The sequence below is a fragment of the Akebia trifoliata genome, chromosome 9 (assembly GCF_017979445.1).
Source record: "Akebia trifoliata isolate Shusen 1 chromosome 9, ASM1797944v1, whole genome shotgun sequence".
NCBI lineage: Eukaryota > Viridiplantae > Streptophyta > Magnoliopsida > Ranunculales > Lardizabalaceae > Akebia > Akebia trifoliata.
In genome coordinates, this window is record NC_141383.1 from 19987658 (window position 1) to 20059746 (window position 72089).

A 72089-nucleotide genomic window follows, 5' to 3' on the forward strand; every position below is an offset into this window, starting at 1 on the left:
CCTAACAATCTTCCTCTCTCTCTCTCTCTCTCTATCTCTCACGTTCTACTTGCTCCAACACAGCCCTCATCTCTCACAGCCTTCATAGTTCATGTCCTATTGCTGCCCAACGTATTCTTTCGCCAGAACTCACCTCTCTCTAACGTCCTTGAGGCTGGGGACTTCTTCTTCTTCCTTCACGTTTTCTTCTGATCTTCTTCAACGTCTCCTCTTCTCTGCAATCTCCTCTCACTCCCTGCAATCCCCTCTCTCTCCGTTGGCTGCTATACCAGCGCCCCCAGCCGTTTATCCTGCGTTCTACAACACTTTACCTCCCCTACAACTCACCTCTCTCTCACGTTCAACTTGCTGCAACACTCCTGAACCAGCCCCCATCTTCATTCCCTCTCTTCTTCTCCTCAGCTCCATCTCAGCCTCATCTTATTCTTCTTCCACTTGTTCCTCTCTGTATTGCCCAACCAAAAACAGTCTTTACCTCTTCAACATCTCCAACAGCAAAACCACGTCCCTGCAACATTGCTGCAACGCCTCTTCCAGTCTTCATCTTCAATCAGCATCCCGGTGGCCATCTCTTTGTGCCATCATCTTCTTTGCACTTTGTACAGCCACTTCTCGACTCAGATTTTTTTAGTTGCTGTCACAGCATCATCGCAGTACGTATCAGGCCATCTGTCTCACCGTCCTCGTCTCTCGGCATCGTATGCTCACGAGCCTTTGGGTCATATCTGAAGGAATCGGCCCCTATCATCTTTCTGTGGGTAAGTTTTTTTATCTATTATCATTATATGTTTTCTAGTTTCCACGTTGGTAGGATTAGGAGGATTTTTCGAGTTTTTTTTTTATGCTTAATTTATTTTAGTGCATCGATAGGGATAGGAGAATATTTAGTTTACGTTTTTTTTTATTCATTATTTTTGCATATTGGTAGGATTAGAAGAGTTTTTTTTTTTTATGTCTCTATGTTTTTATTTGTTTTGTGCCTCAATAAGGTTAGGAAAATGTTTTTACTTCTCCATCTTGTTTATTTTTATTTGTTATTTTTATTTTATTATTTTTTGCATGTTAGGCTATTTTGTTGATATATATTTTTGTATTTTTTTGCATATTGATAGGATTAGGAAAGAAGTTGTTTTGTTTTTGTCTTTATTTTATTTTTATTTTTTTATGCATTTTTTATGAACTTGTGATGACATGATCCTTGTATTTAAGCATGATAGTTGTTTTGGAAAAATTGATGGTCCTAGATGCTTGCCCGTTTGAGTCGATTTGAGAATAATTTGAGTTCCAATATTTGGTATGCATTGGTGTGTGTCGATCTCCAATATTTTGTATGCATTGGTGCTTGTTGATCTACAATTTGGTAAGCATGGTATTGTGAATTTTTTTTTTGTTATTTCATAAATTTCCAAATTGGTAATCCTTAGTAAATCCACATTTTTTTTAATTCAAAAATTCCCATTCATGATTTCATTTTGAAAATTGGTATTTGGAATTTTCTGATAAGGAAATTGTACAATTTTCTATTTAAGGAAAGAATATATTTACAAATTTCTATTTTAGGAATTTCACATTTTAACAATTTCTAATTTAGATGATTTTGCAATTCCATATTTAGAAAGTTCATGGATTTAGAAGTTTCTAACTCAAAACTGTGATATCTGTGGAAAACTTCTATTTTGATAAAGTTCCATTTTAAAAAAATTCTAATTTGGGAATTCAGCATATATTTTTTGAATATTGATTTGGAAAACTTCGGATTCCCAATTTGAAAATTCTTTGAGTTCCAATTTGGAAGTTTCTATTTTGGATGGTTCTGCAAGTGGAATTTCTTAATTGATTTTAGATCGTGGAGCTAATCAGGGCTTTTTCAAACTCTTCCATATTTTATGGAATTCAAAGAATGATCATGTAATAATTGGGACAATTTGAACCATAGGATTTGTTTGGCAAATCCAACATAAGTTGATGATGATGATTGGACTGTGACCTTGACCATAGTCTCTGTATGTTGACCATAGGATGATCTTGGATTGTAGTAGAGACCGATCATCTTGATCGAGCGGTTTAGGTGCCTAACACCTTTTGAAACCCGTAATTTGACCCCTTACCCATTTCTTTGATTCGTGGATCGACCCATATCTATTTGGAGTTATTTATGGTTCCTAGACCTAAACTAGGTGGCGACTCCCATTTTTAAAAAGTCCCTCATTTAATAAATCGGACCCTTATCAATTATTTAGTGAGGACGGGTCGAGGCGATTTCAAAGATGTAACGAGTTCACAAGGAGGAGAGGGATCAGCCTGTAAAGGAGAAAGCATTGGAGAATAAGATGTAACAGGGAGAGAGACGTGCGTAGAGAGAGTCGAGAGTCCAGCCCAAGGACGTTAGAGAGCCCCCAAGAAGAAGAAGACGTCCTCCTTTTTATAAAAAAAAACCTTCTAATTTTTTTTTCTCTTTCCTTTTTGGTTTTTACACGTCCTTTGGGAAATGATGGTGGGGCAATCCCTCGCTACTCGTAGCGTTGGTGGTCCCTTGTTAATGCGTCATGATTGGTTGAGGATTTTCATTTTGGGTTGATTTTTAACAAGATTTTATCGACATTTTGATTTTGATTTGGTACTTAAAATTTTTCTTTTAATTTAAATTTGAGTTTGTGTTTTATTTTGAATTTTAATTATTCAATTAAGGTTTAATTTCAATTTGATTTTATCGATCGAGTTTGATTTTGGATTGGATTAATTTTGGATTTTAAATTTGTCAATTAGATTTGAGTTTAATTTTGATGATTGGTATAACTGAAACTTTGGTTGATCGATTAAAAAAAATTTGATTGGATTTAATTTGTTGATTACATTTTAATTTTAATTTGATCGATTGTTTGATTTTAATTTTAAATGTTTAATTGTTTAATTGTTTAATTATTTAATTTTTAATTTCAATTGTTTGAATTTGAATTGTTTAATTTTTAATTTGAGTTTTATTTTTAGTTTTATTGAATTTTTAACTGGATTTCGATTTTTATTACATTTTCCTAAGGATCGGGATCTCTAAGTTGAACTTGGAGGTTGAGGGGCATTTCGATCATTTTTATGAGTTTTCCTAAAATTCTCTGTTTTTGTTGGTTTGGGTCCCGTTAAACTTGAAATCATGTTCTGAGTGCAATGGAGGTACTTTCGAGGTCTTTCGGAAGTCTAAAATTTATAAAGGGTATTTTCGTTTTTTTGTCAATTTTTGTAGATTTTTACGAATTTTAACGTGAGGTTTCTTTCAGTTCTGTCGTGATTATTTCTATGTTTCAAATTTGTATTTTCTTAGCATGGCGAGGTCTCTAGGTTATCGAACTGTGTAGCGAACCTAAGCATACGTGCTTGCTAAATCGGGTGTAACGTGTAGCGATCCTAGACGTGCGTGAATTTCTATGTCGAGTCGTAACGGGTAGAGGAGATGAAAATAGTGGAAACAGAAGGAATCAGGGACAGTACTCACAAGCCTTCGAATTCTTTATGATCATCATTAGGAATTCACGGTAATCGGGTGACGAATTGTCAAATTAGGCAAATGCAAAAATGGGGAGTCTATAGACTCACATGTTTTTAACTAAAGAAATTCGATCTTTGAATTGCACGTATATCAAAATTAGTGAGTTAATCCACACATTTATTAAAAAAAATTGATTTTTGGAATTGTCACATGTATTAAAAATCAGTGAGTTGACCCACACATTTGTTATCAAAGAAATTTGATTTTTGAATCGCCACATGCATTAAAATCATAATCAAAGAAATCATGATTTTATAAATTGCCACGTGTATCAAAATCAGTGAGTTGACTCACATGTTTTTAACTAAAGAAATTCGATTTTTGAATTGCCACATGAATTAAAATTCAGTAAGTTAACGTACACATTTATTAATAAAAAATTTTGATTTTTAGAACTGCCACGTGTATTAAAAATCAGTGAGTTGACCCACATGCTCAATTTCATAGAAAATTTCGATTTGGAATTTCCAATGCACATAAAATCATTAAGTCGACTCACATGCCCAATTTCATAGAAAATTTCGGTTTGGAACTTCTAATGCAGACAAAAAATCAGTGAGTCAACTCGTTGATTTTTATTGGAAAAATTGATTTTTAACTTTTCGTGTACACAAAAAATTATGAGTTGACTAATATCAACATTAATGAATTAACCTAATGACATCAAAAATCGACGAATCGACCCAATGGATATCAACACCCAATGAGCCAGTCCACCAATTTGATATTAGCGAGTTGGCCTAGTTAATCTATCGACAAAAAAATGAGCGAATCGACCCATTAATATTTTGGAATCATAAAGATTGCCATTAGTGCCACATATACCCCAAAATCAGGTGAGTCAGTTCAAATGCATACGAAATCAAGAAACAATAAATAAAAAAAAAGTAAAGTAAAAAAAATAAATAAATAAATAAAACATGGAAAAGATTACACAAAAAAAAAATTATCCTAACCTTATCAACGTAAAAAAGAACGTAAGAACCTATATAAAAATAAAACCTCCTAGTCCTACCACTATAAAACATATAAAAATACATAGGAAAAGAAAAATTTATTGAATCTTATTCGATATGCAAGAATATAAAAATAAATAAATAAATAAAAGTAATCTTACCTATTGAATCGAGAACAACAAGTTGACTCCTTCAGGTAGGACTCAAAGACCTATGAATACTCGTTGCGGTGGAGATGCGAGAGATGAGGATAGAAAGAGGTGCTTATAGGCGCTGTAACTACGCTGCAACAGTGACTTGAAGATCTTGGCTGAGAAAAGAGGGGTTGTGTTGTGTTGTGAAGAAGATGAAGCACAACAAAGAATGTTATAGCAAGGAAAAAAAATGGGGTTGTGAGGAGACGTTCTGGAGAGGTCGCAGGTGTTGTAATGGAGATGATGAAAGCAGTGAGGAATGTTGGTTAGGTAGAATATGAGTGCAGCAAGAGCATGCAACAAGACAAAGAGAGGAAGAAGGCGTTGTGGATGGGTGATCTAGAGAGAGGTGTTGCTGGTTTTTAATGGCAACTAAAACGGGGCAGCAATGGGGCTGTAATGGTGTGGGTTATGTGCAGCAAGATGAAGAGAGGAAGAGAGGGCTGTGAAGGGGTGATTTAGAACGAGGTGTTGCTGGTTTTTAATGGCAACTAAAAGGGGGTCAGCAATGGGGCTGTAATGGAGTGGGTTATGTGCAGCAAGATGAAGAGAGGAAGAAAGGGCTATTAAGGGGTCATCTAGAGAGAGGTGTTGCTGGTTTTTTTAATGGCAGCCAACAAAGAAAACGTTTTTTATGGTTGCTGTTTTTTTTTCTTCTTTAAGGACAGCAAAAAAACGTTTTTTACTATTATGAAATGATCGCTGATCTTGTTATTTTATGGGAGTTTTACCATTAAACGCAAGAAAGGGAAAGAGGGGAGAGATCAGAGAGATGAGGGAGATGAAGTTTTAATGGAGATCTTGGGCTGTTGCATTTTTTTATATCGAAAACAGCCAAAAACATGAAGGAGGGAGAGATGGAAGAGAAGGGAGAGAGGTTGGAGATGGGAGAGAGTTGCAGTTTTTTTTAATGGAGTTTTTTCCATGTAAGAAGAAGAAGAAGATGGAGTAGTTTCTTTATCTCTAGAGAGTAGGAAAAAAATAAAACGTTTTTTCCTCTCCTTGGATGGTGGCTTTTGTTGTTGTTTTATAGTGGTTCCATCATCACCCATGGGAGAGGGGGAGATGGGAGAGATGTGAGAGTGGGTAGTTATGGGGAAGAAGTTGGAGGTATTTGGAGAAGAAGATGGGGAAGTTAGAGAAGAGTAGTGCCCACGTTTTATTTTTTTTCTTCTCTAATTTTTTGTTTGATTTTTTCTTTTAAGAGAATGGGAGAGCGATCCCACGCTACTCATTTCATTAATGGTCCTTTGTCGATGAGTTGTCATTGATCGATGAATTGATTTTGCTTCCAATTGGTTGATTTAGATTTTAAAAAAAAAAAATTTGAGTCGACATTTTGATTTGAATTTTAATTTGATGTTTTAAATTAAATTTGAATTTTTATTTGATTTTAAATTTCAAATTTCAATTAAAATTTAATTTGAATTTTGATTTTATTATTGGTTGTTGGTTGATTTGATTTGATTTTGATTGGTTGATCGATTCTATTTTAATTTTACATTTTAATTGGTTGAGTGATTTTTGATTTGATTTTCAATTTGAGTTTTAATTGATCAACTACTTTTGATTTGGATTTTTATGAAATTTTAATCGGTCAAGTCAGTTTTAATTTTTTTTTTTTTTTCATTAGATTTTGATTTTTAACTTGACCTTGATTTTTAATTTGGATTTGATTTTTATTAAATTTTTTATTTGATTTTCGGTTTGAATTTGATTTGAATTTTAAATTAGTTTCTTGGTTGAATTTCAGTTTATTTTTTTCGATTTGAATTTTTTTTTCCTAGGGATTAGGGTCTCTATGTTAGAGTTTGATATTGAGGGGCTGAAAGCGCCCTCGATCCGCGTGGTGTGCGGATTCGCTTTTGATTTTCGAGGTTTGGGAGTCGCCACATAGTTATTACGGTTTAGGAATTGAACATCGACTCTAAAAGGCAAATAACACTAATCTACGAAAGAAAATACGGGTCCGGGGATCACGTTACGGGGTTGGAAGGTGTTAGGCACCAACCCCGCCCGACAAACGCCGGTCTCTAATTTTTTCAAATAAAACTACATTGCTAAAAGAGTTAAATAAATAATAAAAAAATAAGAATGAAAAATACCTAGATAATCACAATGATAGTTCCCTCAGAGTTGGCGGAGAGATTCCTTGCTTCATTTCCGTTACTGGATCTGCTTTGGATCTCCAAGATGAAGTATCTTCTCCTTAGATATAAGTGCTTCTTAATTTTGATGGATTTCTAGGTGTTTTTGAAGGGTTTCTGGGTGTTTTTTGAACAAAAGTTGGTGGTTGGATGATATGTAATGGGTTAGGACTTCAAAATTAGGATTATAGGAAGGTTGGGGAAGCTCCTTGACTTACTTTTTCTAGGATTTTCTCTTGGATACGAAAATAGGTTGTAGAGACCCCTATTTATAAATTTTTTAAGAGCTTTTTAGATAGAATTAGAGTTAGATTATGTTTCTTTTAGATAGTTTTACAGTTTAATTAGAACTCTTTTAGATAGTTTTAGAGTTTAATTATGTTTCTTTTAGATAGTTTTAGAGTTTAATTAGAATTCTTTTAGATAATTTTAGAGTTTAATTAGAATTCTTTTAGGGTTTTGACTTAAGTCTCACTTGATTAACTAGAATTTAAGATTTTGACTTAAGTCTTACTTGATTGACTTGATTTAGGATTTTGACTTAAGTCTTACTTGATTTATTAGATTTTAGGATTTTAATGTAAGTATTACTTGATTGACTAGAATTTAGGATTTTGACTTAAGTCTTACTTGATTGACTTGATTTTATGATTTTGACTTAAGTCTTATTTGATTTACTACAATTTAGTGTTTTAACTCAAGTCTTACTTGATTAACTTTAATTTTAATTAGGATTTCACTTTACATTAATTAATGTTTTAATTATTAATTTCAGAATTTTAATTATTAAAATTATAAAATTACCGTTTTGCCCTCGGAGAGGATTTTTGCGTTTTAAATCATTTTTCAATGTTCCAAAATATTTTGGAATCGATTTTTTGTAATAAATTCAATGAGAATATTATTTTGTGTCATTTATGAAATTTTTTGTGCGAAATGGTCGTGAACTTTATGAGGGGCATTTTCGTAATTTTATCAAATTTTATGAAAATTGACGAAATGGTTTATTTGATTTCAATTTGTTCTTTTATGTATTTTAAAATGATTTTCTTAAGCGTAATGTAGGCTCTAGGGATGTTTTGATTTTATGGGTATTTTTGTAATTTGGTCATTTTTTACTAATTTTTATCGTGAAGCTTCTGTTTGTCTGAAAATGATGATTTCTATGTTTTTGGGGCATATTTTCTTAGCGTAGCATGGTTTTTACAGTTTTGTTTGCTTAAGATACCTCATCCGAATTTCTGAAATATATCTAATAACAAATAGAGCATTGGAATAACCATCCATTACTGGGAACCGTCGCAATCGGGTTGACGAGTTGATTAATCAGGCGAGTGCAAAAATGAGGTGTCTACAAATGCTCCTTTATGGCAGAAGGTTGAAGCAAACTAGATATCAAATCTATTTTGGTAGATAGTGCGATATTCGAATGCCAAAGCTAGTGACAGTTCATTTTGCAGCCTGATTTAGCAATTCGTAGGGACGCTCGGATCCTTGAGGGTTAAACTCTCCCCGACCTAAAAGGTGTCAGGTCCTTGAGCCTGAACTTTCACTGATAGTATCAGATCATTGAAGTTTGAAAAATTATCCCTGACTAATGCAAAAGTGCACGTGTGTGCAATAGTGTGATGCTTACTGAGTAAAAATGTGTCAGGTGCTAAAGATCTTCTCTCACTGACAATAATGATTCAAAATTGAAATGTGCTTATGCAACGAAAGCAATCAGGGCAAAGTTGAACAATGAGGTATTTGGAGTCATAACATTGTAAAAACTTCATTAAATCCTATTTGAAATTCTTTTTTAGAGTTCGAAAAAGTTTGAGTCTCATTTATCGGACTTGAGCCTATTGTAACCACGTTTTTCGGGCTAAGGAACTTAAACAATCCTGTTAATTCATTTTATGATTCAAAAAAGTTGGAGTCTCGTTTCTCGGATTCGAACTTATTAGAGCAATGCTTCTCAGGCTAAGATTTACTAGAGTTTAAACAATCTTGTTAATTCATTCCATGATTCAAAAAAAGTTGGAGTCTCGTTTCTCGGACTCGAACTTACTAAGCCACGTTTCTCGAACTTAGATTTATATAAACATTCCTATTAATTCATTCTATGATTCAAAAAAAGTTGGAGTCTCATTTCTCGGACTCGAACTTACTAAGCCACGTTTCTCGGACTTAGATTTATAGGAACTTAAACAATCCTATTAATTCATTCTATGATTCAAAAAAAAGTTTGAGTCTCGTTTCTCGGACTCGAACTTACTTAGCCACGTTTCTCGGGTTAAGATTTATAAAAATTTAAATAATCTTATTAATTCATTCTATGATTCAAAAAAGTTGGAGTCTCGTTTCTCGAACTCGAACTCACTAAGCCACGTTTCTCGGACTCAGATTTATAGGAACTTAAACAATCCTATTAATTCATTCTATGATTCAAAATCGAACTCAAAGTTTGAAAGATCAGGCCTTTATTGGCTTATCATGCATCTGGATTCATAATTATCATCGGACTTTTAAGTAAGATTTTCCTTTTTATCATGTGATTAAGAATAAAACTTTGAAATTAAATGACTTTTAAAAATACCCCTCATTTTAAGATTGGTTTTAACTAAAACTTGACTATAAGACTGATGGAATTGATTACGCTTGAAAAATATAAACTCTGATGTATGACAGATAGAAGAACTAGCATACCTTTAAATTTAAGACTCTTACGATTATCATATGTGCAATTTGATCATTTTCTTTTGAATTTCTTTTGAAAAATGCTTGAGCTGGACTTAAAAATTCTTGATAAATATTATAATAAAAGATCTTTCTCTTCAAAGTGGTTGATGATTCTACATCTTCCATTAACGAACACTTGAACAAGTAAACATACTCTTGAAGATCTTACAATGTTCAAGATGACTTCTGATTTTTTTGACTTCAACATTGTCTTTGTCGGATGTGAGGTCTTAACTGACAAACGAATGTTGTACCTTGAATGGTTCTGTAGACACCCATTTTTGCATCTGCCTAATTCGATAATTCGTCACCTGATTACCGTGAATTCCTAATGATGATCACAAAGAACCCGAAGGCTTGTAAGTACTATCCCTGATTCCCTCCATTTTCAATCTTTTCATCTCCCCTACTCGTTACAACTAGACATAGAAATTTACGCACGCTTATAATCGCTACACCTTACACCTGATTTAGCAAGCACGTACGCTTTAGGTTCGATATACAATCTGATAACTTAGAAACCTCGCTACGCTAGGAAAACATGACTTTGAAACTTAGAAATAATCACGTTGGGACCGAAAAAAACCTCACGCTAGAATTTGTAAAAATCCGCAAAAATTGATAAAATAACAAAAATACCCTTCATAAATTTTGAACCTCCGAAAGACCTCGAAAGTGCCTCAATTGCACTTAGAACATGATTTCGAGTCTAACGGGACCCAAACCGATGAAAACAGAGAAATTTAAGAAAAATCATAAAAATGACCGAAATGCCCCTCAACTTAGAGATCCCGATCTTTAGGAAAATGTAATAAAAATCGAAATCCTGTTAAATATCCAATCAAAATTAAAATCTAACAATAATTCAAACAAAAAAAATCCAAACAATTAAAACTAAACAATTCAAACAATTAAAGCTAAACAATTCAAACAAAAAAAATCCAAACAATTAAAACTAAACAATTCAAACGAAAAAATTCAAACAATTAAAACTAAACAATTCAAACAATTCAAACTAAACAATTCAAACAAAAAAATCCAAACAATTAAAATCCAATTAAAAGAATTTTCAAATTAAAAATCGATCAACCAATAAAACCAACAGAAAACTTTTTATTAATCAACCTATAAAAAAATTTCAGTTAATTAATCAATCAATAAAAAAAATATCCATCAACTAATAAAACCAAAATTAAACTAATTAAAAATTGATTAATCAATAAAATTCAAAATAAAAATTTTCAAAGCTAAAATCGACCAATCACAATTTGCCAATAAGGGACTACTAACGTAGTACGAAATGCATGGAATCCCCACCATCATTCTCTAAAAAGGAATTAAAAGAAAAAAGAAAAACGAAAAAAAAAGAAACACGTTAAAAAAAAGAAATAAAAATTAGAAAGCTTTTTTTAATAAATAGAGAAGGACGTCTTCTCTATGAGGGGGGATTTCTTCTTCTTCTTTCACGTCTTCTTCTGCTCTTCTTCAACATCTCTCTCTCTCTACTGAACCAATATCCCCCCTCAACCCTTGCATCTTCTTCCTTTTTGGTTGAACCTGCAACACAGCATTGCTGCTACAATAACAAAATGCCCCATTTGCTGCCCCAACATTTTTCCAGCCCCTTTTCATCCCTCTTGTTGCCATCATCGTCACCAACGCCTTCTTCTTCATTCTCAGCCCGTGTCTCTGCAACTCAGCCACGTTTTAGAGAGGATCAACACTCAACTCTCTCACATTACTCCTAATCTTCTCTGTCACATTAGCTATACTCCCCAGCCTCCTCCCTGCCTTCATGACATCTTCGATAGCATCGTCACAGCATTGCAAAGCAGCCACCTTGCTGCCTTCATCGCCTTCGATAGCCATCTTCATCTTCTCCATAGATCCTGTAGTACAAGCCCATTGCAGACACTTCACTCTTCCTCTCCATCATAACAGCCATCACAGGGAATCACGAGCCTTCAGTTATACCTAAAGGGATCAAACCATAGTTCTCAGATTAATAGGTGAGTTTATTTTTCTTTTATTTTATCTTATTTTATATTTTTTTTGTGATTTCTTACCTTTCCTCCTCGCTTTCTGTGCCACTTTGTCGATTTTCCTCTCTGTATTTGTATGATAAAGTTATCTTCATATTGAAGTTTCATGTCAATTCATGACATCATGATAAAACTTGAGCATGAGATGGATTTTTCGTGATGCTACGTGGCGATTTTAGTTGTTTTTTTTGTATATATATATTCTCTATTTTTTTTACGTTGCTATTCCTATATTTTTTTTATCTTTTTTTTCTTTCTTTATATTTTTTTTATTTTAGTATTTTCATCAATAGGATGGAAAGAATGTTTGTTTTCTATGTGTGTTCCATATTTTTATTCTTACTATATATCAATAGGATTAGGAAGATATTTATTTTAGATATTTTTTAGGTTTTTTATATTTTTTCATAGAGGTAGGACTAGGAGAGTATTTTTTTTATTTTACGTAGTTTATATATATATTTATATTGATAAGGTTAGGATAGTTCTTTTTATGTATTCTTTTCCATATTTTATTCATTCTTTTTATGTTTTAGTGGAATTAGGAAAATCTGCTCTTTTTTGTATTATTTTTCATTATTTAATCATCTATGCATATTAATAGGGTTTTTCGAATATTTATTTTGTATATTTTTTTTTTTTTTTTTTTTTTTTTCATTGCATGCCAATAGTATTAGGAGACTATATTTTATGCATATTTTTTATCTTATTTTATTTTTATTTCTTATTAGTTATTTTTGCATGCTGATAGGATTGATAAGACGTTTCTTTTATGCATTTTTTATTTTTTATTGCATATTGATAGGATTAGAGGAGTATTATTTGTGCATCTTTTTTATGAGTTCGTGATGGCATAATCTTTGTGTTTGAGCATGATGGTTCGATATGAATTGGTGATGAGTTTAGAATATTCCCATGTGATTAGTATACCCCTTGACTTGACAAATATGCGTGTTGTCAAATGATAGTTATTTGGACAAAATCAAAAATCATATATGCATGCTTGTTTTGGTTAATTTAAGGATTCATGAACATGAAAATTTTCTTGTGGATTTTTCTTTCAAATTTGAAAATTTTATGCAATGATATTTATCAATCTCCAATTTGGTGAGTATGATAACCTGAATTCTTTGTTGTTTGGTGAATTTCCAATTGGGTGATTCTTGACAAATCCATGAGCTTCTAGTTTGGGACTTCATTATTCATATAATTATTCCTTCTGAAAATTATGTGTGGGTCGTTGAAAAACTCATATTTGGAAACTTTCTAATATGGGATTGCATAGTGTTTTATTTTAGGAGAACATATATTCACAGATTTCTAATTTAGAAATCTCATATTTTAGCAATTTCCTAATTTAAGCAAGTTCTGCATTTTTATCTTTGGAAGGTTCACATTCATATGGAAATTTGGGAGTTTCAAATTTAGAAACTTACATTTTTGGAATGTTTTATTTTAGAAAATGTATCTTTTTAAATCTTTAATTTGGGAATTCATCATATATCTCTTGAATTCTAATTTAGAAAATTCCACGTTCCTAATTTGGAAATATTTTAAGTCCCAATTTGACAGGTTTCTATTTATAATATTTCCATTTAGAATATTCTCATGAGTTTCTATTTTGAAAAATATGAGAATGTGGATTCCTTAATTTATTACAAATCATGGAGCTAAGTAAGGCTTTTTCAAACCTTTTTATATTTTGTGGAATTAAGAGAAGGATTATGTAATAATTGGGATAATTTTAACCATAAGATTTGTTTGGCAAACCCAACATAAATTGATGATGATGATTAGACTGCAACCATGACCGTAGTCTTTGTATGTTGACTATAGGATAATTTTGGATCGTAGTCGAGACCGATCATCTTGATCGAGCGGGTTCAGTACGTAACACCTTCCGAAACCCGTAATCTGACCCCTTACCCATATCTCCGATCCATGGACCGATCCATATCCATTTGGAGTTAATTTTGGTTCCTAGACCTAAATTAGGTGGTGACTTCCATTTCTCAAAAATCCCCCATTTACAAATCAGACCCTTATTCACTATTTAGTGAAGAAGGGTCGAGGCGATTTCAGGTTCTACATTTTCTAGTTTCTACATAAGCTTCCTTTTGAATTTTTCTTCTTAATGGGACCTTTCCTCCCATTTGATGATGTCCTAATTTTTGCTTAGGTTGCCTTTTCAGGTTTTCAATCTAATGGGTTTTTCTTTTCTTTTTCTAAAGATGCCTTAATTTTTGTCAAGGTCGCCTTTTCAGGTTTTCAACCTAGCAGGCTTTCTTTTTTATGATTATGCCCTAACTTTTGCCTAAGTCGCCTTTTTGGGTTTTTGACTTAGCGGACTTCTATTTTTTCTCGATAATCTTGAATATTCAACTCGATAGCTTCTGGGTTCCCTATACCTTAACCAAGTCAATTAGCATTCAGGAGGACTTAATAGGTGGGCTTAGGACATGGTTTAGAAAGAAAGGGTAAAAGGCTTGACTTCCCAAAATACCCCTAGTCTAATATTCTCTTTTTTTGTTATTATTTTTTGTAAATTCTTTTGATTCTTTGTTTTTAATGCACCTAGTTTGACATTCTTTTCTTTTGAACCTTTCAATAGGAGATTTTCCTTTTAGATGACATTTTTCTTAAGAGAATACACATATTTTTTACATGACCGGGCCTGAAGTAACTCCTTAGGTTGCCTACGTACCCCAAATTATTATTTTTTTAGGATCAGGTCAAAACGTAATTCATACTTGACTTCCCTCTCGAGGTTGGTTGGCGTGGTTTAGAAAAAAGAGGCTATTGATTTTTTTAGAGGTTGCGAGGGGTTAAAGAAGGTTATCTTTTCTTGGTAAGACAAGAAAATGATTCGACCAAATAAGGCCTCCTTTGGTGAAATACTATTTGATTTGGTTAAGGTTCTAAAACTAGATGTCTCGATTGCTCTATCGAATAAGATCTTCTTTTAAGAATAAGTAACTTCAGTTTTCTTCTGAGAAGAAGTAATCTTCAGTCTTCTTCTACGAAATTGAGTGTGATTGAGTTCTTTGTATTTGACATTGACTCGTTCAATCCTTTCCAAACTTTGAAAGAAATCTTATATTCTTTTTCTAATGAGAAAATATGATGAATCCCTTCTTGTGGGTCTGAACACATTTGTCGATGGTTTAATTACATCATTCCTGATTGATAATCTTTGATTTTGAAGTCTATCCTCAACTTTAGGAATTGATCTATTTTGATGCAATCATCATGAAACCAAGCAGGAATGTTGTTGAATTTCTCAAGTAAGTTTATAATTATTTCATGTTTCCTTGAGGATAATGTAGTACCAATTTGCACTTCTTGAATATACTCTTTAATTCTAATATTTATCAAGTTCGATTAGTGTGCTTTGAGTCATTCCTCATGTTTGATATTATGCTCAAATCGTTGTTACATACATGATAATCAGAAGCTTCTTTTAAAAACATTGACTAACAAACTCGACTAAAATACGAAAATTAAAGAAAGACTAACGTAACTGAACTGAAACTAAAAAACAACTCAGGTTATCTACAAGGCGGGAGGTCCTTCTGGGTGGATGGACTACTTAAACTTGACATTGGTACTTTGACTAGACAACTCTTTTGACGGATCCAAAATGACACAGATGAGGGTTTAGAACGTTTAGGGGCACCTAAGATTTTTAATCGATTCTGAAGGTTTGACTCTTAACCACATGATAAAATTTTTGATATAAATTAGTTCAAATCTAGTGGGAAATATCGAATCCAAATGCACTATAAGTCTATAGTAATCAAGAAGGTGAAATAGATTAGTCACGAGTCTACCCCTGATTGGGATAGAACCTCTGATCAAACAAAATAATTTGACTCTAAGATCGAATCATTTTGGTATAAAATAGACTGAGTCTTTGAAAGTAAAACCAATTGGTCCAACTGGTTTGGTATTGATCAGTTTGATCCATTTGTTAATTGAACCAATTGATTTACATTTCACACATTGGGTCGGATTGATATTGCGGGTCTAGTTTGAACGGTCTGGATCGGTCCGCCCACTTACCTGTTGGTTGGATTGATTAAAGCAACCCAGGAACACCTATAGTCAGTTCGAGTCGTGACCTATAGGGAAGCTCTTAAACTCTAGGTTACTACATGCAATGCAATTTATCCAGCCACCCTTACCCAAATACACCTATATACCTCTCAAGTGTACTCAATCAGACAGTACGTGATGACTTGGTTTGATATACCGTATTAGGTGATAATCTAAGACTCCAACCCACTTCTCTGAAGTCAAAAGCAACCAGTTTAATCCCTAGTTGAGAGGTGGCGCACAATGCTGAGCAAGAGCCCTCTTAAATACCTCTCATCTAGAATAGACGTAGTCTATCCCCTTCGTACAATAGGGTATAGTAGGGCAGGATCTTACTTAGGCACTGATTTTGACCAAGAAGTACAATTCGTGAACTTAAATTATCTTTGATATATCGTATAAGTACGAGTCTAAGGTTGTAGCTTTCATAAATGGTTTAGCATCCCACGAGGGGACCGACTACGTACTAGTACTATGTTGGCAATCGGGACATGTGACTGTGCGGCTTATAATAAGACAAAAGGTTCAGGTCGTCCCAGCATGGGTGTATCGATATACCTTTCAGTATCACCTGATCAAACGGTACTAGTGCCGCAGTTTTATATACCCTAAAGTACGTGACTGGAATTGTGGTTTTCATGAATGACGTCGTATCTCCAAGGAGACCGTGCTACACACTAGTGCCACATTGGCTATAAGGGACATGCAAGCATGCAATACAAAAAATAAACATGTTAGTGGTGTGTGCAAAATAGGGTGGGGTGTGCCAGGGGCGTTTTCAGATGAATGGGCCAAATCAGATTATCACAACATGGGTATCATAGAAATATCAATCAAGATAATACACAAACCCATCATATCAAAATCAAAATAAACACGTCAAACACATATCTCAATCAAGATTATGGCACGCCGATGACACAAAAATAATCAAGCATTAGCCAATTGATGAAATAGGCACAAATTTTTTTTTTCAAAACGAAATAAAAACAAAATGACTCTTTCTCTATGGTCCAATCAAGGGTTACTTTGGATGATCCAAAATAAATTGAGATTTTATTGAATATTGAATCGAGGATAGGATGATAATCGTTGAGATTGTAGACACCTTATTTTTGCATTTGCCTAATTCGGCAATTTGTCATCCGGTTCCCGTGAATTCCTAATGATGATCGTAAAAAATTTGAAGGCTTACGAGTACTGTCCTTGATTCCTTCCGTTTCCATTTTTTTTTATCTCCCCTACTTGTTACGACTCGATATAGAAATTTACGCACGTTTAGGATCGCTACATGTTACACCCGATTTAGAAAGCACGTACGCTTTAAGTTCGCTACACAGTTCGATAACCTAGAGACTTCGCTACGTTAGGAAAACATGACTTTGAAACTTAGAAATAATCACGTTGGGACTGAAATAAATTTCACGCTAAAATTCATAAAAATTTACAAAAATTGACAAAATGACGAAAATACCTCTCATAAATTTCGGACCTCCGAAAGACTTCGAAAATACCTCCATTGCACTCAGAACATGATTTCGAGTCTAACGAAACCCAAATCGATGAAAACAGAGAAATTTAGAAAAAAATCATAAAAATGATCAAAATGCCCCTCGATCTCCAAACTCAATTTAGAGATCTCGATCCTTAGGAAAATGTAATAAAACTTGAAATCAAATTTAAAATCTAATTTAAGAAAAATCAAACTCAAATTTAAAATTAAACAATTAAAACTTAAAATTTAATTTAAAATTAAACAATTAAAATCTAATTCAAAATTAAACAATTAGACATTTAAAATCAAACAACCGATCAAATTAAAATCAAAATGCAATCCATAAATTAAATCCAAATGGAAATCAAGATAAAATCGACGAACGAATTAAAATTGAAATCGAACTCTCACCGACCAATTAAATTGAAAGTAAAAATCGACCACAAATTCAAATCGATCGACAAAACTAATAAATCAAGTGGTCGATTAAAACTCAAACTAAAAATTGAAATCAAATTTAAACCATAAAATTTAAAACAAATTTTTTAAATCAAAACAACCAAAAATTCCAATTAACCAATCATCAAAATTAAACTCAAATCTAATCAACAAATTTAAAATCCAAAATTAATCCAATCCAAAATCAAGCTCGATCGATAAAATCAAATTGAAATAAAAATTTAATTGAATAATTAAAATTAAAATTCGAAATAAAACACAAACTCAAATTTAAACAAAAAGGAAAATTTTAAACGTCAAATTAAAATTTAAACCAAAATGTTGATTCAAAACTATAACCCAAAACAAAAAAATAATTAATCAATCATGATTCACCAACGAGTGACCATTAGTGCGAGTAGCGTTGGATCACTTTCCCATTCTCTCCCAAGAAAAAAGGAAAGTGAAACGTGTTAATTGAAACAAAAGGAGAAGGAAAATCAAAAGAAGTAGAAAGAGGAAAAAAAACGAAAATAGAAACTTGGTTTCTATTTAAAGAGAGAACGTTTTCTCTCTTGGCTGGCTTCTCTACACAGAGCATCTCTTCTTCTCCATTGAACTGACAGACGTCTCTCTCTGCTCATTCTCTCTTCGTCTCTCCCTCTTCTCCAAGGTGGCTGCTCTCTTCTCCAATGTGGCTGCACTCATCACCACTGCAACAACTCTCAACACGGCCACTGTAACAGCCCCCTTATCACATCTCTCTCTCACGTTCTACTTGCTGCAACAATCCTGAACCAGCCCCCATCTTCATTCCCTCTCTTCTTCTCCTCAGCCTAATCTTATTCTTCTTCCACTTGTTCTTCTCTGTTTTGCCCAACCAAAAATAGTCCATCTCCTCTCCAAAAAACGCCCCAGCCAGCATCTTTAATGCCCTCCCTTCTCTTACATTTTCAGCCCTCTTCTCTAACATCCTAGCTGCCTTCATCACCTTCAACAACCCCCTCTGCAAAACGTGGCTACTGCAGCCATCTGCCCAGCCACCCCTAGATCAACCTTCGCCTCACGTGTTAGCATATCTCCTACGTCCCCATTGCATCTTGCTGCCCACTCTATCTCCCTTATTCCATTGTAGCCAACGTGACCCATCCAAGACAATAACCTCTACCAGCCTCCAACTTTGCTGTAGCCATCCCACATTATTCTCAGCCTACGTCTCTGCCCAACTCACTCTTGGATCAGTAGCACAACGTCCCAGCCTTCTCTGTCACGTTTTCTACATCAACCAATCATCCTAAATTCACTGCTGCAACTGCCTTCAATAGCCCAGCCCCAGCAGCTTTTATAGCGACAGCTCCGAGTCTTATTTTCCAGCACCTTTTCTCTCCGTAGAAAACCGCAACAACTCCTCTCTCCAGCGCTCACATCTCCACTGCCACAGTGCACGCAAGTCTTCGCATATCTGAAAAAATCGACTCTCGTCATTTTTTTTATTTTTCCTATAGGTGAGTTTATCTTGGGTTCATTTTTATTTGCGTTCGCGCTTTCTTCTCATTTTTCATGGCATGCTTTTTAGTGTATGGGTAGAGTCAAGATGATTTTTTTCGTATTTGTATATTGTGGCATATCGATGAGCTTAGAAGAGAGTTTTTACATTTTTTTTATAATCTGTTTTGCATGTTGATAGGTGTTTTATATCTTTTTCTATAGTTTTTTCATTTTTTATTTTATTTGTTTTCGGTATGTTTTAGGATTAAAAGAATGGTTAGGTATTCTTCACGTTTCCTTTGTTTTTGCATATCAATAGGGTGGGAAAATATTTATTTTGTGTTTTTTTTTATATATATTTTTTATTTTCTTTTTGCATGCCGATAGGGCTAGGAGAACGTTTTTATCCTTTAGTTTATTTTATGTAAGTTTCTAGGTGTTTTATTCTTTTTTGTATATTGATAGGATTATGAGTTTCTTTACATTTATTTTTTCATGTTAGTAGGATTAGGGGATGTTTTTTTTTTTTTTTTTATATATATATCATGATCGCTATGCTCGAATTGGATTTACATGATTTGTGATGATATTCAAGCTCATCTATTATTTTGAGAATTGGTTAAATGTGAATTTTTCTCAAATTTTGAGATTTTGTATGTATTGGTATTGGTTAATCTCCAATTTGGCAAGTACGATGATATGGAGTCTTTCATTGTTATCGTGTTACTTTCTAATTTGGTGATTCGTCATTACTTTATAATTTTCTAATTCAGAAATTTTTATTCATGATTTTATTTTGAAAAATCGATATTCGGAATGTTCTAATATGAGAATTGCATGATCTTCTATTTTGGGAAAACATATATTTCTAAGTTTCTATTTTAGAAATTTCACGTTTTGACAATTTCCTAATTTAGAAAATTTTATATTTTTCTATTTAAAAGTTCATGTTCATAGATTTGAAAATTTTTAATTCGAAAATCTTTTATTTTGAAAAATGTATCTTTTGAAATTTCTAATTTGAGAATTTAGCATATATCTCTTGAATTCTAATTTAAGAAATTTTACGTTCCTAATTTAGAAATATTATAAGTCTCAATTTGGCAGGTTTCTATTTTGTAATCTTCCCATTTAGAATATTCTCATGAGTTTCTATTTTGGACAGTTTGGAAAATACTTGCAGGTGGAATTTCTTAATTGATTTCAGGTCATGGAGCTAATTAAGGCTTTTTCAAATCCTTCTATATTTTGTGGGATTTTAAAGAATAATCATATAACAGTTGGGACAATTTTTAGCCATAGGATTTGTTTGAAAAATCCAACATAAATTGATGATGATGATTGGACTGTGACTTTGACCGTAATCTCTGTATGTTGACCATAGGATGATTTTGGATTGTACTAGAGACCAATCATCTTGATCGGGCGGGTTCGATGCCTAATACCTTCCGAAACCTGTAATCTGACCCCTTACCCATCTCTTTGATCCGTGGATCGACCCATATCCATTTGGAGTTATTTATGGTTCCTAGACCTAAATTAAGTGGCGACTCAATTTCTCAAAAGTCCCCCATTAATAAATCGGACCCTTATCCACTATTTAGTGAAGAAGGGTCGAGGTGATTTCAGAGATAAAGGGGTGATGATTTTTTTTTTTTAGAAACAAATTGTGTTGTTTTTTTTTTTTTTTTTTTTTTTTTTTTTACGATTTTTTAAAGGAATCATTTCCTTATCACGAACAACATTAAAAAAAACAATTTTTTTGTTTCTTAATGTATCACTCACAAACAATTTATTTGAGAAGAAGATGAAAAATAAAAAATTATTTTCTGCTAACGGCACACCACGCATAAAAATAATTTTTATCTTTTTCATTTTTTTTTTTTACGATTTTTTATTGGAATCCTCTCCTCATCATGAACAACATTAAAAAAAAAAGTAATTTTTTTATTTCTTAGCGCATCACTCACAAATAATTTATTTGAGAAGAAGATGAAAAATAAAAAATCGTTTTCTCCTAACGGCACACCACATATAATAATAATTTTTATTTTTTTTGAATTTTTTTTTACAATTTTTTATTGGAATATTTTCCTCATCACGAACAACATTAAAAAAAAAAATTTTTGTTTCTTAGCGCATCACTCTCAAATAATTTATTTGAGAAGAATATGAAAAATAAAAAATCATTTTTTACTAACGGCACATCACGCATAAAAATAATTTTTTTTTTTGTGATTTTTTATTGGAATCCTCTCCTCATCACGAACAACATTAAAAAAATAATTTTTTTTCTTAACGCATCACTCACAAATAATTTATTTGAGAAGAAGATGAAAATAAAAAATCATTTTCTGTTAATGGCACACCACGCAGAAAAAAAAATATTTTTTTTATTTTAAAATTTTTTTCCTAGAATTCTCTCCTCATCACGAACAACATTAAAAAAAGTAATTTTTTTATTTCTTAGCACATCACTCACAAATAATTTATTTTTACAATTTATCACCCATGCATAGTAACGTGCTAAAAATTACAAAATTCCAGGACTCTCACCCCAACCACCATCATTCCATCCTCCATTCATATGTCACTTTGAATCTTTCATTGTTTAGAGTCATCTCAAAATGACCCTAGATTGAATCATAAAAAAATATATGCCAAATCAAAGTATCCAAAATCGAATCAAAGGATCCCAAAGGATAATACAAACCCAAAAAATAATCCAAAAAATGGGTCAACACCGATTTTTCCACATCATCATTCTCTCAATATCTTGCAATAATTAGAGTCATCCCAAACGACCCTAAATTGAATCATAGCTAATAATATTCCATAATAATATGCTAAAAATGATGCTGAGAGAATATAATACAATCCCAAAAATAAACGAATCAAATAAACTAAAAATAAACAAAACAAATTCACAAAAAAACTAGGTCTAAATGGCAATCTTTCCATACTTGGGGCTTTTCAATTTTGATCCTCAATAGTCCCCAGTGGAGTCGAGGGCGCTTTTAGGGGCCTTTTGGTCATTTTTATGATTTTTTTAGATTTTTCTTGAATTTTTTTGTTTTCTTCGATTTGAGTCTCGTTAGACTCAAAATCACATTCTAAATGCAATGGAAGTACTTTTGAGATTTTTCGGAGGTTCAAAATTTATGAGGGATATTTTTGTCATTTTGGTGATTTTTACAAAATTTTCTTGAATTTCTCTGTTTTCATCGATTTGGATCTCGTTAGACTCGAAATCATATTCTGACTGCAATGGAGGTACGTTCGAGATTTTTCGGACGTCCAAAATTTATTAAGGGTATTTTCATCATTTTAATGATTTTGACAAATTTTAGTGTGAGATTTCTTTCAGTTCCTGTGTGATTATTTCTAAGTTCTGAGGTTGTATTTTTCTAGTGTAGTGTGATCTCTAATTTATCGAACTGTGTATCGAACCTAAGCATACGTGCTTGTTAAGTCAGGTATAAGATGTAGTAATCTTAAGCGTGCGTAAACTTCTATGTCGAGTCATGACGAGTAGGGGGGATGAAAAGACTAGAAACAAAATGAATCAAGAACAGTACTCACAGGCTTTTGAGTTCTTTATGCTCATCATTAAGAATCTACAACAACCAGGTGACGAATTGTCGAATTAGGCAGATGCAAAAAAATGGGGTGTCTATATAGATGTAATCGTCATCATCATCGACACATCCTTCGACAAGTACTCCTTCGATATCGTTCCTATTTCAAGTGATAACATTATCATTTGAATTAATGGCATTTTGATGCAATCTTGGCTCATTATCTTGAAAAGATTCTGTTATTACATCACCTTCCGGCTCCATATTGTATAAGTCTCATGGTTATGTATTTATTACAATACGCCAATCACAATAAGTGTTGTCTTTTATATAAAAAAACTTGTTGTGCTTGATTTGCAAGAATATATGGTTCGTTTGTAGTTAAGGTCCATGTAACATTCACACACTTGATACCATATTCATCTTACTTAAACCTCCCATGATTTATGACTTAGGTATATACAGTACCTCAAAAACCACACATACCAGGAAAAGATGAGATAAACCCTTGTGAGGAACCAACGAGGGGGCTTGAATTCAAGATCTTTCCCTTGTTAGAGGGATGCCTTCGTCATTATCCATGGTGTTGAAAATGAATGGCTATCAAACTCTAAAATTTAAAATTAAAATTCAACGGTGATAGTTAAGTTTTTTATTTTTACAATCATGTGACATCAGATCATGTTTTTTAATGTCACAAGATGATGCGGTTAGGAAACTTTCCTAGTTTTTTCTTACTTTTCAAACCTTTGAGTCGGATCCCCATCCTTGTAAATGATTAAATATTGATAATACCTTCAATTCTTTTAATTAAATACCCACTATATCCCCTTTATGTTTTCAACGAAAATAGATGTCGAGGGGAGATATGAAATAACATGTATTGATTTAAAGAAGAGAGATTTAACCAGCAAACCTAATTGTTGCATTTTTATTACAAAAACTCCATTGGAGTTCTGACAACTCCGAGGGAACCTTACTTTATGAAACTTGTTACCCACCTAACCTCACTTTATTACGTTCGTTGTCAAGCAGACCCTGAAGTGGGAATCCACATCATAAAATTCAAATTTATGAGATTAATTCGTTACTTAACATTCCTTGAAGTGGATTCTAACTGTAACAATTTGTGGCATCCAAAAACATGATATGATATTATAGGGTTATAAAGGGCAAGATTCTAAGAACTTAAAAAAAATTCTAAAAGAACATTCATTTTCAATATTTAATTGTAATTTTTAATTTGTAATAGATAAGTCTCTCCTTATAAATTTCTTTTAAAGAATTGGGAGTATTTCAGATATTTAATCTTTGTAAAAAATATGGGTCCTACTTTAAGTGTAAATGCGGGAATCGTAGATTTTTTCCCTTAGGATACACAACTGCATATGTTTTATGGGGATGTTCAGTTGTGTATCCTAGGGAAAAAAAATCTACGACTCTTGTGACTCTTATAGGATACACATCAGTTGAGCTTCTGAGCCACCATATAAAGTTGAGTTAGAAAATCACACCAAACTTGATAAGGTAAGTGCGTTCTTATAATAAAAATACAACACATCAGTCTACCCAGACACGAGGTGGCAAAAATTACAACCTTTTAAAATTTGGAAAAAAATATTTTTTGGAGCTACCATCCCACTCCAATTTCAGTAGAACCCCTTCTTTTGAATTACACGTGGCATTTTCAAAGAGATATGGAGAAATGTAGGGGTGTAGAATAAATTAACGAAACACGCGTCTGATAACGAAGAGTCTTCTCCAAAATTTTGAAGCGACCTCACCCTTTAAAGTCGGATTCATACCGTTTTTCATTTATTTTCTTGTCGTTTTTTCGTATTTCCCGCCAAACATATAAGGAAAGAAATGCTAAAAAGGAAAGAAACTTAATGAATATTAACTCTACTCTCGTCTCTCGAGACTAGACAGCTAATTCTCCTGAAAATAACCGAAAAATCAGAGAAAAAACAACAACAGAATATATCTCTCAAACCCTCACTTTCTCAAAACCGTCCGTCATCCAAACCCAACATCAAGAACGAAGAGCAAGAAATGAAGAACAACAAACCAGATTCTCCTGAAAATAGCCCAAAAACCAGAAAAACAGCAACACCAACAGAATATATTTCTGAAACTCTCAGTAAAATGGCTGTTTCTCAAGACCCTCCATCATTGAAACCCATCAACAACACCAACATCCAGAACGAAGAGCAAGAGATGGAGAACAACAAGCCAGATTCTCCTCAACAACTCCCCAATTCTTCTTCACCTCCCAAGAACAGTCAATCTTCAGGACTTGTGTATGTTCAAATCTTCAAATATATCTCTGAAACCCTAACTAAAATGCCGGTCTCTCAAAACCCTCCATCATGGAAACCCAACACCCAGACCGAAGAGCAAGAGATGGAGAACAAAAAACCAGATTCTCCTGAACAACCCCTAGTTCTTCCCAGTTCTTCTACACCTTCGAAGAACACCCAATCTTCAGTAATTGAAACTGTTCAAATCTTCAAATATTGCCACCAGGTTAGTTAAATTGTACCCTAGAAAAACCCAAATCTTGTTTCAGTTTTAATTGATTTTCTTGGTTGATCTAATTTTCAGTATTTGACTTTCTGTGGTGGTAATTTTTTTTGGATTGTCTGTTACAGTGTCGGCAAAGAACAATGAAGTTCGAGACTTGCAAGAATCAGAGAAATCACAAACCTTGCACTATTAAATTTTGTAAAAAGTGTCTCTTCAACAGGTTTTAGATCCTTATTTTATACATTTTTTCTGCAATTTTTTATTAAAGTTTTTTTTTTTTTTTTTTTAAATTCTCTTATAATGTGATTTGGGTTGGTGTTGAACAGATATGGAGAGAAAGCAGAAGAGGTTGCTCTATTAGATGATTGGAAATGCCCCAAGTGTAGAGACATTTGCAATTGTAGTTGCTGCATGTAAATGCTTGTTTTTGCCAATAAACAGTGAATTTGCTTCTTCTTTTTTACATGTTAAAAATTTTGCTTTTTTTTTTTTTTTTTAAAGTAGCAAAATCAAACTCTTATTGCCATGGGAGTGATTTTTGATCCATATGTGTTGTTTTGTTATTATATATGCCTTTGGGATAGCTCTTGAATAGCCATCTAATTGGATCTACAAAGTGATTCAATCATTCTTGATTTTATATTTTAGGGTTACTTCAGTAGGTTTTAGGTACAATTTTGCAATTGTCGAATCTAATTTGAAGTCCAAAAAGGCAGGAAATTTTTAAAATATAATAAAAATATTGTTTTCTTTATTTATTTATAATTTCCTTTATATAATACTATATACTACGACAAAAAAAATAAAAAAATTATTTATAAATCAAATCAATTGAATGATTTGCTTTGCATACACGATGATTTTGAATTTAATTCAAAGTATTCCAACTATGCTAAATGCTAACAACAAAGAAATGGAAACAAAGAAGTTTACAAAAATGTTGCTTAATTAATAAAATAAAGAAGTAAAGATGAAACAAAATATAAAATAAAGAAGAGATAGAAAAGTATATTATTTAAGAAAAAGAAACATATAAAAAATAAGAGTCGTAAGCCTCAACCAAAGAGGCGTAGGCCTCACATTAAGGCGTATCCTCTCTACACGTCTATTGGTTTGAAGGGTGAGCCTTAGTTGCTTTTATGTTTCAACCTTCTTCAAGGCATTCTTAATGAGCTTTATCCTGAGGTGAACCTCAAGGAGTAAGCTTCACACACCTCTAAAAACAATGATTTCATAACTGTCCCTTTTAACTAAAATATGGTGATTTGAAGTTTTGAACAATTGGTCATGATTATCATTAGAAATATTCATTGAGAATGTTAAAAAAAAATCTATTTTATAGGAAGAGAAAAGGGAGCCTACCTACCGGTCCTCTTGTTCATACTGCAAAGGCAACTGGGTTTTCTTCAGTCCATGAAATGCTAATTGCGAATACGGCTGTAAAGGATGCGAGTGCCTCATCGGAAAATCCGTCTATTTCTAACAAGGTTTGATTGATTCGCCACGTTAAGTTGGTTGGCCCTTGAAGTGTTTTATTGGTGGGCTTGCTATCTTCCACCTTTTTATTAATTCATTCTTGTCTAACAGGAATTGGTAGTAGTTTCGCCGAGAAAAGTTGGGGAGGAAAACTCTTTTAGTGGAAACGGTGATTCATATTTGGAACTGAAGTCTTTAATATCAGAAGATGATGGGATGAATATTGATGTAAGCAAGAGGAAAAATATAAGCCAGAATGATAGTAATGAGGATGGAGCTCAATCTGAGAAGACCTCTAAGAAATCTCATAATTATGAGGAAATCACTTTTGACCTCGAGAAAAAAGAAGAGAAGATAGTTGGAAATGAAAACAGTGGCATATCAGAGATTATGAGCCCAAAGAAATGTCAAACTCCAAATGAAAGTGCACCAAATCTCATTAAGAAAGAGCAGACAATAGCTAAAGGGAATGACAATGGTCTATTAGATGAAGAGAATAACTCATGGCCAGCTTGTGATGACGAGGTTCCAGGATTGCAAGAATTTGAGAGGAATGGCAACACAAATACTGAAGCCTATATGCCACTCCCCCAGGGAATTGATCTAACAACTGTGGCTGGCATTGACTTACCAGCTCAAGATGTTGGTTATGCCTTGCAATTTCTAGAATTCTGCAAGGCTTTTGGAGAGGTAACTATAACTTTGGTTATATCTAGCTTTGGGTTTGAAAATGAAAGGAAGATTTGATGTTTTACTTGAAAGACATATTATTTTCAGTTTTTTAACTAAAAAAGCCAACTTCGTTCAGATTCTAAACTTATGTTGCTAGTTTTGGTTGTCATTTTGCATAGTAGTTGTTAAGCAGATTATTTTTTGCTCTTGTTTTATCTTTAAATTGGCAAGAGCCTTTGGCTTTGCAATTACATCTTCTACTATCCTTCTGCCGTTGATTTCTATTAATGATTACTAGCCGAACGTCTCGGAAATTGTTTAATTTGCAGTTCCAAGTTATTTTTTGTGTTTGAAAAGAAGCGAACATATGAGAGACATGATATTTTCTTGGTCTGAAGAAGCATGATTGTGTGTACTATTACATGAGGTGGATTTCCCTTTTAAAATGTCTTTTTTACTTTCTAGGTCTTTAATTTGAAGGAGGGCCTGCCTGAATCTGTTCTTCGAGAATTAACACATGGGTATTTACGTTGTCGAGGAGAGAATTCTTCAATCCTTCAGTTTCATGTCCAATTGCTATCTTTGATGCAAAAGGACTCTGGAGCAGGGTATAATTCTTTGCCCATGTGATTTTATGAGCATAAAAAATTTTATGAGCTGATTAGATGTATATTTTTCTTGCTTTTAGACACCTTTTCAGTCCAATCAGTGAAAATTCATGGTTGCAAGTCCTTGGAAAATTCTTATCTGAGTCCCAATGGGAATTAGAGGATTTTTCTGTGAAGTGTTTTGATGAGGGATTTGATGGATACAACAAGCTAGACCTCTCGACAAAGCTAAAACTATTGAATTTTCTATGCGACGAAGCTCTTAGAACCCAGTAAGTGATAAAGGCAGCTTATCTTGCATCACTTCTTTTCCCAGTTATTCCTCTTTTTAGATAGTTCACATAATATTTCACCCATTTTTCAGAGAAATACGTAGTTGGATTGAGAAACAAAACTCAGAATATATTGACAGCAAGAAGGCATCAAAAAGAAAAGTAGTTGCTGCAAAAGATAAGGTAACAAATCTTGTGAGCATAAAATTAATATTGATTTCTTAGTGTTTCTTCTAAAACTGGAATTTTGCACAGGAGAAATCCTTAAAGCAAAAGATGAAGGATGAGATAGCAAATGCTGTCCTGAAAAATGGTGCTCCACTTTCTATTTCAGAGCACGATAATCTTGTTTTGAAAATGAAAATTGAAGTCGCGGAAGCTCATGCTGAGATACTAGAAGCAAAAAGCATGGCAACTAAGAGTATGTTTTGAATCTATTGGCTCTCTTCAGCAAATTTGTTGACTTAGTTTTGCTTATAATATATTTAATTTCAGTATAATTCACTTGACTCGTATATATAAACTTAGCGTACATCCTGCATTAACAATGAGGGCTAGGTTTCATTATTTTTGCCTACAAAATTTGTTGACATGGTAGCAACAGATTACCAAATTGAAGCTTGCAACCATGCACTGTTTCTTTTAACCTGGTGCACTTATATCAAGTGTGAAAGGCTAGATTAACTAGCTAATGAGGAAATTTCTCTTGATTACTTTAAGATAAAATAAAATTATGTTACATATGAAGAATCAAAATTAATTTTTCTCTTCATGCAAGAGAGATTTGTATGGAAGTACAGCATACCATATATTCATTTATGATATTTGATGTTGGGTCACATTTTTTCTATTGCCATTATGTTATTCATAATCAACTTGTACAATTGGTAACAAGAGACTTGGCTCCGGAAAAAATGGAATGGAGTAACATTATTCCTTTAAATGATTGCAAATATTTGTAATAATGCTTGGTTGTTTTTGTTGTTGTGTAACTAGTTCAGTCGGTAGTTGTACACATGCCCATGGTTGTTCTGCATGGTATGTTGTATTGATGTAACTATTAGCTTAATAAGTTAGCTCCATCTTTTCTTCCCTTCTCTACTGAATTGTATCAAATAAAAAAAAGGAGGAAAAGACTTTCATCTGCAACCTGCCAAGTACAAGACTGGTCGTTTCTACTAGGAAAGTGGGGCAATGTCTTCCCCTTATGGGTGCGCTATTTGGAAAGGGGTTTATAGGTTTTTACCGGAGTTTCATAAGAGAGTCATTTTTAGGATCGGATGCATGATAGGCTTAGATTTTGGGAAAATCGTTGGTGTGGAGTATTGCCACTGAGATCCCACTTTCATAATTTGTTTTCACTCTTCTAAGCAAAACGCAATTGTGAGAGATCTCATGGTCCAATTTGGAGAATCATGTTTCTTGGCATCTTGGTTTTAGAAGGAGCTTTAATGACTAGAGGATTCAAGAGGTGGCCCATCTTATGGATCGGTTACCCAGCACAAATTTGGACTACTCATCGTAGGATTCACATGGTTGGGAAGGTTGCGAAAATGGTGATTTCTTTGTTCAATCTTTTTATTCTTCCTTGGTCCCCAGTAACTACTCTTCTTCTCCTTACTTTCAATATAGGGCCCAAAAGTTCCTTAAAAAATCTCTTTCTTTGTGTGGACAACGACCCCATGAAAAAATTCCTATTGCAGATATCTCTTTCCTATCAAGTTATAAGTAGGAAGTTGAGTGTATCCTTTCGGGGCTTCCCCCAATGTAGCTTCTTGAACTCTTCAGTTAGAGGAATAAAGAGATCAGTTTGGTGTATGCCCTGTAGGAGAGTCCAAATGTCCCTTTTGAGGGGGTTAGGGGGGTAACGTTCCTTGGAAGGGAAAGGGAGTCACCCCTTCCCTCACCCGACCACTATTCCTTGCCAAAGGAATAGAGTAAAGGTCCAACTTACTCTATTAGCAAAACGAGTTGTAAGCCCATATTTGCTATATTTAGAATGCGAGTTCAAAGCCTCATACGTGGGGCCTTACTTAAGCGAGTGTAAACTCACGATTTAACGCTCTCAAAGGTCTCTCTGAGGAGGCCTAGCTAATAGGTAGCTACTCCCCCTAAGGTGTTAGGGGGAACGTCCTTATTCTTAGTAGCTTTAGTGCTAGAGTAGTTAGAGTGAGAAGCGCACCTCTTGATGGTTCCAAAGGAAGCTTCAAGTGTAAGTGTAGTTGTCATTCTTTACCGGACCGCCTATTCCTTTTTTTCTTTTTTCTTTTTTGATCAGTGAGCTAAGGCTATTAAGGGCCCCACCTTGATTGATTAAATGCTGTTAACGCCGAAAAAAAACAGACATTGAGATCCTCCATGAAGATGTGATACAAATCCACGAGAACATTTAAATAATATAAAATAAGGTCTAACTTTAAAGGTTAAGTATCTATTATCCCCCCCCCCCCCCCCCCCACCTTAGCGAGGGCTCACTCAGCTCTGCTTCTTCTTGGGGGTTGTAAGGGGGAGCCTCAAAAACGTCTAGGATCGTAACTTCTGTGAATGTTTGTTTCTAATGCAAATCCAATGGGGAATTGCCAATCACTCACTTATTCATTGTGCCTTTGCTATAAAGGTCTGGAATGGAATCATTTTTTTCTTGTTATTTAAGTTCTCTCGACCTTGTTTCAAAGTTGGCATCTTAAAGAAAGCTCTAAAAAGAAAAAAAGAAAAAAAAATTGGTTTCTAATCCGTTTTCCATGTGCTGGGGCATTTGGTTGGAACAAATTAGTAGAGTATTTGAAGGGAAAGAACACTCCTTTCATGTTGTGATTGGGGATATTGTTAGGTTGATCTCTTATTGGTCTAGTTTTTTGAAAAATTCAAATTAAAGGAACCTTTTTTGAAGATTTTATGTTTAGATGGGACAAGCTAGTCGAGTCGTGAGGAGTTGTTTTCTGCTTTTGCTACCTTTTTTTGTCTTTCTTATTGCTGGTTGTTGGGTGGCTATCTTAGCCACCCTTTCTTTATTTTTCTCTTATTAATAAAATTTTCTTTAACAATAAAAAAAAAGTTTTATCAATTCCCTTGAAAAATTGCCCAAATTCCAGCCAAATGCAAAGTACTAAAGACAAGTCCTCTTTGAGTCTTGGAATACATAAAAAGTTTTTTAAATTTCTTTTTACAATTGATCTTCAAAACAATGGTGCCCAAAGACCTAAAATAATAATAATAAAAAAAAGCAATGATAAAAGCTCAGCAAAAAAATATATTAATCCTTCTCTTTCCAGATAATCCAACAATCTTTTTGGTAGATTTTTGAAATTTGTTTATACTATTAAAATATGGTATCAATGCTTCCCTTATATTTAATATCACATCTAGTCAATGTAGTCAAGTGCGAAAGTTGCAAAGGCCTCTTAGTGCTTGAGGCGCATTCTTGAATAAAGCAAGGCATGATAAAATTATAATTTAATTATAAAATTCAAAAAAATTAAATAGTGAAAGATATGTTTTAGATATTTTTAATTATAACATGTATAAATATGAATTTTAGAAATAAGGTAAAGTATTTGTTCAATACTTCAAAAAAAAGAACAAGGGTCGAGAGTAACAGAAAAATTAGATAGGAAGAACAAGAAGAGAAGAAGTATAAGCAGGCCAATATCATTTGTTATTGTTGCTACAACACAACAACAATTAGGGCTGTTAAAGGGCGGGTTTAGTTTGGGATTGGTTGAGCCCTAACCTAGCACTAAAGAGTCGGGTTGTATCTTTGACCAACCCTTTACCCCTAATGGGCTCAAGCCAAATAAAAATGACAAAATGTAAAATTAAACATTTTAAGTGGTAAAAAATGTACTTGCCAAATAAATCTTTTAGTATGTAAAGACTATACAAATAAAATACATTAATTTTATTCAATTTTAAGTGAGGTGTGCATCTGGTTTGCCTTGCACCTTGACCGAGATGCAATCAAGGCGTGGGCCTTGGTATTCGTCACTTATAATGCCTCGCTTCACATTTATTTGGGAGCCTTCAGTCCACCCTACCTTGAGGCACATCAAGGTGCTCGGGTTGATTACACTGCATCTAGCTAGTAATGCCATCAATGTCTTTAGCATGGGATTTTAATTAGATTCTTCAAATGTTGCCGATATTTTGAATTCTACCATATAAAATTTTTCATTTCTATACTTTTTCCATTACTTCCAATATATAGCAACATTTTAAATGCTATTAAGGTGCCAGTAAAAATGTGCCTGGAGTAAGACATTTCCTCATTTGCATTATGTTAAATACTCTCATTATGTGGAAACTTGCAAATGATGGTGATTATGTAATAGAAATTGAATTAACCAATGTGACAGAAAATAGTTGTGTTACGAAAATTGAGTCAATTTATTACAATTTGTTTATAAAATATGAGAACAACACAGATTGGATGTTCACATAAAATATAAGATCTTAAATTGAAAATACAAATATGCATTTGGACAAGCATAGTGTCACCTTGGCATTTCCAATTTCCAATTTTTTTCTGGGGACATGCTACTTTATGACATGGCACAACACTTCTATGCATTTTCTAGATATGGTAGAATCAATTTCCCTTATTAAAAAAAATAAAAATAAAAAATTAACGTTAGGATTGTGTATCATGAACTTTAGTTACTTGAGTATTTATTCAACTCAATTTTCCTTCCTTTCTTACAAAATATTAAATTACAACTTAGAATATATGTTTTACCATTAATTTAATGCTTGTATGGTAATGATTGTTTGCAACACAACCACGGATCAAATCAAAGATTCTTAATCTACATATGCATATAAAATATGTATCTTTTTTGCATTGATAAAAAAGAAAACTTAAGTTACTTTGTTTATTGATGCTCCATTCACATGTAATTTCACACCCATTAAAGAAAATAATGGATGAAAATTCCTTGTTTACTTGATCAATGAGAGAAATCTCTCACATGTATGCATGAAATTAAATAAAATGAAAGAAAATTATTTAAACTAATTTAGTTAATAGGGGATGATATCTTCTTTTAATGCATGTACACTAAGTAAGGCAAACATGATTTATAAAAATTATTTTTCCATTGTGAAGAAATCACTTACATAAATGTATGCATCATGTTATTATCTATATATATATATATATGTGTGTGTGTGTGTGTGTGTGTGTGTGTGTGTGTGTGTGCACAATCTTCAGTTTTTGGGGTTAAGGCGGTAAAAGACAAAAGATAATAAAGTTGGAGGGGTATTATTGAAAAAAGGGAGAGGAGGAAAGAGAATAATGTTGGAGGGGTACTATTTGAAAGGAGTATAAGAGAAAAGATAATAAAGTTGAAAGAATACTCTTGCAAAGGGAGGAGAGAATGAAATAATTTCATTATTCCTCCAAAACATGTGAGATTGAATTTGAACTACTCTTATGAGTATAAATATTGGGGGAAGACAATCGGTGTATTTTATTATATATACTAGAGTTTGCACGATCATCTTCTTTATCTTTAAGGGGTAAAAGATGAAAGACAATAAAGTTGTAGGGGTATTATTGAAAAAAATGTTAGAAGGGTAGGCACAATCATCTTCTTTGAGGTTAAAGCGTGAAAAACGAAAGAAATTAAAGTTATATGAGTACTATTGGAAAGGGGTTGAAGAAGAAAGACAATAAAGTTGAGGCGTATGCTTGAAAAGGAAGGAGAGAGAAGGGAATAAAGGTAAATTATTTCTCAAGATTCATGATGGAATTAAATCCCAACCCCTACTCATGTGGGGGATTAACATTGGGATGAGAATTGTTGTAATTTATTAATATATATAGACTAGATTTTGTCTGTGACGGAGGCACGAAATCCTCTTGTGGTTAAAGGGTAAAAAATGAAAGAAAATAAAATTAGAGGCGTATCATTGAAAAAGTGAGGAAAAGAGAAAAGCCAGTAAAGTTGGAGGGGTATTATTGAAAAAATAAGTGAAATGAAAAATCAATATATAAAGTTAAAAGGGCTATTATTGAAAAAGTGGGTTAAAGAGGAAAGACAATAAAGTTGGTGGTATTCTTTGGGAAAAGGGGAGAGTAGAGTTGAAGTTGTCCTTTTGATACATTCTTTATAGGGGATAAATATTGAGGAAGGAGGGGGGCGGCATTCCTTATTTATTATATAGATATAGATATAGATATGTTTAACTTCTAAATTATTTCGAGGAAATTCATTATTAATGCACACATGAAAAAATTATCTTTATTGGAAAAACACAAACGTGCATGTGATTTTTAAATTATCGAGGCCATAATATGCATATAAAAACACAATTCAATATTTGATTTTTATCTTTTTGGGAAAATTCTAACATATATTAATAAGTATAGGATCTGGGGTGCAATTTACATGGACTAAGGTTGTATGCTTAAACCCAGTGCTATAACACAAGTACCATTGCACCATGCTCCACCCCATTAAAAATAAATTAACCCACACATCTAGTCACATTGTGATCCTTCCATAGCATGCAAATATCCTAGTAGATGTTCAATAATCTAGATCATATAAATATTTTTTCACTTGGAATTTCACACCTTGACACTTGGCACTCATTCCACGTGTCAGCATAACAATAGCATTGATCTTTTTGAGATTAAATATGAATAAGGCATGCTAATTGAACTATCTTATCTACTTCGTTGAATGGAAGTTCCAGCATGCTTTTCTAAGCTTAACAAATCCCATTTGTTGAAAGAAAAAGAATTTCAGGTGCTCTTTTTCCAGAAGTGTTTCCATGTTAACTTCGCCTCAAATGGTTTTAATTTTGTATACAAATGGGCTGCATAAATGGAAAACTTATATTTCTTTGATTTAGAAATTAAATTAACATTTCTTTGTTATTATATCCATAGATAAAGTGAGGTCAGATGCTGTTAGAACAGAGTCCATTCTTTTGGATGGTAATGGCCATGCATTTTGGAGATTGGAAGGCTATTCTGATGAACCACATATATTGCTTCAAGGTATGTCTAAACTGCATTATCTTAATGTTTGAATCTACAATAAAATTTCACATTCAATCTTTTTTTGCACACAGATATTGGAAGCTGGGACTCTGTTACACCTCAAGACAAGTGGTTCACCTATGATTCTGAACAGTACAAGACAGTTGAGGATTTTATTTCTGCTAAAAGGTGAGTATTATTCATCTATGCAGTATATATTTTTGGCACTTGTCCAGTCTAATTTGTATTTGCAATATTGTTGATGCTATAGGTTAACGACACGAGGATTAGTTAAATCTTAATATCAATCTATGGAGTATATCATATAGAGTTTAGTCATGGTTGATGTAATAGTAGAAAAGCATGCAACATCTGATTCTAATGTCACACTGTTCTTGCAAAGTGCCAACTTTGCTAAGTTTATAAGATGTGTGAAGTGTTGTTACCATGTCCTAGGTTAAGACCTTCTTGAACTAAACTTTACATTGCTGACCACTAACCCTTTACATATAAAAAATGAAAGATGATTTTCAAGAGTTATAATGGTTGCTTCACAAATGTGAGTGTGTTGGTTTTGACGTTAAAGGCAAAGAAAAGGAACGTTACCTTTTGATTATGGAGTTCATTCTCAATAGTGTAATTGTTATTATATCTCATTTAAAAATGATGTCTACAATATTTTTATTTATTTTGCTAGGCAACAAGGGAATTGTGTTCCTCGTGAATGTGGGTTCAAAAGGTTTTGAACCTAGGTTGTGGAAGCAACATTCCACATGCCTTACCAACTTAGCCGAGTTGGCACCTTCATGTTGTCTAGAATACATACCCATCATCTACCAAAAATATATGTTGTTGGATATTCTGATTTTGGTTTATTGAAACAATAAATTATAAGCAATAGTATAATGTAACTAATTCGAAGAAATTGGAAGAACTTATCGGTGACTAAGGCACGGAGAAGCCGTTGTCCTTAAAACCAATGTCACTCCCTTGGGAATGAATCCTTAGTGTAGTCGGTTGCATTCCCCCCCCCCCCCCCCTTGCGCACGCACTAAGATTTTCCTATAGGTTGGCCCCAAACACAATGGGCTGCAGTCCCATGGTACCTTGTACCCCCATGTGCGTGCGAGGCCTAGCCTCTTTCTCTCTTACACTCAAGCAATAGTGAGAGAGGTATCATTAATAAGTTGAAAAATATTTTTGGATTTATTCGATGTTGGACTAAAGAATAGAAGAGTTATCAATACAACTCTTATAACCAAAAGAGAATATTTGACTTTCAACTTAAATAAAAAAAAAAAAAAAAAAAACTCTTTAGTTTATGTTTCAACAAATGAGGAAAATTCTACTTTTTACAAGTAACACTCAAGAGGTCTTGAGTTCAAACCTTATCCTCAAAATATAGGAATAAACCTACGAATTTTACAATATATATATACATATTATGGTTTCAGTCCATCTTAAGAGGATTTTCTACAACTTTGAGCTTTCAAAAGGCACCCATGGATTTTCACTATTGGTTCTATTTCTTGGCTGTCATGAGATAAGGATATGATATTCCACTCCACTAGATTCAACATTGTAGGGATGGGATGCATACCTCTTACGCACAGAATAATAGTCAAACATGAGTTGTGTCATGTTGTTAATGGTTACTGAAATCTGAAAGACCCCAAATCCATCTTTGTCGGTGCTACACCGTGAAAAAAGCCTATATTTGATGGCCCAAGGCCATCGAATTTCATAAAATTTGACAGACCAAGGCGTCAAAATTTTTATTGTCAAACATTATTTTTCGACGGATCGAAACTATTAAGTTAATGAAGGATGAAAGAAAAGTGATGGCTCTAAGCCAACGAATTGGGGACCATTGAAAATTTCAATGGCCATAGGCCGTCAAAATTAGCTTTCTAAAATTTGTTGGCTTTGGCCCGTCGAATTTTCTTGTCAAAATTTTCAGTTTTCACATAGTGCTACTTGTGCAATCATATGATGATATCCATGCTTGGAGAGAAGATTTAGAGACATAGGAGATTCAAAGAATCTTGTGTATGATCCATATGTCTTCAACCTTCTTTTATATAGGTTGAGTTGGCTTGACTAGAGGATTTGATAGTTCAAGATAAATGATACAATCCCATGGTTGACTCGATTAAAAATGACTCTAGACAATGTAACTTGATATTGAACATGGACCATTTGATTTAAAAGAACATCTTATAAGGTAAAAAGAGTCGCTTCGCATCTTAACTATACGAACAGGTCTTGATGTTTATTCTTGAAGTTTCATCTTAGGTACCCACATATTAGTACTAGGGAGTACTCTAGTGTGTTAGGTTGGGTTGTATAGTAGTGTGGTTAGTTGCTATAGTTAGAAATCAGGATTAGGAATTTGATCTGTATTTGGATTGTGATGAATCTGTTAAGATGTGCATTGGTTGGTTTAGGAATTGATCAATAAATATGAAATATATTTTCATTTTGAGATTAATTAATGAAGAATCGACCAATTTTCATGAAAACACTAGGAGGCCTGCTTGCATATCTACTTTTGAAGCATACAAGTTCTGCAACCTTGAAGTTGTTTTTTTTTTTCATCATTTTCTTCCAAATTTTTCCTCCGTGATTTATACCCATATAAATTTTTGTCCTAAAATATTAGGTGTGATCTTATGTTTTAATGTATTACATATCTTAGGGAGGGCAAATCTACTAGGTGAAATTATTATTATTATTATTATTATTATTATTATTATTATTATTATCTGGAAAGAGATTTGTTTCATTCTCTCTTTCCTTTTTTTCTTCTTTTCTTTTTGTAGTATGAAGGGAAATTTCTGTGTGGCATTTTATACTCTACTCTGTTTATTTGTAGTATCAAATGTGATATATATCTTACATAAATATGAAATGGACCCAGTGATGTAGGAAACACCCCATTTGATCAAACATTAATTATCTATAAATCTAATTGCTGATTCCAATCCTTTGAAATGACCAAAATTTATTTATCTACCTAGGGAGTAAAATTCAATTTTTTTTAGTGTTAGTATTTTCATAGTTTATTATATAACCTTTTTTTTTTTTTTCATAATCTCTACTCACCAGTATTCTCGTTAGATGGCATTGGAATGCTTTAGGAAAGACAAAATTAGAAACAAATGCATTTGGGAAATTTTATGAGTATCTCCAACTGGTGATAAACTAAGAAAATTTGTTGTAATGGTTTTTGCATGTTCAACAAAGGTTGATTATAGCTTCAATTATAAGAAATATTCAAGTTGATGGCCCAAAAAGAGTGAAAAGTAGACTTGAAGGAATGTGGATGGAGATTGTGAAAGTAGATATGATCTCATTGCCGAACCATGTAAATCCTTGTGTGCAATTTTTTTCTCTTTCCAATTTTGGTTTTTCACACCAATAACAAAGAACATTGATTTGGACATAGTAGAATAGAGGAATTTAGCCAATCCCAAATCTTTGGATAAGGCTTTCTTGTTGAAGTTTGATGGCTTCACTAGAGAACATTTTAAAATTGTTGAAGTTGATGTCTGTTTCTTTGTTCTCATTCTTTAGCTGTCAAAAGTGAATATATTTTGATGATCAGATCTTATGATTGATTCATCTATTGTTAATTTGAAATTTACAAACTAACACCATTTCCTCTTTCTTTCTTGCCCAGGAATAAAAAGCCAAGAAAATGACAGACATGGCTGCTGCTGCTGTTGTTGTATTTACAATTTAACTGCTTTTAAATCAGGAACAATAGGCCTCACTTTTTTCATGATTGGCATGAAGATCTTACCAGTGTTCAAGGTACTGGTATTCTGAAATACATCAATAAAATGTTCAACAAATTTATGGGATTTTTTAAATTATTCAGTATAAGTTCAAAAAGTTTGTATTTCAAATGCTTCCAATATCATATATTATACATGTGATTTTTGTGTATCTAATTACAATTTTTTCAAATATGTTGTTACATTTTGTCCAAAGTTTTTTGAGTGGGTTTTAGCTTGCTTCCCATAAAGAACACTTTTAGTAGTGAAAAACATGCTTTACTCGCAAAAAGAATCAGAAGTTAAAGTTTCTTAGATTGGCTTTTGGATTCTTGCTTTTGCAGGAAATTGGTTGTGATGGAATTCACATTAAGTTGTATTTGTTTGCTTGAACGAATGAGTCTAGTCATAAGAAACTTGTAGGATGTGACAAAAATCGAAATCAGAATGGAGTATATCATATAGTGCCAACTTAGCTAAGTTTATAAGCGAGTGGCTCATTGTTCCCATGTCCTAGGTTTAGACCTTCTCCAACCCAACTTTGCATTGCTAACTACCAACCCTTTACCTATTTGATATAGCTGAGAATTGAACCAGCCAAGAGGGGGTGGCTAATAACAGACCCAAAGGAAAGAAATTAAGGGAAAAACTGATAGAAACAATGAGAACTATGAGCCCTAAGGTTGATTGAAAGTGTAATACCCTTGATCTAAAAACCCATGAAATTATTTTATAAGTAATACTCTTGAAAACATCTTTAATGGTGATATATTATAATCAATATTTTTGGTTTTAACATATGGTAGTTTCAAAATATACATTTCGATAATTTATTATGTTAGACAATTAGTTGTCAAAGTTTGAAGTCAACTTAATTATGAAACAAAATATTGATTAATGTCAAGTTTCCATTCATTGTTAAAATTAAAAAAAAAAAAAAAAAAATTATAAGATAAAAAGTGGTTATTAATATAGAATTTTGACTTTATATAATTAAGTAATTAATTAAAATGTATGCACCCAATAAATAAATATAGTAGATAACTTAGTAACTCAAATCAAAGAAGTCCTTGTGATGTGGATTGTATTTGTTAAAACAAAGATAAATGAATCACTATAAAAATGATTAGTTAACAGTGGTTTTATAATGTAATTTATATTGTATATTCTTTTTATTTAATTTAAAAGGGCTTTTATGAAAAATTAGTGTAATCATAGGTGTTAAAAGAAATATTCAAAAGACCTTAATCAAGTAAAAAATTGCTGAAATTATTTTTGGATTACATTGAGTCTTATTTTAGTATCATTAAATCTTTAAATAGAATACAAATAAAATTCATAGAAAACTTATAAATTGTGGCAGTCTTTAATAAGTGTTTTGTTTCTTTTTTATTTTAATAATAATAATAATATAAAAAAATAAAAGAATAAAGATGATATGAGAATTGAATTGAGAAGTTATTCAAAATTTAAAATTATTTCTTAAATGACGTGGCCTCAAGTAGGAAATTCTTTTTAAAATTCAAATTAATATTTTATATTCATGTTGAAATAAGGAAAGAATTTTAAGATAGTTAAAATACTTCTTAATTTGTAAGCAAGCAAGATTGATAGGAGAATTAATATTTAGAGTAAATAAATGATAATAGGTGATGACACTATTCTTAAAATTTTTACGAGAATACATTTATTTTATTTTTTAAACTTAATCTCATCCTTAGAAAAGAGAAAGAGAGAAAAATGGATAGAGGGAAAAAGAGACATAAGTGGTGTGGAGACTGTCCAATAGAAAAAAAAGAAGACCACAAAGTTGAGGAGGTGTGAAGAACGCGTGACTCGATCGAAAATGATCTAAAATTCAATCAAGGTAGGGTTTGACTCCCTTTAACTTAGCTTAATAGTGATATAAAAGAAGTAAATCATGCTTGTATAAATGTTGTTAATCATATAATCTAATGATGTTGTATGCATAAATTTTGGTATGATTTTAATGATTTTCATGCTAAGGATGAGTAGTTTACATGATTTTTTAGTTATATAAAAAGGATACAATTTTTATGAGAACAAATGGTGGTGTAAAGCAAGTAAGGCATCAACTTTTGGGTTCAAGACCCTTAAGCCCTCGAGGAAGACCCTAGAATGGGGTAGTTTGTGGTTTCGCCAGACTAGAGATTAAATTGCTGAATCGAATATGGCGATTTAATCAAACCAAGGATAAAATGGTTGGTAAGAAAATGATTTAGCAATTTTCTTATTTATGAAGTGGTGAAATAATTATTTTATTTTATTTACCATGTACCATTTGATGTGTTTTTTTCTATTATTTTTTATTATGTGGAGGAGTGTTCTATCACTCCTATTGGGCTTCGCTGCTCACTGATGTTTTATGTCAAAATTTCATATTTTGATGAAGACACATTAGCGGCGTTGAGATCGTCTTAGACGATTTACTTTGTTTATTTTTGAGTTGATTTGCTTCACTAATTATGGGTGTATGGGTTTTAGGGAGACTTCTTGATGATATCTTATATTTATTATAATTGTTTTAAACTAATTTATCAAATAAATGTATAGGATTTTTATCTTAAAAACTTTGTTATTAATTGATTTAGAAAAGAAGATTTGTTATATTGTTGATTTCTTTTAACACGTTTCACGATAAAGGTTATAGAATTTTCATTTGTTGTTGAAATGATGTGATACTGCTTGAAAGAATTTTTTAACTCACTCGCGCATATCCTTATATTTTTTTTGGAATTTTAAAAAAATTTATTATATTTTAAAATGAGTCGTTTTTGCTGTCGCTACTCATGGACAATAGAAATGAATAGAAAACGAAACCTACTTTATATCGTCGCAATTCATGGTTAGACTTCTTCTTTGGTTCTAAATTTTTTTTAAGATTGGGTTTAGAAAGTTAACTTCGACATAGTGTTGGCCCCATACCATTTAAATGACATAAATATTTAGATTTTACCGTCCAACCTACTGAATAGGATTGTAGGAAACCTATTTTGTGCCGTTGTTTTTGAAAAAAGTATTTCACATGTCAAACAATGATTTTAATATACATTTCATATTTTCTTGGGTTCCACATTTCAATAAATTCTATAGATTTTAAAATCTCTACTTTACAATATGAACCCAAGTGTGTACAAATTTTAGAAGTCACACGATGTGTTTTTAAATCTTAAATTGCATTATAGTACAGAACTTTTGTTAGGTATTTTTATACCTGAAAAATAAATACTTTATTTGGTTTAGCATTTTTATATTATGGTTATTTCAACCATCTTTCCAAAATGGGGTATCACATTAAATTCCAATAAAAATTAAACAAGTTATGAATTTTTGATAGAATGTGCATTGAGCTGTCATATGTGAATGTTTCCAAGAAATGGATTTAGATAATGTTTTTAGTTAGGTTTATCATATAAATTTTTCTTTTGTTGATGTGAGTAAATGGATTATTCCTAAATCAGCCCTAAGTTATGCATCACAATTCAAATATTGATAACGGATCAGGTTATGGATCCTGAAACTTGGGGCATGACAAAAAGGTTGAGGGAAAAACTCTAAAGAAACGTTTCTTTTTATTAGAAATTTTCAGCAAAAGTCCCCTTTACAATGTGAAAAAGATTTATTTATACTAAATCTTACTAAAAACAGTTCTAGTCCGTCCATATACTTATAATCTAAATCATCTTATTAACTTATAATCATTTTTAATGGACAAAAATACCCATAATGATTACATAACTCTTTTAAATAACTAGAACTAGAATATTACTAAGATGCCCCTAATAACAATAAAACATAGAGAATAAAAATAAGGCAATATTATTTTAGTTTCTCATTTCAAGCAACACTATCTTGATGGACTCAGTTGACAACTCAGATAAGGGTTCGTAGTGACTTAATTCTTCCCATCTACGTCGAAAAGCCCCAAAATACTCACTAATAGAGGTCTCACCATGTTGGAAGTGAGCAATCTCATTGGTCAATTGATAAATGCGAGCATCATTTTCGGGAAGAGCATAGTTAAAGCTTCCCCAACCTCGTGAACAGTCTCAAAGAAGATATAGTTGGCTGCATATGGGGGTTCTATCGAGTTCAAAATCCACCCCAATAGAATATAATTATCAACCTCACATCTTTCAACTTCAACAGTTCCAGGAAAAGATTTAGAAATAGTTCCAGTAAGAAACCTCATTTTTGACCGACCCCCCCCCCCTCTAAATATAAGTATTGATTATTCGTGACCAAGCTAGGGAATTATCTCCATTAAATTTAATGTTGGTAATAGAATAAACAATGGAATTTGAAAGGGAAGGAGGAGCAAGACTCTTAGGCTCCATGAGAGGGGAATCTAAGGTAAAAAAGATCAAAGAAAAAGAGTGAAGCAAAAAAATTTCAAGAAAAAAGCACCCATTACATAGAACAATCACACAAATTCCAAAAATAAAGGTAAAAAAAGACTAAATAGATATATATATATATAAAGAGGAAATCAACTTCCCTAGATGAAAAATGTATCGAAGAACAAAACAAAGTCAGATTGCACAAGAATAGTGTAACCAAACTATCCGAAAACCTAATAGAGAGCTTAAAAATAGAAAATCAGCCAATGGAGCACGAAATTGAGGCTATAGATAGCCTCTAGAGGAGAAAAAGAAACTTCCTTCAACGGGTTTGGGAATCAGAAACATCGAAGTGACTCAAATCGATAAATATATGGTTTTCGAGGAGATTGTTCTTCAATCATTAACTCAAAAAAAAAAATCCATCAAACAGCAAAAATTTGATGCTCTGATACCAAATAGTAATTTTTGGAATTGCTTTGTTAGAGAATAAAACTCTACTAATCTCTAATACAAATATGAGAAAAAATTACAAATATAGCCTACATTTACATTACAAACACCAAACTATACAACCCACAACACTATACACACACACCAACAAAAAGGATGATTATGATCAATATGAGGAGGAAAAGGAAGAAGTAGACTTATTGCTTATGCAAGGAGAAAGCATTGTGGTTAAATATGTATTAACAACACCGAAATTGGAGGACGTTGAAGTTTGGCGACAAAAAAGTATATTATGCACACATGTTTGTTGTGGTGGGAAGGTATGCAATGTTATTCTTGATAGGGGCAACAGGGAAAACATGGTGTCCAAAGAGGCAGTGGAAAACCTCAAGTTGTTATTGGAGAAGCATCTTCATCTCTACAAAGTGAAAGCGCCCTCGATCCGCGAGGTGCGCGGATCCGCTTTTGACCTTTGAGGTTTGGGAGTTGCTACCTAGTTATTGCGGTCTAAGAACCGAATATCGACTCTAAACGAATAAAGACAATTAATCTACTTAAAAAATAACTGAGTTCGGGGATCATATTACGGAGTTGGAAAGTGTTAGGCACCAACCCCACCCGGCAAATACCGGTCTCTACTAATTCCCAAATAAGAACTACATTGCTAAAAAAGACCTAATCAATAAAAAAAATTTAAATCTTTACCTTTACGAAGACAACGGTCTTGTTCCCTCAGATCTGGTAGAATAGTTCTGTGTACAGCACTCATCGCTTCGTTCTGTCACCAGATTCGTTTCGAATCTCCAAAACAAAATATCTCCTTCTGAATTTTTCTAATTTTTTTTATAGATTTCTGGGGTGTTTTGGAAGGGTTTATAGGTGTTTTTTGAGCTAAAGTTGGGGTATGAATGTTAGGTAAGAAGTTAGGGCTTCAAAATTCGGGTTTATGAATGCTAGGGAAGCTTTTAACCTACTTTTTCTAGGATTTATTTTTTTATACTAAAATAGGTTGTAGGGACCCCTATTTATAGATTTTTTTAAGTTCTTGTTTAGATAGAGTTAGTGTTTAATTATAATTCTTTTAGAAAGAATTATAGTTTAATTATAATTATTTTAGGTAGAGTTATATTTTAATTAGAATTTTTTCAACTAGAGTTATTATTTAATTAGGATTATTTTAAATAGAGTTATTATTTAATTAGACCTCTATTAGAATTTTGACTTTTAGTCTCACTTGATTGACCTTAAGATTTTGACTTTAATCTTACTTGATTGACTTTAAGATTGACTTTAGTCTTACTTAATTGACTTTAAAATTTTGACTTTAGTCTTACTTGATTGACTTTAATTTTAATTAGGATTTCACTTTACATTAATTAATGTTTTAATTATTAATTTTAAAATTTTTAATTATCAAAATTGTAAAAATTACCATTTTACCCTTGGAGATGATTTTTTGCGTTTTAAGTAGATTTTTGATGTTCTATGATATTTTGGAATCGATTTTTGGTAAGGAATTCAATGGAAATATTAGTTTGTGTCATTTATGAAATTTTTTGTGAGAAATGGTCGTGAACTTTATGAGGGGTATTTTCATAATTTTGTCAAATTTTGTGAAAATTGACAAAATGATTTATTTAGTTTCGATTTGTTATTTTATGTGTTTGAAAGGGTTTTCCTAAGCATAATATAGGCTTTTAGGGATATTTTGAGGTTAGGGATATTTTGATAATTTGATCATTTTTTAGTGATTTTTACCGTGAAATTTCTTTTTGTCTGTAAGATGATAATTTCTATGTTTTTGGAGTTATATTTTCCTAGCGTAGCGTGGTTTCTAAGGTTTTGTTAGTTTGAGATACCTCATTCGAATTTCTAAAACATATCTAGTAACAAAGAAAGCATTGGAATGATCGTCCATCATTGGAAACCGTTGAAATCGGGTTGACGAGTTGATTAATCAGGCGAGTGCAAAAATGGGGTGTCTACAGATGCCCCTTTTTGGCATAGGGTTGAATCAAACTAGATAGCAAATCTATTTTGGTAGATAGTGCGATATCTGAATGCCAAAGCTAGTGACAGTTCATTTTGCAGTTTGATTTAGCAATTCATCAGGACGTTCGGATCCTTAAGGGTAAAACTCTCCCCGAACTAAAAAGTTGTCAGGTCCTTGAGCGCAAACTCTCACTGATGGTATCAGATCCTCGAATTTTAAAAAATTCTCCTTGACTAATGAAAAAAATGTGCACGTGTGTGCATTTGAAATCTAAGATCAATCTCAATCCGAGTAAAACTGAGTAAAATCTAAGCAAAACATAAAATCTAGGAAAACTTGAGAAAAAACTTGACTTTAAACAAAACTTGAGAAAAATTTGAGGTTTGAGAAAAATCTGAGCAAGAAGTTGAGAAAAAGTTTAATGTTATACTATGCCTATCCTGAGAAAAAGTTTAATGTTATACTCTGCCTATCCTGGGTGAAAGAGTAATGAACTAATTTTTTTTTGGAAGCCTACTCTACTTGCTCGGGGTGAAAGAGTAATGAACTAATTTTTTTGGGAAGTTCTACTCTACCTACTCGGAGTGAAAGAGTAATGAACTAATTTTTTTTTTGGAAGTTCTACTCTACCTGCTCAGGGTGAAAGAGTAATGAATTAATTTTTTTTTGGAAGTTCTACTCTACCTACTCGGAGTGAAAAAGTAATGAACTAAGCTTTTTGGGAGTCCTATTCTACCTGCCCAGAATAATTAACTAATCTTTTTGGGAAGTTCTACTCTACCTATTTGGAGTGAAAGAGTAATGTACTAATTTTTTAGGAGTCCTACTCTACCTGCCCAGGGTGAAAGAATAATGAACTAATTTTTTTGGGAAGTTCTACTCTACCTACTCGGAGTGAAAGAGTAATGAACTAAGCTTTTAGGAAGTCCTACTCTACCTGCCCAGGGTGAAAGAGTAATGAACTAATTTTTTTGGGAAGTTCTACTCTACCTACTCGGAGTGAAAGAGTAATGAACTAATTTTTTTTTTTGAAGTTCTACTCTACCTGCTTGGGGTGAAAGAGTAATGAACAAATTTTTTTTTGGGAAATTCTACTCTACTTACTCGGAGTGAAAGAGTAATGAACTACTCTTTTTGGGAAGTTTTACTCTACCTACTCGAAGTAAAAGAGTAATGAACTAATTTTTTGGGAGTCCTACTCTACCTACTCGGAGTGAAAGAGTAATAAACTAATTTTTTTGGAGACCTACTCTACCTACTGTAGACACCCCATTTTGACATTCGCCTGATTAATTAACTCGTCAACCCGATTGCAACGGTTCCCAATGATGGATGTTTATTCCAATACATTATTTTTTTACTAGATATGTTTTAGAAATCCGGATGAGGTATCTCAAACTAAAGAAATTGTAGAACTACGCTACGCTAGAAAATATAACCCCAAAAACATAGAAATCATCATTTCTCGGACAAAAAGAAGTTTCACGATAAAAATCACTAAAAAATGACCAAATTACCAAAATACCGTTAATCTTAAAACATCCCTAGAGCCTATGTTACGCTTAGAAAAACTCTTTCAAACACATAAAACAACAAATCGAAACCAAATAAATCATTTCGCCAATTTTCACAAAATTCGATAAAATTACGAAAATGCGCCTCATAAAGTTTATGACCATTTCACATAAAAAATTTTATAAATGATAAAAACCAACATTCCCATTGAATTCCTTATGAAAAATCGATTCCAAAACATCCTGGAACATTAGAAACCGACTTAAAAAGCAAAAATTCATCTCCGAGGGTAAAACGGTAATTTTACAATTTTAATAATTAAAACATTAATTAATGTAAAGTAAAATCTTAAAGTCAATCAAGTAAGGTTAAAATCAATCAAGTAAGACTAAATTCAAGATCTTAAAGTCAATCAAGTAAGACTAAAGTCAATCTTAAAGTCAAAGTCAATCAAGTAAGACTAAAGTCAATCTTAAAGTCAATCAAGTAAGACTAAATTCAAGATCTTAAAGTCAAGATATTAAAGTTAATCAAGTAAGACTAAAGTGAAGATCTTAAAGTCAATCAAGTAAGACTAAAGTCAAGATATTAAAGTCAATTAAGTAAGCTAAAGTCAAAATCTTAAAGTCAATCAAGTAATACTAAAAGTCAAAACCTTAATAGAATTCTAATTAAATAATAACTCTATTTAAAACAATCATAATTAAATAATAACTCTACTTAAAACAATTCTAATTAAAATATAACTCTACCTAAAATAATTATAATTAAACAATAACTCTCTCTAAAAGAATTATAATTAAACACTAAGGTGTTGTTTGTTAAACTGAAAAAAATAAGTGCTGAATAGCATTAAGCGCTGAAACTTATAAGCGCTGAATTTAAGTGCTGAAAAAGCTATTTGTTTAGATGTTGAATCATGTTTGTTACACATTGCTGAAACTGGTAAATTGTCTTTGTTACCCTTACAATCATATTATACATTGTTTGCGTGTTTCAAATGCTTATTTATTATCAAACACAATAAAATATATTATTTCTTGTAAAATTAAAATACAATTTATTTTTAAATAATAAATAATACTCAAATCTTCAATTTATAAATAATAATTTCTATTTATAAAAGCCTACAAATTTCAAATTAAAAATAATAATGTCATACAAGTCACCAAAATTTGAAATCAACTTTAAAAGAACTTAATTTTTGATGAATAATTTTTGATGGAAATGAACGATGTGTAATTATAAAAGCACCCTATGAATTAATAAGGGCAACCCACACTATAGCCATTTTTTGTTTTGTTTTATATGGGTTAAAGTTTTGGGAATGAGCAAATGTTTAGTGAAGATGGTCTATATGGTCTAGAGATCATCCTCACCAAAAATCAGTCTATTTTGAAATTTCTAACTCGTCAAAAATAGTTTTTTTTTTTTTAAAAGGATAATTTACGGTTCTTGAACTTGTTTTGATAGGGTTAGAAGTTTCAAGATGTGCTAATTTTTTGTGAGGATGATTTCCTCATTGTAGAGATCATCCTTACCAAAAATCAACTCATTCCAAAACTTTTAACCCATATAAGACAAAATAATTTAGCTATGGTGTGGGTTTATTAATTTGTGGGGTGTTTATATATTTATCCATAGGATATAAGAGGTAATATCCTTTTAAGAATAAGGGCATACTTGTCCATGCTCAAAAAAACAAAGGGCATACTTGTCCGTGTTGAAAAAAACGAAGTGCTTACTGCTTCAGCACTTTTTTTCAACATCAAAATAGTGCTGAATTTTTTTCACTTATTTTCAGCAATAAGCGCTGAAAATATAGAGTAAACAAATGCGCTATTTTGACAAAAGTGCTGAATTTAATTTTTTTCAGCAATAAGCGCTGAAAAATAGCGCAAACAAACACCGCCTAATTCTATCTAAACAAGCACTTAAAAAAAACTATAAATAAGGGTCCTTACAACCTATTTTCATATCAAAAAAGAAACTCTACGAGAAGTAGGTCAAAAAGCTCCCCTAGCTTCCCATAAACCTTGATTTTGAAGTCCCAACTCCTTACCTAACATCCATACCCCAACTTTAACTCAAAAAACAACTAGAAACCCTTCCAAAACACCTCAGAAATCCATAAAAAATTAGAAAACTCATAAGGAGATACTTTGCTTTGGAGATCCGAAACAAATCCGGTGACAAAACGAAGTAAGGAGTGCTGTACGAAGAACTATTCTACCAGATCTGAGGGAACAAGACCGTTGTCTTCGTAAAGGTAAAAGGTTAATTTTTTTTATTAGGTTTTTTTAGCAATGTAATTCTATTTGGGAATAAGTAAAGATCGGCGTTTGCCGGGCGAGGTTGGTGTATAACACCTTCCAACCTAGTAACGTAATCCCCGGACCTATTTTTTTCTTTCGTAGATTAGTAGTATTTACCTTTTTAGAGTTAGTATTCGATTCCTAGACCGTAATAATTAGGTGGTGACTCCCAAATCTCAAAGGTCAAAAGTGGATCCGCGAACCCCGCGGATCGAAAGCACTTTTAGTGGTGACTCCGTTGGGGACTTTTGATGATCAAACTTGAAAAACCCCAAGTATGGGAGCATTGCCAGGATGACCTAGTTTTTTTTTATGATTTAGTTCGATTTATTTTATTTATTTATTTATTTTTATGGCTTTATTGTGGATGATTTTGGGTATTGTATTTTTGTCCAATTAAGGGTCACGTTTTGATGACCCCTAAATAATGAAATATACAAATTGACATATGAAAATGATGGAATGAGGAAGGTTGGGATAGTAATATTAAAATATTTTTACAGAATATTCTAATGAGAATTAAGTCTGGGCACCTATTAATAAAATGTAGATCTCATCGAGTAAATTAATTTAGACCTGAATTCACTCAATTTCGTTATCGGGAGCCTTAGATATCATCGATGCAAGTTTAATCTGTAAATCTGAAATTGTTGCTAAGGAAGGTTGGGATAGCAATGTAAAATATTTTTACAGAACATTCTAGTAAGAATTAAGTCTGGGCACCTATTAATAAAATGTAGATCTCATTGAGTAAATTAATTTAGAACCTGAATTCACTTAATTTCATTATCGAAAACCTTGGATATCATCGATGCAAGTTCAATCTGTAAATCTGAATTATTGCTAAATGAAAGTTGGGACAGCAATGTTAAAACGTTTTTACAGAATACTCTAGTGAGAATTAAGTCTGGGCACCTATTAATCAAACATAGATCTCATCGAGTAGATTAATTTAGAACTTGAATTCACTCATTTTCATCATCGGGAGCCTTAGATATCATCGATGCAAGTTCAATCTGTAAATCTGGAATTGTTACTGAATGAAGGTTGGGACAGCAATGTTAAAATATTTTTACAGATTATTCTAATGAGAATTAAGTCTAGGCACCTAGTAATAAAACGTATATCTCATCAAGTAGATTAATTTAGAACCTGAATTCACTCAATTTCGTTATCGGGGGCCTTAGATATCATCGATGCAAATTCAATCTGTAAATCTGAAATTGTTGATGAAAGAAGGGTGGGATAGCAATGTTAAAACATTTTTACAGAACATTCTAGTTAGAATTAAGTCTGATCACCTGTTAATAAAACGTAGATCCCACCAAGTAGATTAATTTAGAATCTAAATTCACTTGATTTCGTTATCGGGAGCCTTAGATATCATCGATGCAAGTTCAGATTGTATTTTCCTAATTCACAGAAAATTCAAATTCATCTAGTGTTAGCACAGTTAATGTTCTTGAGAGTGAGCTAATTTGGTACTAGGATCTTTCTCTTTAATTTTCTTTTGGAATGTATTTCTAATTTTTATAATTTAAAAAAAAAAGGGTTCATCGTTCGTCATCTCAACAATTATCATTTTATCATCAATGTAACATCTATTGGAATCTCGATTTATTTTGGATCATCCAAAAGTGATCATTGATTTGACCCTAAAAACTATAAAAATTATGTCTATTGCAATGTTTGGGTTTGATCAATTATTCTATGCCATGCTCATTAATTGATTTACTATTGATCTTGATCAGATATATAGTTGATGTACTTATTGGTGATCTTAATAATGTTGATGAATTGGTATTTATTTTGGATAATATTCATATAGTATCAATGTGTGATGGTATGATCAGGCCCATGGGCCCATTTTTTGAAAAGACCCCAGGCACACCCCACCCTATTTTGCGCACACCACTAGCACGTTTACTGTTTTGCACGTTTGCACGTTCCATATAGCCAACGTGGCACTAGAGCGAGGCCCGGTCTCTTCAAAGATGCGACGTCATTCATGAAAACCACAACTCCAATCACGTACCTCAGGATATATCTGAAATCGCCTCGACCCGTTTTCACTAAATAGTGAATAGGGGTCCGATTTATTAAATGGGGGATTTTGAAATAAGGGAGTCGCCACCTAGTTTAGGTCTAATAACCATAAATAACTCTAAACGGATATGGATCAGTCCACGGATCAACAATATGGGTAAGGGGTCAGATTACGGGTTTCAGAAGGTGTTAGGCATCGAACCCGCCCGATCAACATGATCAGTCTCTACTACGATCTAAAATCATCCTATGGTCAACATACAAAGACTACAGTCAAGGTCACAGTCCAATCATCATTATCAATTTATGTTGGGTTTGCCAAACAAATCTCATGGCTAAAATTGTCCCAATTATTAAATGATCATTCTTTGAATTCCATAAAATATGGAAGGGTTTGAGAAAGCCCTGATTAGCTCCATGATTTAAAATCAATTAAGAAATTCCACCTGCAAAGATTTCTCAAACTGTCCAAAATAGAAATTGTCAAATTAGAGCTTAGGATCTCCAAGTTGGAATCTGAAGTTTCCCAAATTAGAAATTTCAAAAGATACATTTTCCAAAATAAAAAATTTAAAAAAATGTAAATTTCTGAATTAGAAACTCCAAACTTTCCATGAATGTGAACCTTCTAAATATAAGGATGCAGAACCTTTTAAATTAGGAAATTGATAAAATATGAAATTCCTAAAATGAAAATTTATAAGTATGTGTATTTCCAAAAATAGAAAATTATGCAACCTCCTATTAGAAGGTTTCCAAATATGAATTTTCCAATAACCTGCAAATAATTTCTAAAAGGAGAATTGTATGAAAATGAATTCTCAAATTGGAAAGTTATGGATTTGCCAAGAATCACCAAATTGAAAATTTGTCAAAAACAAAGAATTCAAGTTATCACTCTTACCAAATTGGAGATTGACACATATCATTGCATAAAATTTTCAAATTTGCAAGAAAAACCCACATTCAACCAATTCTCAACATAATCAAATGGGCATGCATTCATGATTTTCGATTCTTCCAAAACAACTATTATTCAACGACATGAATGTTTATCAAGTCAAGAAATACCCTAACCACATGGAATAGCCTTAAAATAATGCGAGGATCTTGAACATCATCATAAGTCATACCAATTTAATTTGAGCATCATGATTGTGACATTTTAACATAAAAATTCCCTAATCCTATCAACATGCAAAAATAAATGTAAAGAAACTCCTAATCCTATCAATATACAAAAATGAATAAAACACCTAGAAACTTACATAAAACAAACTACAGGAGAAAAACATTCTCCTAGCCCTATCGGCATGCAAAAAGAAAATAAAAAATATATAAAAAAAGATACAAAATAAATATTTTACCATCATATTGATATGCAAAAACAAAGGAAAACGTGAAGAACACCTAACCATTCTTTTAATCCTAAAACATACCGAAAACAAATAAAATAAAAAATGGAAAAACTATAGAAAACGATATAAAACACCTATCAACAAGCAAAACAGATTAAAAAAAAACACTTAAAAACTCCATTCTAAGATCATCGATATGCCACAATATACAAATATGAAAATAAATCATCTTGACTCTACCCATACACTAAAAAGCATGCCACGAAAAATGAGAAGAAAGCGCGAATGAAAATAAAAACGAACCCAAGATAAACTCACCTATAGAAAAATTAAAAATAAAAAAATGACGAGAGTCGATTACTTCAGATATGCAAGTACTTGCATGCACTGTGGCAGTGGAGATGTGAGTACTGGAGAGAGGAGTCGTTGTGGCTTCCTACGGAGAGAAAAGGTGCTAGAAAATAAGACTCGGAGCTGTCGCTGTAAGAGCTGCTGGAGTTGGGCTGTTAAAGGCAGTTGTAGCAGTGAATTTAGGATGATGGGTTGATGTAGAAAACGTGACAGAGAGGGCCGGAACGTTGTGCTACTGATCCAAGATTGAGTTGGGCAGAGACGTGGGCTGAGAATAATGTGAGCTGGCTGCAACAAGGTTGGAGACTGGTAGAGGTTACTGTCTTAGATGGATCACGTTGGCTGCAATGGAATGAGGGAGATAGAGTAGGCAGCAAGATGCCTTTCTTCTCTCTTCTCCTTCTCCCTCTTCTTTTGTTGCTGTCCAAAACAGAGAGAGGAGAAATCGGAGAGAAAAATTGTAGAGAGACGTTGGGGAGAGGGCTGGTTGAAGGGAGATGAAGATTGAGAAAGGGCTGGGAGATGCAAAGGTTGTTAGAGTAGTGAGTTGAAGAGGGCAGTAAGGACGTGAGTGGCAGATTTAATAAGGAAGAAGAAGTGGAGAAAAGCCATGTTTTTAAGAGAGGAAACCCCTTCTCACGTTTGAGTAACAAAGGTTGGCTGTTTTGCAGAACGTGAGGGTTGAGAATTGGGGCATTAATGGAGTCGGCTATGTTACAAGTAAGTGGAGAGGATGAAGTGCAGTGGAAGGGATGGAGTGCAGCAAAGAGAGAGGCTGTGAGGAGAAGACGTGGAGATTTCACAAGGAGGAGAGGGATCAGCCTGTAGAGGAGAGAGCCACTGGAGAAGAAGATGTAGCAAGGAGAGAGACGTGCACAAAGCCAAAAGACGTTCGAGAGAGGAGCCCCGGAAGAAGGAGACGTCCTTCTTCTATATATAACCCAAAACCTTCTAATTTTCCTTTCTTTTTTAACGTGTTTTTTTCTTTCTGTTTTGCTTTGCATTCCTTTGGGAGAATAATTGAGGGGCGATCCCCCGCTACTCGTAGCGCATTAGTAGTCTCCTATGGTCAATTGATTTTAGCTTTGATTTTTTATTTCTTGTAGATTGGATTCGTTTTGCACGATCGATTGGATTTTTATTCGTTTTAATTGGTTAATTATTTAAGATTTTTGATTTTGAATTTTGAGGTTTTTTAATTTGATTTTTCATTTTAGTGGGTTATGTAATTTTTAATTTAAGTTGATTTGATTTTGGTTTTGTTGGTTGATCGATTAAATTTGGTTAAATTTTAATTATTTGATTTAATTTTAATTTCTTGATTTTAAATTTGAATTTAATTTTTTTTATTTCATTAGATTTTAAATTTTAATTGTTTAATTTTTACTTTGATTTTTATTAGGTTAAATTTTAATTGTTTAATTTTGAATTTGATTTTTATTAGACTTTAAATTTTAATTGTTTAATTTTGAATCAGATTTTAATTTTTTAATTTTAAGTTTTAATTGTTTAATTTTTTAATTTGATTTTAATTTTTATTATATTTTCCTAAGGATCGAGATCTCGAAGTTGAGTTTGGAGGTCAAGGGGTATTTCGATCATTTTTATGATTTTTCTTAAATTTCTCTATTTTTGTTGGTTTGGGTCCCGTTAGACTCGAAATCATGTTCTGAGGGCAATGGAGATATTTTCGAGACCTTTCGGAGGTCCAAAATTTATGAGGGGTATTTTCCTCATTTTGTCAATTTTTACAGATTTTTACGAATTTTAGCGTGAGGTTTCTTTCAGTCTCAACGTGATTATTTCTACATTTCAAAGTTATGTTTTCTTAGCGTAGCAAGATTTCTAAGTTATCAAACTGTGTATCGAACCTAAATCTTACGTGCTTGCTAAATCGAGTGTAAGGTGTAGCGATCCTATGCGTGCGTAAATTTCTATGTCGAGTCGTAACGAGTAAAGGAGATGAAAAGAATGAAACTGAAACGAATCAGGGACAGTACTCACAAGCCTTTGAGGTCTTTACGATCATCATTAGGAATTCACGGTAACCGAAAGACGAATTGTCGAATTAGGCAGATGCAAAAAGGGTGTCTACAGATGCCCTCGTTGGCAGAGGGTGGAAGAAAACTAGATGGCCAATCTATTGTGATAGATAGTACGACATCCGAATGCCAAAGCCAGTGACAGCTTATTTTGCAGCCTGATTCGGTAATTTGTCGACGCGTCCAGATCCTTGAGGGTAACCTCTCCTTGGACTAAAAATGTCAAATCCTTGAATTTTGGAAATTCTCCTTGACTAATGCAAGTGCATGTGTGTGCAATAGTGTAGTGATGATTTTAAAAAGGCACATCTCCATTCAACGCATTCATGATGAAAAAATAACGAACTTATCGATGAAAAACTGCGTAATAAAATCTAAGCAAAACCTGAGGAAATTATGAATTAAAAATTGAGTAAAACTGAGTAAAATATGAGCATACACTGAGGATAACTAAACATAAGTTCTGATCATAATTTGAGCATAATCTGAGCAAAAGTTGAATGCCTTACTCTACCTACCCTGGGTGAAATAGTAACGAACTTATTTTTTAAGAGTTTTACTCTACCTACTCGGGGTGAAAGAGTAATGAACTATTTTTTGGGGGGTCCAACTCTACCTACTCAGGGTGAAAGAGTAACTAACTATTTTTCTAAGAGTTCTACTCTACCTAATCGGGGTGAAAGAGTAATGAACTGTTGTTTGGTAGTCCTACTTTACCTACTCGGGGTGGAAGAGTAATGAACTATTGATTGGGAATCCTACTCTACCTACCCGGGGTGGAAGAGTAATAAACTGTTGTCTAGAAGTCCTACTCTACCTACTTAAGGTGAAAGAGTATTGAACTATTTTTCTGGGAAGTCTTACTCTACCTACTCAGGGTGAAAGAGTAATAAACTGCTTATCTGGGCAAAACAATTAGGAGATTAACAACACTTTTTGAAAAAATTAGATTTTATGAAGGTCCGGTCAACATTTTAATTTTCTTTAAACCTCGGGGGTTTTCAAAAATTGCTATCAAGAGGGTAACTTTCAATTCAAAGTCAACCTTATCCTTTGGAGTCGAAATTGATCAGGCTTCAGAACAGAATGCCCCTAGTTTGATGGGGAGTGCCATTGGGGATAATCAAACAGGTTTTGAAAAAAAATGCCCCTTGTGTAATGGGGGAATTGTACTCTTTAGAAAAGGGAAATGCCCCTGTTACGAAAGTTTGAAATCTTTGATTACCGCAAGCGCAATGAAGTTTTGACTTCTAATTTTGACTTTTTATATTGAAGATTTTGAGTCAGGCTCAAAGAAATTGGAACAAAATATTTCTTTTTTAAAATTCATCACAGAATCTAGTATTTCTCCCCATCGGTTCACTTAGGGACGTGAAGCTCTTTAAATCAATCGTAGACGAGACACTTGTATCCATTGAGTCTATATTTGGTTCAAACTGGGTATTGATTGTATGATGATTAATTATTCGCCCCAAAGTCGATGCAGTTATCCCTTTGGACTTTCGATGTTTTGGCTTGAACCGCCTTTTAAATTCTCATCTAGAAATGGGATTTTTCCTTGATTGCTCTGACTTTTGCCTAGATTGCCCTTTCAGGTTTTCAATCTAGCAAACGTGCTCTAGCTTTTGCCTAGATCGCCTTTTCAAGTTTTCAATCTAGCGAGCTTACATTTTTTCTTCTATTTTTTTCTTTTTGCTCTAATTGTTGCCAAGGCCGTTCTTTCGGATTTTCAACCTAGCGAGCTTGCCTTGATTTTTACCTAAGTCACCCTTTCGGGTTTTCAACTTAGCAGGCTTTATTTTCCTTTTCTTTCTTTTGAACTTCTGGAGTTACTATCTGATCATGTTTTGCTTCACCTTCCTTGACTTTTTCGCACGGTACTTAGGACTTGGTATAGAAAGAAAGGAATTTTGAGGCTCAAAACCCAAATGCCCCTTGTGTAGAATTTCTTTTAAGTTATTTTCTTGTTCTTTGAACTTTTTTCCCCATTTTGATAATATCCTTTTTTTTTTAATTTCTTTTTGGATTTTTCTTTGTGGGGAAATCCATTTTTTTTATTTTGATGTGGTCGAGCCTGAAGTAACTTCTCAGGTTGCCTACGTACCCCAGAATTTTGGGATCAAACCAAAACGTAATTCAATTACAATCCTTCCCCTAGGTCGGATGATCGAGCTGAGAAAGAAAAAGGCAAGATTTATTTATATATTTTTTTTGAAAAAGGCTGCGAGGGGCTGAGAAGGGAGATATTTAACTGGGTAACAGGAAAATTGGTTCGACCAAAGATAGCCTCCTTAAATGCAGTTCCGCTTGATCTGGTCAAGGTTGATTGATTCTAGCATTTTGGTTTCGTGATAATCTTTGAAGTCTGACAGCTTTTTCAAATAGTCTTGTCTTGGTGACGGGATGACATTCCTTGTTGAATTTGCAATTTTCTTTAAAGGCTCAATCTTCAAGTTGCATGTCCCGCATTTTCGCTTTCGTATCAAATTTGCTTCTAACGATGGAGTATTTTATTCACACTTTAAGAAACAAACTTTTCATTTCAAACTTCCTTTCATGCCACATAACATAGAACCCTGAAGTAGTCCGTATAGAAAATTGAGTCCAAGTTTGACATGTTGAAGGCGTGAACTATAATTTCTCTTGTCAATCTCAATGTGTCTAACATATTTGTGATAGAAGTTTCGAGATTCTTATTACCTGCTTTAACTGTGCTCCACTTTGGATTCCTTTTCATTTTTGAAAAATTCAACAATGATGTGACTCGTCCTCTGATTATGTGATTCCGCTCTAATTCGTAAGACAAGTACCTATTTCTTGTTGAAGAACACTCAAGCTTACCCAACATATCCTTATAGGATCACGTGAACAAGTCTTTTGAGTTTTCTGAATAAATTCATCATCTCCTCGTGTTCCTCTGGAGATAAGTTAGTTTCGATCTGAATTTTTTTAGAATTATTTTTTCCGAGGTCAATGACCTTTGCTTTCTCGATTAGAGGTTGAACCTGACCTTTGTCTTCTTGTTCAAATAATTTGATTGATTCGGGAGGGGATTCCTTGTTAGAGGATCCTCTCCTAAAGTAAGATTATTAGTTAACTCGTTAATGCACTCGAGGTATTCAGAAATTCCTTTTATTCAATTAAATTCAGATGGGGCGACAGACACCATTGCAGACTCGACAAACTGACTCAACAAAAATAAAATGCTAGACTCGATCTAACAAGAATAAGACATTGCAAAAATAAATAATAATAAAAATAAGACCCAAACTAAATCACATGACTCATGAAAAATTAAAGACAAGTACCCACAATGGGTTTGATTACAGACTGAAGACTCAAGACATCGCTTTCAACCGGTAGGACTGAAACATGGTAATCTTCAAGGAACAACTGGGCGATGTTGAAAGATTCTGCGGTAATTTGTCAATCTTGATCTTCTTCTTCAGATTCTTTGTCCTTTTCTGACATTTTCTTATTCAGACTTAATTCTTCTCCCTTGGCCAAGGTCGTATCGAGTTTAGATATTTTAAAATTTCGTTCTTTGCAATAGAGGGAAAAACATTCATATTCTTGGTCCAATAAGTAAGGACTTTCATCTTTTAAGAAACTAGATTCTTCCAAGTCCATTTGAGTGATAAGCGTAGAGCTATCATAATGAAATGGAGACAAGCAATGTATTCCATCTGAAGTTAAGTTAAATGGTTCACAGTCAGTGGTGAGAACTTCCTTGGGGACTATCATTACCATAAGTAGAGGGCTAAGTGATATAGGATTGACTAGGTGGATGAGGATGACTGGGTCAAATGAGAGATAGGTATTGGACACCATGTTCAAGGTCTGGGGAGGTTGGTACGTAGGTAAAGGATTGGTGGTAACATTTGGTTGCGTAGGAGTAGGGACAGTTGTAGACACCCCATTTTTGCATCTGCCCAATTCGACGATTCGTCACCCGGTTACCGTGAATTCCTAATGATGATCACAAAGAACTCGAAGGCTTTTGAGTACTGTCCCTGATTCCTTCCATTTTCAATCTTTTCATCTCCCCTACTCGTTACGACTCGACATAGAAATTTACGCACGCTTAGGATCGCTACATCTTACACTCGATTTAGCAAGCACGTACGCTTTAGGTTCGATATACAATTCAATAACTTAGAGACCTCGCTACGCTAGGAAAATATGACTTTTAAACTTAGAAATAATCACGTTGAAATTGAAAGAAACCTCACGTTAAAATTCGTAAAAATCTACAAAAATCGACAAAATGACGAAAATACCCTTCATGAATTTCGGACCTCCGAAAGACCTCGAAAGTGCCTCCATTGCACTCAGAACATGATTTCGAGTCTAACGAGACCCAAACCGACGAAAATAGAGAAATTTAGGAAAAATCATAAAAATGACCGAAATGCCCCTCGACTTCCAAATTCAACTTAGAGATCTCGATCCTTAGGAAAATATAATAAAAACTTAAAATTTAATCCAAAATTAAACAATTAAAATCTAATTCAGTATAATAAAAAATTAAAACTTGAAATTAAACAATTAAAATCTGATTCGAAATTAAATAATTAAAATTTAATTCAAAATTAAACAATTAAAATCTAATTCAAAATTAAAAAAAATTTAAATCTAATTCAAGATTAAACAATTAAAATCCAATTCAAAATTAAAATACAATTCAAAATTAACAATTAAAATCTAATCTAATTAAAAACCAAACAATTAAAATTAGAAATTAAATCCAAATCGAAATCAAAATAAAATCGACGAACAAATTAAAATCGAAATCAAATTCCCACCAACCAAAAATTCAAATCAATCGACAAAACTAATAAATCAAATGGGTGATTAAAACTCAAATTAAAATTCGAAATCAAATTTAAAACCAACAAAAATCAAAATCAAAATTAAACCAATAAAATTTAAAACAAATTTTTAAACAACCAAAATCAATCACTCAAGACGTAAGCATCAAAGAATTAACAAAAGTACGAGTAGCGTGGGATCGTCCCACCATCATTCTCGTAAAAGGGAATACGTGATAAATAAAGAAAAAAGGAGAAGGAAAAAAAAATTAGAAAGAAATAAAAAAGACGAAAAATAGAAAACTCGTTGCTATTTAAGAGAAGACGTCATCTTCTCTTCTTCCTCTCCAAGAGGACTGCTCAAAGGATCGGCTGGATCTCTTCTTCTTGAACGATTTTAAAGGCTGGTTCCTCTCAACGTCCTTAGGCTGAACGATTGCTTTCTTGCTCCCAGATTCATCTCTCTCACGCACACTCTCAGCATTGCACCTCTCTTCTTTCTATTTTCTTTTTCATCCTTTGCAAACCTGCAATCTCTGTTGGACGGCAAAGAGAGGAGAAAGAAAGAAAGTGAAGAAGGAACAATGGAGAAGATTGACTAGACGTCTTCTTCATCACCATTCTCTGTCACGTTTGCTGTGCCTGCCAACCCGCCTCCTGCTGTAACACTACGTCCTCCCCTCTCACAGTCTCAACCCTTTTCTCTAACGTCTTCTTTGTATACAGCATACCCAGCCCATTCTCTCTTCACGTTTTCCCTTCTGCAGCATACCCAATCAACTCTTCTTCACATCTCTCTCTGTTGAACCAACGCCCTAACCTCCATTACAGCCCCTACAACGCCTCTATCCCTCTCCGTAGCAGCCACAACAGCAGCACGACTTGCTGCTCTGAGATCCAACGCCCCCAACACTCCCTTCCTCTACATCACAGCAGCACAGCCGGCAGTTCTAAAATCCAACGCCCCAACCCTCTCTTCCTTTCCACCACAACAACCGCAACAAGGATTCACAAGTCTTCGTTTGTACCTGAACGAATCAAGCCGCCATTCTCGGACTAATAGGTGAGTTTATTATTCTTTTATATTTATTTATTTGTATTGTTCCTCTTTTTGTATATGTATTCTCCATTTTTCTTTTTTTCTTTTTTATATTTCTTTTCTTTTTTCCCTTTTCTTTATGTTTTTATTTATTTTCATATTTATTTAATAGGATTAGGGAGATATGTATTTTATGTGTTTTTAGCTTTTTATATATTTTTTATAAGTAGGACTAGGAGGTTTTCTTTTTATGAAGTTTTGTTATATATTTTTCATGTTGATGAGTTAGGATAGTTTTTTTTCTTCTCCATGTTTTTTGCATTTTTTATCATTAGGAGAATTTTCTCTTTTGTATTATTTTTCATTATTTATTCGTCTTTGTATGTCAATAGGGTTCCTAAGTATTCGTTGTGTATATTTGCTTAATTTTTATATATTTTGTATCGTTTTTGCATATTAATAGGTTAGGGAGATATTGTTAGGCTTGATATTGCTTTTTTTTTTTATTATTATTTCTTGGTTTTTATTGTATTTTATTTTTGCATGTTGGTAGGATTATAGGATTTTTTTTTTTTTTTCATGATTGTTAGGATCGAGTCGGATTTGCATGATCTATGGTGATGTTCGAGTTCTTTATGTTATTTTAAGATTTTTTTCATGTGATCGATGTAATCCTGGAATTGATAGCTATGCACGTTATTGAATGATAACTATTTTGATCAAACCAAAAATCATGCGTGCGGGCCCGTTTGGTTATTGTAGGGATTCATGATTATGAGAATTTTCTTATGATTTTTATTTTTTTTAACTTTGAAATTTTTCTTGCAATAATATTTGTCAATTTCCAATTTTTTGATTCCTGACGAATTCATGATCTTCTAATTTGGAACTTCATTTTTTATGACTCTTCTTTTAGAAAATTATTGGTGAATCTTTGGAAGACTTGCATTCGAAAACTTTCTAACATGAGATTGCATGATTTTTTTTATTTTGGGAGAATGTACATCCACAGATTTCTAATTTAGAAGTTTCATATTTCAAAATTTTCCCAGTTTAAAAGATTTTGCATTCTCATATTTAGAAGGTTCAAATTTGGAAATTTACATTTTTTGGAATGTTCTATTTTAGAAAATGTATCTTTCTAAATTTTTAATTTAGGGATTTACCATATATCTCTTGAATCCTAATTTAGGAAATTTTATATTCTTAATTTGGAAATATTAAATCCTAATTTGACAGGTTTCTATTTGTAATCTTCCTATTTAGAATATTCTCATGATTTTCTATTTCGGACAGTTTGAGGAATATTTGCAGGTGGAGTTTCTTAATTAATTTCAGGTCATGGAGCTGATTAGGCCTTTTTCAAACCCTCCCATACTTTGTGGAATTCAAAGAAGAATCATGTGATAATTGGGATAAATTTTAGCTATGGGATTTGGTTGGAAAATCCAATATAAATTGATGATGATGACTGGACTGTGACCTTGACTGTAATCTTTGTATGTTGGATATAGGATGATTTTGGATTGTAGTAGAGACCGATCATCTTGATCGGGCAGGTTCGGTGCTTAACACCTTTTGAAACCCGTAACCTGACCCCTTACCCATTTCTTTGATCCGTGGATCGACCCATATTTATTTGGAGTTATTTATGGTAGACCTAAACTAGGTGGCGACTCTCATTTTACAAAAGTCCCCCATTTATAGATCGGACCCCTATCCACTATTTAGTGAAGACGGGTCGAGGCGATTTCAACAGTAACTTTTTTGGCATCGATGAAGTCTAGCAGGGTATGACGAAGGACAACACAATAATCAGTAAGGTGACCAGGATTTTGATGAGACTCACAAAATGAGTTGGGATTGTGAGAAGCGGGGAGTGGACTTGGTAAAGGTCAAGGTTGAAGAGGTGTAATGAGCCCTTTACATAATAATTTCTGAAAGACAACACCCAAAGACATCCCAAGATTAGTGAATTTCCTGCGCGGTCGAGGTTGATAAGAATTAGCCTGGTTAATAGGTGAGGTAGTAGAATGGATGGGTGTAGCAGATGTATTGGCTACATAGGCATGATTAGTACTAGGCTTGGAATTGGGGAAGGGCTTTTTGAGTTTATTAACTGAAGGGTTGGAAAGGACCCCGGAAGTGAAGGCATCATTGATTTGGCTACCAGCTTGTAACAGGGACTCGAATGTGGGGAGGTATTGGGTGACTAAATGTTGAGCATACCCTTGTGAAAGATTTTTCAATATGATTGCCACTTGTTCTTTTTCTGATGGTCTATCCCACATTTATGTAGCTTTGGCCCTTCAACGAGCAATGAAGTCAATAAATGTTTCCCCGGTCTTTTGCTTAATTGATTCTAAATCCCTTCGAGAGGTTTCAATCTCGGTAGTGTACTTGTATTGGTGCCAGAATGATTTTGACATACTTTCCCATGTCCCTATTGCAGCTGGATCCTGAGACATCAACTATCGTAGTGCTGATCCCGATAGAGTATGTTGGAATAATAATGTCATATGTTCATCACTTAAGCCCAGAGTGCGCATATTGGTGATATATACCTTGAGATGCGTTTTTGCACAACCCACTCTACTGAATTTTTCCATTTCTGGCATTACGAACTTTTTAGGCAAACGGATTCTAGGAATTTGATTTAGGACCTCGATGCCTGCTGTGATTTCATCAATCCCTTTGATATTTTTCAAAGCCGTTTCCAACTGAGTCATTCTATTAACTAGCACTGGATTTTCGTTAAAGTGTTCTTCATTCCCATCGAGCTCGTAGACATCTTCTAGATTTCTAGCTGTGCTTCCTTCCGGTCCTTTGCCCCTTTGATCATCAAGGGGATTTCTTGTTGACTTAGAGATCTATTCTAGCACTTCTACCTTGCTCTTGATGTTGTTTATGTCCATTGCAAAAACTGTCAAGATTTTACGAATCTCCGCGAGTTCAGATTCAGAGGCCATTTCTGATGGCTCACTTGGTGCTAATGTTCGTCCCAAACGACCTGATTCTCGACTCCAACTAGGTGGTGAACGCTTAAGCTTAGGAGCAATGATATCCTGAAACCCCATCAAAGGTGGATTATTTGTTGAAGACCCGATGGTAGGTTTTAACAATTAGAATTAAAGGTCTCTCTTGATAGCGTTTATTAAATTAACCCCTTAGATTCAAAGTCTCCAACCGATAAAACATTCCGAGCAAGGGATTACATGAAGATGATTTGCTGATTGATCAAGAATCTTAGGAAATTTTCAAATCATAATTAAGGATTGCACGACCTTCAAAAAGTAAGAGATTGTACTAATCGATACATCCCTTAATATGACTTTTACTAATCTCGATCTTGTTGATAATAAAATATACAGTCCATTGAATTAAATTGGCCAATAAAAATGATTAGGACTATGTACCCATTTGAATTTGGGCCGGTTTGACCCAATGGATCCGAATATTCTACTCGAATCATTTCATGTACTATTTTTAAGCCAATTAGTCCAACCGGTCTATGTGTTGATCCATAAGATCCATTTACCAATTGGGCTAACTAGTTTAACTTGACATTGATCGGCATGTTTCATTAGTTATATTTATTGGGTTGGACCGGTCCACCCTCTTACCTTTTCGTTAAATTAAGTAAAGCAACCCGGGAGCATTATTGATCGATTCGAGTCGTGGCCTACTGGGACCGTACTTAGGTTCAAGGTTCTAATCTCACTATATGATTGAGGCTAGGTTAGGACAAAGCCTAGGTCACTTCAACCCGAAACACCGATATACTATCCCAGTTTTACTTGGTTAAGCAGTACGTGGTGCTTTAACTTGATATACCCGAAGGTACTGTACTGAAGTTGTAGGGTTCACAGTCATCCCCTGTGTCCCGAAGAACCAAGTTAGCTTGGATCCGGCTACGAGGGTTTATAAGGACATGTCATGATGCAAAGATATATATGCATGCTCGTGAGTATGTGCAAAGGGCCAAAGTGCGCCCGGGGCGTTTTCGCGAATATCTAATTATACAAGCCACATACATCCCATCATCAAGCCAATCACAATAAATACAATAATTGATTACATCCAATCACAACCCAATAAAAAAAAGACAAAATCTAACCTAATTTGAGAGTCTCATTGAGTCAACTGAGTTGACTCGAGCAAAAGGTCAACCTAAGGATAGTCTTGGATCGGGTCAAGTTTGACCCTAAAATCCCCAGTGGAGTCGCCACTGAAATCGCCTCGACCCGTTTTCACTAAATAGTGAATAGGGGTCCAATTTATTAAATGGGGGATTTTGAAATAAGGGAGTCGCCACCTAATTTAGGTCTAAGAACCATAAATAACTACAAACGGATATGGATTGGTCCACGGATCAACGATATGGGTAAGAGTTTAGATTACGGGTTTCGGAAGGTGTTAAGCACCGAACCCGCCTGATCAACATGATCAGTCTCTACTACGATCTAAAATCATCTTATGGTCAACATACAAAGACTACAGTCAAGGTCACAGTCCAATCATCATCATCAATTTATGTTGGGTTTGCCAAACAAATCCCATGGCTAAAATTGTCCCAATTATTACATGATCATTCTTTGAATTCCATAAAATATGAAAGGATTTGAGAAAGCCCTGATTAGCTCCATGGTCTAAAATCAATTAAGAAATTCCACCTGCAAGTATTTCTCAAACTGTCCAAAATAGAAATTGTCAAATTAGAGCTTAAGACCTCCAAGTTGGAATCTGAAGTTTCCCAAATTAGAATTCAAAAAAATGTGTTGAATTCCCAAATTAGAAATTTCAAAAGATATATTTTTCAAAATAAAAAATTTCAAAAAATGTAAATTTCTGAATTAGAAACTCCAAACTTTTCATGAATGTGAACCTTCTAAATATATGGATGCAGAACCTTCTAAATTAGGAAATTGATAAAATATGAAATTCTTAAAATGAAAATTTATAAGTATCTGTATTTCCAAAAATAGAAAATTATGCAACCTCCTATTAGAAGGTTTCCAAATATGAATTTTCCAATAACCTGCAAATAATTTCTAAAAGGAGAATTGTATGAAAATGAATTCCCAAATTGGAAAGTTATGGATTTGTCAAGAATCACCAAATTGAAAATTTGTCAAAAATAAAGAATTCAGTTTATCACTCTTACCAAATTGGAGATTGACACATATCATTGCATAAAATTTTCAAATTTGCAAGAAAAACCCATATTCAACCAATTCTCAACATAATCAAACAGGCATGCATTCATGATTTTTGATTCTTCCAAAACAACTATTATTCAACGACATGCATGTTTATCAAGTCAAGAAATACCCTAACCACATGGAATAGCCTTAAAATAATACGAGGATCTTGAACATCATCATAAGTCATACCAATTTAATTTGAGCATCATGATTATAACATTTTAATATAAAAATTCCCAAATCCTATCAACATGCAAAAATAAATGTAAAGAAACTCCTAATCTTATCAATATACAAAAATGAATAAAACACCTAGAAACTTACATAAAACAAACTAAAGGATAAAAACATTCTCCTAGTCCTATCGGCATGCAAAAAGAAAATAAAAAATATATAAAAAAATATACAAAATAAATATTTTCCCACCCTATTGATATGCAAAAACAAAGGAAAACGTGAAGAACACCTAACCATTCTTTTAATCCTAAAACATACCGAAAACAAATAAAATAAAAAATGGAAAAACTATAGAAAACGATATAAAATACCTATCAACATGCAAAACAGATTATAAAAAAAACATGTAAAAACTCCATTCTAAGCTCATCGATATGCCACAATATACAAATACGAAAAAAAAAACATCTTGACTCTACCCATACACTAAAAAGCAAGCCACAAAAAACGAGAAGAAAGTGTGAATGAAAATAAAAACGAACCCAAGATAAACTCACCTATAGAAAAATTAAAAATAAAAAAATGACGAGAGTCGATTCCTTCAGATATGCAAGTTCTTGCATGCATTGTGGCAGTAGAGATGTGAGTGCTAGAGAGAGGAGTTGTTGCGGCTTCCTACGGAGAGAAAAGGTGCTAGAAAATAAGACTCGGAGCAGTCGTTGTAAGAGCTGCTGGAGCTGGGCTGTTGAAGGCAGTTGCAGTAGTGAATTTAGGATAATGGGTTGATGTAGAAAACGTGACAGAGAGGGCCGGAACGTTGTGCTACCGATCCAAGATTGAGTGTGGCAGAGACGTGAGCTGAGAATAATGTGAGCTGGCTGCAACAAGGTTGGAGACTAGTAGAGGTTATTGTCTTAGATGGATCACATTGGTTCCAATGGAATGAGGGAGATAAAGTGGGCAGCAAGATGCCTTTCTTCTCTCTTCTCCTTTTCCCTCTTCTTTTGTTGCTGTCCAAAATAAAGAGAGGAGAAATTGGAGAGAAAAATTATAGAGAGATGTTGGGGAGAGGGCTGGTTGAATGGAGATGAAGATTGAGAAAGGGCTGGGAGATGCAAAGGTTGTTAAAGTAATGAGTTGAAGAGGACAGTAGGGACGTGAGTGGCAGATTTAATAAGGAAGAAGAAGTGGAGAAAAGCCATGTTTTTAAGAGAGGAAACCCCTTCTCACGTTTGAGTAACAAAGGTTGGCTGTGTTGCAGAACGTGAGGGGTGAGAGTTGGGGCATTAATGGAGTGGGATGTGTTACAAGTAAGTGGAGAGGATGAAGTGCAGTGGAAGGGATGGAGTGCAGCAAAGAGAGAGGCCATGAGGAGAAGACGTGGAGACTTCACAAGGAGGAGAGGGATCAGCTTGTAGAGGAGAAAGCCATTGGAGAAGAAGATGTAGCAAGGAGAGAGACGTGCACAAAGCCAAAGGACGTTCGAGAGAGGAGCTTCGGAAGAAGGAGACGTCCTTCTTCTATGTATAACCCAAAACCTTCTAATTTTTCTTTCTTTTTTAACGTATTTTTTTCTTTCTTTTTTGCTTTGAATTCTTTTGGGAGAATAATGGAGGGACGATCCCCCGCTACTCGTAGCACATTAGTAGTCCCCTATGGTCGATTGGTTTTAGCTTTGATTTTTTATTTCTTGTCGATTGGATTCGTTTTGCACGATCGATTAGATTTTTATTCGTTTTGATTGGTCAATTATTTAAGATTTTTGGTTTTGAATTTTGAGGTTTTTTAATTTGATTTTTCATTTTAGTGGGTTATGTAATTTTTAATCTAAGTTGATTTGATTTTTGTTTTGTTGGTTGATCGATTAAATTTGGTTACTTAAATTTTAATTATTTGATTTAATTTTAATTGCTTGATTTTAAATTTGAATTTAGTTTTTTTATTTCATTAGATTTTAAATTTTAATTGTTTAATTTTTACTTTGATTTTTATTAGGTTAAATTTTAATTGTTTAATTTTGAATTTGATTTTTATTAGACTTTAAATTTTAATTGTTTAATTTTGAATCAGATTTTAATTTTTTAATTTTAAGTTTTAATTGTTTAAGTTTTTAATTTGATTTTAATTTTTATTATATTTTCCTAAGGATCGAGATCTCGAAGTTGAGTTTGGAGGTCGATGGGCATTTCGGTCATTTTTATGATTTTTCTTAAATTTATCTGTTTTTGTTAGTTTGGGTCCCGTTAGACTCGAAATCATGTTCTGAGTGCAATGGAGGAATTTTCGAGACCTTTCAGAGGTCCAAAATTTATGAGGGGTATTTTCGTCATTTTATCAATTTTTACAGATTTTTACGAATTTTGGCATGAGGTTTCTTTCAGTCTCAACGTGATTATTTCTACGTTTCAAAGTTATGTTTTCTTAGCGTAGCGAGGTTTCTAAGTTATCAAACTGTGTATCGAACATAAATCGTACGTGATTGCTAAATGAGTGTAAGGTGTAGCGATCTTATGCATGCGTAAATTTCTATGTCGAGTTATAACGAGTAAGAGAGATGAAAATAATGAAATTGAAACGAATCAGGGACAGTACTCACAAGCCTTTGAGTTCTTTACGATCATCATTAGGAATTCACGGTAACCGAAAGACGAATCGTCGAATTAGGCAGATGCAAAAATGAGGTGTCTACAATATCAAATTGGGGCATCAGTATCATATAATCAGGTGACTCTAAAAGGTATATCGCCCAGGCTGGAGCGACCTGAGCCTTTGACCTATTGTGAGCCACACAGTCACATGTCCCGATTGCCAACGTAATACTAGTACGTGGTCGATCCCTCGTGGGATGCCAAATCATTTATGAAAGGTACAACTCTTGACTCGTACCCATACGTATATCAAAGATAATCCAAGTACATCAGTTGCACTTCTTGGTCAAAACCAGTGCCTAAGAGAGATCCTGCTCCGATGTACTACGGTACTAGGAGGATAGACTACGTCTATTCTAGAAAATGGGTTATTTAATAGTGCCTTTACTCAAGCATCGCGCGTCACCTCTGATCTGGGGATTAAACTGGCTGCTTTTAGCTTCAGAGAAGTGAGTTGAAGTTTTAGATTATCACATATACGGTATATCAAACCAAGTCACCACGTGCCGTCTAATTGAGTACGCTCAAGAGGTATATAGGTATACTTGGGTAAATGTGGTCAGATAAAAATGCCTTGCACGGAGTAAGCTTAGAGTTTAGAAACCTCCCTTGTAGGTCACGACTCGAATTTATCGTGAGTGTTCTCGGGTTGTTTATTGCATGGGACCTTGTGAATGATAAATGTATGTGAATGATGAGATTAGGAATGTACGGTTTTGTCCTCAAAGATTAAATTTTTTTGTTTAACCTGATGAAAACGCCCTCGATCCGCAGGGTGTGTGAATTCGTTTTTGACCTTTGAGGTTTGGGAGTCGCCACCTAGTTATTACGGTCTAAGAGTCGGATACTGACTCTAAACGGATAAAAAATTAATCTACTGAAGAAAAACTGAATCCGAGGATCACATTACGGGGTTGGAAGGTGTTAGGCACCAACTCCATCCGGCCAATGCCGGTCTTTACTTATCCCAAATAAGACTACATTACTAACAAAAAACCTAGATGAAAGAAATAAAAGAAATTTTAGCTTCGAAATGCGACGATTATATTCCCTCAGATCTGATAAAATCGCTCATTATACCATACTCCTTACTTCATTCTGTCTCCGAATCTGATTTCTGATCTTCGAGGCAAGGTATCTCTTTCTTGGATCTGGAATCTTCGAATTTGTTATGGATTTTGGGGTGTTTTTGAAGGGCTTCTAGGTGTTTTTCAAGCTAAGATTGAAGTATGGGTGTTAGGTAAGGAGTTGGGACTTCAAAATTAGGGTTTATGGGAGGCTAGGGAAGCTTTTTGACCTACTTCTCTTAGGGTTTATGATTTGATACGAAAATAGGGTGTGAGGACCCTTATTTATAGATTTTTTTAAGGATTGGTTTAGATAGAATTACTGTTTAATTAGAATTCTTTTAGTTTGAGTTGTATTTTAGTTAAAATTGTTTTAGGTAGAATTGTATTTTAATTAGAATTATTTTAGGTAGAGTTATATTTTAGTTAGAATTCTATTAAATAGAGTTATTATTTAATTAGAACTCTATTAGGGTTTTGACTTTTGGTCTTATTTGATTGACTTTAAGATTTTGACTTTAGTCTTAATTGATTGACTTTAATATCTTGACTTTAGTCTTACTTAATTGACTTTAATTTTGACTTTAGTCTTACTTGATTGACTTTAATACCTTGACTTTAGTCTTACTTGATTGACTTTAATTTTTTGGAGAACCCCCCTCTATTATATCTTTAATTCTTTGGACTCCTAAATGGAGGGGTCCTTGAAGAAATATCTTGGCAACCCTCAACAATTTTGCCTGAGAATCTGATTGATCGATTTTTTTAGTTTAAATTTTTAAATTACTTTTATTAATGTTTCACTTTAATTATTTAATATGTTATTTATTAATTTCAAAATTTTTAATTATAAAAATTGTGAAATTCTCGTTTTGTCCTCAGAGAGGACTTTTCGCGTTTTAAGTCGATTTTTTATGTTCTAGGATGTTTTAGAATAGATTTTTCGTAAGTAATTCAATGGAAATATTGGTTTGTGTTATTTATGAAATTTTTTATATGAAATGATCATGAATTTTATGAGGGGTATTTTCGTAATTTTGTCAAATTTTGTAAAAATTAACGAAATGATTTATTTAGTTCCGATTTGTTGTTTTATGTGTTCGAAAGGGTTTTCCTAAGCGTAATGTAGGCTCTAGGGATATTTTAAGGTTGGGTATTTTGGTAATTTGATCATTTTTTAATGATTTTCATTGTGAAGCTTCTTTTTGTCTGAAAAATGATGATTTCTAAGCTTTTGGGGTTATATTTTCCTAGCATAGCGTGGTTTCTACAGTTTTGTCAGTTCGAGATACCTCATCCGGATTTCTGAAACATATCTGGTAACAAAATAAAATATTGGAATAATCATCCATCATTGGGAACCGTTGCGATCAGGTTGACAAGTTGATTAATCAGGCGAATGCAAAAATGGGGTGTCTACACCTGATTCGAAATTACTGTATCACTGGATACACCAACCCAATAAAGAATCCAAAAAAAAAAACTTAACAATGATTCATAATGACCCAGTTTATCTCGATCCAACGATCATAATGGATCGGACAATTTAAATCAAAATGGAATTCAAATTCTTTGCTAATCCAGGTTTCGATCCATTTTAAAAGAAGAAAAAATATTTTCCAGAAGAAGAATATTTTTTAGAAAAAATAGTTTTTAAAAGAAAAGAAAATGAAGGAAAATGATTTACAAAAGA

General features: G+C 33.3%; 1 protein-coding gene across 1 annotated transcript; it reads left to right on the plus strand.

The window, feature by feature from the left end:
- Nucleotides 1-24599: 24599 nt before the first annotated feature.
- Nucleotides 24600-39658, plus strand: LOC147394543 (uncharacterized). The gene is made up of 12 exons (XM_086454250.1): nucleotides 24600-25224; nucleotides 25350-25444; nucleotides 25551-25637; nucleotides 26567-26711; nucleotides 26812-27390; nucleotides 27838-27980; nucleotides 28061-28252; nucleotides 28345-28435; nucleotides 28508-28673; nucleotides 35145-35255; nucleotides 35330-35426; nucleotides 38920-39658. Exons 1-12 carry the CDS (start codon nucleotides 24751-24753, stop codon nucleotides 38939-38941), a joined length of 2202 nt encoding a protein of 733 aa, XP_086310376.1. The 5' UTR covers nucleotides 24600-24750; the 3' UTR covers nucleotides 38942-39658.
- The last annotated feature ends 32431 nt before the right edge of the window (nucleotides 39659-72089 follow it).

What these genes read in the sequence shown, in the direction of transcription:
- LOC147394543 (XM_086454250.1), top strand. Translation starts at nt 24,751, where the DNA reads ATGAAGAACAACAAACCAGATTCTCCTGAAAATAGCCCAAAAACCAGA. An exon ending in TCTGCAAGGCTTTTGGAGAG is followed by an intron (nt 27,391 to 27,837) that starts GTAACTATAACT and finishes TTTACTTTCTAG; the next exon opens with GTCTTTAATTTGAAGGAGGG. An exon ending in TAGTTGCTGCAAAAGATAAG is followed by an intron (nt 28,436 to 28,507) that starts GTAACAAATCTT and finishes AATTTTGCACAG; the next exon opens with GAGAAATCCTTAAAGCAAAA.